Source organism: Saccoglossus kowalevskii, chromosome 9 (genome assembly GCF_978046115.1).
Source record: "Saccoglossus kowalevskii chromosome 9, keSacKowa6.1, whole genome shotgun sequence".
NCBI classification, from domain to species: Eukaryota; Metazoa; Hemichordata; class Enteropneusta; family Harrimaniidae; genus Saccoglossus; species Saccoglossus kowalevskii.
This window is the reverse complement of record NC_140649.1, coordinates 32,549,235-32,621,323: the sequence shown is the minus strand read 5'-3', so window position 1 is coordinate 32,621,323 and position 72,089 is coordinate 32,549,235. Positions and strand designations below refer to the sequence as shown.

The following is a 72,089-nucleotide window of genomic DNA, read 5'->3' as shown; positions in this document are numbered from 1 at the left end:
AGTGAAGAACAGCAGTCGGACAAGTTGCATGATCCGTGGACATGATGAGGAGCCTTTTTTCCATATTTGGACAACTGATATGTTATCGCAGTGAAACCGTATTCGAAGACCATACCACAAGTGGCCCCAAATTAAGGAAGATAGTAGAATTGGTAGAAGTTCCTTCCAGGCAATAGAGTATAAAGGGTCATTTGTAATGAATGTAGGCCAGGTGTTTGCGAGCCAATGACCCTTGTAGAATGCCCCGTAGCCAAGTGTTGCTGAGGCGTCTGTAAACAGTTCGAATTCTGGGGACGGTATCCAGTTTGGGTTGAGGAGGGATGCTGTGCCGTTCCAAGATGGCAAGAAGTCACACCACCATTGAACGTCGTGCCAGAATTCGTCAGTGAGTGTTATGACTTGAGAAAGACTGGTGGCTGTCATGCTGATATCAATCATGCGCCTCAGGAAGATGCGGCCGGCTGGTATGCACTTACATGCGAAACTGAGGCATCCAATGAGGGAGAGCAATTCACGTTTCGAGCATGTATGGCGGGTCAACCAGCTTGGCAGCTTGACAAGTAGATCCGCAAGCTTGTCCTTAGGTAGTCTAATAACCATGTTGACAGTGTCAAGCTCCACCCCTAGAAAGGTGATGACAGAGCAGGGACCCTCAACCTTTTCTGTAGCAATGGGTACCCCCAAGTGGTGACAACTTTGCAGCATAACATCCATATTGTGCTGGCAGGCGTTAGTGTTTGCCGGTCCAACTGTCAGGAAATCGTCTAGGTAGTGTAGAAAATCCGTATTCCTTGCGCGATGACTAACGATCCAGTGAATGGCATCAGCAATGCGGTTGAAGAGGTATGGTGCTGAGCGAAGCCCAAATGGCAGCACACGGTCGAAGAAATAGCATCCTTCCCAAAAAAACCCGAGCAGGTGCCAGTCTTCCTTCCGAACTGGGCATAAGCGAAATGCGTGTTTAACGTCGATTTTTGCGAGTAAGGAGCCATGGCCATGCTTATGAATGAAGGCTACAGCATCATCGATGCGTGAGTAGACCAATGAATGATCTTCTTTTGAGATATTGTCATTGACGCTGTCAAGTGTAGGTTGGGAGAGATCCATGATAATGCGAAAACCCCCACTTTTCTTAGGCCGTAGGCCAAGAGAATTACAGACAAAGTTTTTGAGGGGAGGACGTTTAAATGATCCGATAGTATGACCAAGTTTGAGTTCTTTTTGGATTGATTCTGTGATGATAGAGGGGTTGATGCGAGCGGACTTGGCGTTGCGTGTAGATCTTGGGTAGTGCTTGCCGCGAAATCCAAGGTTAGCCCCATGAGAAATGTCAAATAAAATGGCTGCTACGAATGATTTGTCCAGGTGATCGTGCAGTTCTTGCGCAAAGGAATCGAGCTTAAGAGGTGTGCTTGGGTGCATATTTTCGACCACGTGAGCTGGCATGATCATTGACGTGAAAGGGTCGTGGTGTGTAGCCACGAAAAAGCTGGTTTTTCGTCTCGGTATCGCGGTGGCTAGTGGCAGTGTGGCCTGCAGAGTGGCAAGACGAACAAATGTGGAGACGATTATACCGGCATGGAGTTTCGCAGCGATCTTGATTGAAATTACGGCACACTGTATTGTTATAATTGTCAGCAGATTCGTTCACCCATGTATAAGGATTCCTGCTTCGTTGGCATTCCTGTTTGGTATGACCTTTCTGATGACAGGACATGTTGGAATGAGCAGATGGAGTTTTTGTTGACAGAATTTGTAGTCAAGTTGGTTGTTAGGCAAACTCCAGTTCCGTAGGCCAGGGTAACGTGAGTAATCTAGACGGAATTCTTTGTCATAGGTGACCCATGCTTCTGGCTTGAACTCAAGAGCTCGGCTGGCGATGTGACGCTGGTAATTGAATAAATGTACAGCCTCATGGGGAAAATAATGTGCCCTATAGGCAGCAAATGTTGACCAACATTCCAGCCAGTTTGCTAAATCGCGAATTTCATTCTTTTTTGCATGTTTTGAGAGAACAGCGACTGAGGGATCGTCAGAGTCCAAAGCCACTCGGGTGTTTGAGATCTGGGTGGCATTTGGTTTTCTTGAGTCAGGGTGTAAATCGGACAAATCAACAAACTTACCCCGGTTTGCTAGTTGATTGAGTATTTGCTGGTCGACGTATGGTAAAAACAAGTCTGCAGGTGGGATGATAGGAGGAACTGCAATGCTGGCATTGTTCATCATCGGCATCGCCTGTGTCGCAGTGTTGATACCGGAAGCGGAAGTGAGAATGCCCTCACCGGCGAAACGTTGTATGGGAGCGGCCATGTTGGTTGCGTTGAAATGACCCCCGGTAGCAAAACTTTGTTGACTAGGATTAGCGTGAGCTAGCGATGCTTGGCTTGTAGTAGCTGGAAGTTGTTGAAACATCGAATTGTCTTGATGAGCGGTATTATTGTGTACGATCGCATTATGTTGACTAGCTATTGGCAAGGTAATCGGAAGGCTGTTATTTGTGAGAGAGTCAGTTGGCGTCGAACTTGATGGCGTTGTTTGGCTTGGGTCGCGTGATGACACGAGGCTTGCCGACAGTTGTGGAGCAGCCGGCGGTTGCGAAATATTATTCGGCTGCGTTTGACAGTTTCCTTGCTGTTGTAGGCTACGAACGAGATCTGCGAGTTCGCTTCTGCTAACTGTGATGACATCGCTGGGGAAGTTCGTGGACTGTAGTACAGTGGGATCTCCATTGTGTGCTGACGATTCTTGCGGAGGTGAGTCAGTTACGTCTATAGTCGCAACATTTTGGAAGCGAGCTGGAGTACGACGATTTCGTTGAGACTTGCGACCGCCACGGCTGGTGTTAGATCTTCCGCGTCCTCGAGGCATGTTGGAACTGGATGTTGTGAAGAAAAACTGGTATTTGTGACAAAATGAATGGCTGAAATGCTTTAGCAAGGAATTCTGCTGAGACGATGTGTATCGTACGGTGCGGCAAAATGAACTGATGCTTGAAGAGGATGCGAGCACGGATAAGCGAATGAACAGTCTGGTGTTAATTAATGTAAATCCGACTGAAGGACGAAATGTGAGCAAATATTGCATGAAGTACAATGTGGCATGGGAGGTGTCAAAATATGAAAGGGGGATGTCAGCTTGGTCAATGCATGTCATAATTGAGCATTAACACAGATTATAAATTATATTCATAATCATACTACTAATGTCAATAAAGTTGTAGTATTATGTTGGTCTGTCAGAATGTTACCTTTATTTGTATTTTGTTTGATATTTGAAAATGATTGCAATAAAGATTATCAATATTTTTCCCACGTACCTGGACTCTGCCTTTCCTATATACTGTCTTATGATTCAGGCAATGTGTTCCAGTGTTGCACTTTGGGAGCAGATTTGTTTAAGTGATGTAAATGGTAACACACCTTGTGTTCGGGTTCATGTTTACAGATCTCTGTTGTTAAGACTGAATAGTCTGACGATCACTAAATTATTTGGTAAGTACAGTGCAGTGGAGTAAAAAATTTTTATCTACTGAGTGTGGCTTTTTATCTTATTTAATTAATGTATGCTGCAATAATAGATTTGCCTTTTCGTTTATCATTCAAGCTCCGTCAAGCCAGTTATCTATTCCAATAATGTGCATTGTTTGGTTGATGAAGGCTTTCATATATATCAGGATTTTAGTTCTCTTAACCCAGCTTTCTCTGTCAGTGTTTTTACAACACTACAGAGAATACGACTCTGGTACATTTGCTATATGATTCCTGTTTGTCTTATATAAATTATATGTAATATTTACATGATTATTTAATATGTGTTTATATCATCATTCAATACACCCCATGCCAGGCAAAATATCTCCATATGGCTCTGTATTTGGCTGCTCTTGGGGCTGTGTCATTCCTTTGTCTTTCAGTTCCATTGTACCAAACTAAATGGAGGCTCCTCATCAGTAAAAGTAATATTTTTAATGTAGGCATGTTTTTATTTAGTGAATAAACACAACATAATTGAAGTGAATGACTCTGTTGTGTTACATCAGATATTGTTGATATTTGTAGTGGGCCTTTTTAAGCAGCTTATCTAGTACCGTACTGGACCGTACATTTGTATTAGCGCCCATGCCCCACTTTTGTGCAATTTTTATATTTGGGGTCACATTCGGTAAATCTCCCAAAATGCAACTAATTTAAAACCTGGTCTTGCGTAACGAATCTTGGTAATCATTTTTTTATATGATACAACGTGGATATCAATCGCTGTGAATATGTTGTGAATGCGTAGACCACGGTAACCGTGTTGTAAACTATGCTTCGAAAATGCGGTAAATATTTCATGCCATATTCAGTTTACTTCTCACAAATGACTAGTTACTAGTTTTTTGGGAAAACCATCTCATTTAACCGCTGAAATCAATTCCAACAGATTGTGCTTCGACATCAATTATTCACTTCCGCATTGCGTTACTGGAAAGTCTTCTGGAATTTACGAAAACATGGGTTGGTACAACACAGCGTTCTGATTGGTTAATAACCAACTTGACTCATTAGGTCAAAGGACGCTGCTGCACCCTGCTGTTGCAGGTCAAATCTGCAAATGCATCATGGCAGAAAGTGATTTTCATAGAGAGTTTGCATATGATCCAACACCATCGTCGGTGGAGATAATGATGAGAATTTTGACTTCGACTGTGTTCCAACAGACTCTAACCACACAGAGGACTCAGATGTCAATTAAACAATAACAATGCCACAATCATCTGGACAATGAACTCTATTTTATTTTCGCCATAAATCATGTCGTCTTTTAAGTGCACAGCTATGGTATGCCGTTTGTGGATTTATTTACATAGCGTGTTTTTATGGATTAAAGCTTATTATATGTAAACAATTATTTTCATAGAATTGAACTCTACCTTCATAATTCTATATATGTATAACATATCTCAAGTCATAATTAAATAATATTTGAGTAATGAAAGTAAAAATTATTTATAACTTATAAAATGTACATAAAGATATTATATACAGTACAACTTGCACTAAAGGTCACCTTTTCAGAACGGTCGCCTCCCTTTAACTGCCACTTTGTGGCAGTCCCGAGCAGTTTTTCGTGCAAATACACCCATACAGAAAGGTCACCTCTCTAACGCGGTCAGCAGCCACACTTTTTGGGGCTGACCGGCCAGTTTTTCTGTGTATAACGGTCACCAGCTTTGTATTTTCTGCCAACAAACTTTGACAGAAGCCAGTCGCAATGGCCAGAATTTTAATCCATGTGACGAAAAACAGTAACGCCGGGCAGAAGTGTTGATTGATCACCGGTATGGTGTTGTTGTTGACACTAACCCAATAATACAAAGGATTTTGCAGTTTCAGTCTGGTATTTACCACAAATCACGTGTTGTCTGTGGGATTTTCTAAACCGATACAATTTAAAAGGGATAATCTGCATTTTAACACTTTAACAATCGATAAGTGACGAAGAAGACCCAGACAAAAGTTACTGCTAAGGCAGTTGAAAAGTGAGAAACGGGTAATCGTCCCATGTGGTCGTATGCTAATGAGATGTTGACGCATATAAACAAAGATTTCAATGGCGGCTTCCATCGATATAAGCGAAAGAATTATAGTTATTTTCATCACTCTGTGGTTTTACATCACCAGATATACATCGTCATCATGAATCCCAGGAAAACGCTTTCGCTCAATGATAATAAGTTGACTGCTATCCGACTTTCTGAAGCGAGTGGCGGCATTGGATCGCGAAAGTCAGCTGAGCAGTTTGGTGTCAGAAGAGCACAGATTCAGTCGATTTTAAAAGGAAAAGCCGAATATGTATGAGATTTCGAAGACAACATGCCAGGCGACCAAAAAAGAAAGATAAGAAAAACTGGTAATGAAAAAATCAACAAACTGACATTTGACAAATTGGATTTTAATGATTTAAAGATGCAACTGCTTGGAGAATCCCTGTCAGTGGATCACTGTTGCAAGAAAAAGCACTATCGTTTGCCAAAGATTTGGGTGTGAACGATAAGGTTCGAACGAGTGGCTGGATAGTTTCCGTAATCGCCATGGTATTGGTTTCAAAACAATGACCGGCAAAAGTGGAGATTTCAATAATCAGACAATTGAAGAGTAGAAACTAAAACTGCCAACGATAACTGCAGGTTACAGCAGTAGAGACATTTACAATTTGGACGAAACAGACCTATTTTTCGAGGCTTAATCAACAACACTATGTTTATTAAAGGTGAGGAGTGTAGAGGTGGTAAAAAATCAAAAGAACATTTGTCTGTCATGTTATGTGCCAATCTTTAAGGAGAGAAGGAAAATGCCTTAATCATCGGAAAATCGGTAAAACCAAGTTGTTTCAAGCACATTGACCAGAAAAGACTCCCTGTGTATTTATATGCAAACAAAAAAGCATGGATGAATTCAAAGATATTCAAGGTTTATTTTAAAAAATTCAACAGGAAAATGAAGCGACAAAACAGGGACATCCCTTTATTTATAGACAATGCACCATTCCATCCAACAGTGCCACTGAGCAATCAATATCAAGCTGTGTTTTTTACCACCAAATACCACATCCAAGACACAACCAAAGGACCAGGCTATCCAGGCTATGAAACTCAAGTTCTGAAAGCAGCAACTACACCATATCATCAGAAAAATGGACGAAGAGAATGTGGGCACGCCAGTCTTGGAAAGAAGTAGAGACAACAACAATTCAGAAGTGTTTTAATCGTTGTGGATTTAACCAAACGACTGTAGATGGTGAGTACTATTTTAACCTGCAATACAGAACCACATGACTGGAATGGCACAACAGTGTATATTTTACGGCTTGAAGAGAATGAACAAGCAGAAGATGACAGTGATGATGAAAACACACCATCAGAAACACCAGCAGTGATCAAGAACTTCAGTCAAGCAGCACAGCCTATTAATGACTTGAAGGAATTTATGCTTAGACAGGGGCTATCTGAAATGTTGGGTACTATTTCAGATTTAGAGGACATGTTTCGCAAAAAGCACAGCGAGAAAATAACCCAAGCAAAACAGACGTTAGTTTGTGATTTTTTAAGCCAATGTGAGTACATGTACATGATTTGTTATAATGAATGATACATTACAAAAATTTTAATAGACTAAGTATAACTGAGTTTTGTAAAACACTGTACATATTTATTCATACTAATAAACAGTTCAACATAAAATATGGTGTACATTTTATATGCCATGCCCCAATCCTACATATTGATTCCCTAATAGCCTTTCTCAAATGCCCTGCCCACTGATTCAGGTTAAGACACGCCCACCCCTTTACAGTAAGGCCACCTCTCTATAGTGGTCACTTTGGCTTGGTCCACTGGGTGACCATTATAGACAGGTTGGACTGTATATATGTACAAATCTTATTATTTATAAATAAAACAAACATGTTAACACATGATTTCTATATATAATTGATTTGAAATATCATTATTTATAATGAGAAATCACAGAATTTGTACGTATATTGGCTGATTACGCAGTAATCTGAGTTTAACGTAAAGGACTGGATGCACACCATCTCATCTTGCACTTCTTAATCTTAAGTCGTAACCCCGGTAACACTGGGCCCCACACCTGCAGTTAATTAACTACACCCATCTGTGTTTACATGTCAGCTGACTCCTTTGTTCATGTCTACACCTCGTTATTATTTAATCCACCTTTGCTTATATTCCTTAATGACACTTTTGTTTCATGTTTACATCATGCATGCACATTCATTCCACTTGTTTATTCCATAATCCTCATATCTTCACCCAATCAACTCTTTCCTAATTTGTAATCCTCATATCTACACCCAATCATATTCGTCCTGTACATCGCTATCACGCTCTTCACTAGTAGTACAGACCACTTGCATTGTAACTGCCATCGTGCATGCTGCTAGTTTTCTCATTTCGCGTTCCAACGTTCCAATACTATTTCGCATACCAGTACATCAGCTTACCAGTACATTCACTATGCCTGCAGGAAAAAACTCTACTGGCAAGCGTGGAAGGCCAGCTCGCACAAAAAAGATACTAGCATGGTTCACTCCCGAGGTAGCACCAGCTAAAAGACAACGGACCAATGCCGGCACGCAGTCATGTCCCGTCGATGTCACCACAGACGATCGGTCACCCAGTACAATGAGTACAACACATACTCCACGCACCGTCGGTATTGAAACGGCTATCGACGTAAATTTGTTGTCTCCAACTTCAACAGTTAGTCAGCTTCAGATCAACCAGCCAGTACCTGCACCCAGCCAACTACCGATAAACCAGCCGGCAACGATCAGCCATTTGCCGCTCATCCAACCGACAATGTCCAGTCAGCCACTGCTCAGTCAGCCAACAACAAGCCAACTACTACTCAACCAGCCAGCAACGTCTCAACATGAATCTCAACCACTCCAACATCAAGTTCTACAGTACCAGCATCCACATACACAACAATACGGCCAGCCTTGCCACCCATTTACGCCAATGCAGACACAGCCCAACAGTCAGTTCAACGTCGCACCACCAGTCGGCAACCTCAAAGTACCGGCCTCGTTCCCGCCAGCATACATGTGCATGCCTTACGTTGATCAATCAACCCTCAACGACGTTGCAGATCGTGGTAAGTTTGTCGATTTATCGTTGTTCCACCCAGACAATATTCTGTCAAATTTCATTGTGTCGCAAAACACGCAAGTCTCCATAGATCAAGACAACCCTGGCATCGCAAATTTAACTACACAACCAAAACGCAAGGTGATCGACGATTTTGAAACTTGGGTGGATTGTTTTTCTATGTATGCTAACTATCACTCGTACTACTTCCCGGATCAGACACCGCATTTATTTAACTACTTACGATTCATGGCAAGAAAAGCTAAACGCTACGAACCAACTGCTTGGCTCGCCTACGACAAAGCATTTCGTCAAGATATCACACGTTACAACGGCCAACGTGTTTTCAGTGGAATCCACGGGGAGTTAGACTACGAATGTTTTCAAAGTAACACTCATTTATTACGTCGGAGGTGCCGTAGTTGCGGGAAAACAGGTCATCTACAAAATGACTCTTTCAACAACGGATCTCGCAACAATCCATATGTTCGGACTGCCAATCATCAACAAACAATGCATTCGCCTACTGGATCACACCGCAGCGGAGGACAACACGTGGTACAACAACAACAAGTCTGCAGAGAATACAATAGAGGGCGTTGTTCCACCCCATGCCAAAATGGCCGCCTCCATAAGTGTAGCGTTTGTTTATCAACGGAGCACATCGCACTCATTCATCGGAAGCAGGATAGCCAACAAGATAACCAGCTTTTTCGTGGCTCCAGTAATGCATCAAGTCAACAACGCAACCAACAACAGATCTACATCCCGCAGCCCTTTCGCGGCAATGACAAAACATATTGACACCGTCACGACTCTGCAACCAACAACATCGCTCGACAAAAACGCATTCGCAATCGGACTGCATGATCATCCTGACAAACAATTTACCGCATCCGTTCTCTTGGACATTTCCAGAGGTGCTGACTTGGGATTCACCGGCACCAATCACGCACGTGAAACAAAGAACGCCAAGTCAGCTTACAGTAACCCACAAATCATCACAGAAGCCATTCTGAAGGAAATCAAAGCAGGTCACGCGGTAGGTCCGTTTATACAACCTCCATTCACTAATTTCGTTGTTAATTCACTCGGACTAAGGCCTAAAAAGAATGGAGGCCATAGAATCATCATGGACCTATCGCAACCACGGACTGACAGTGTCAATTCAAACATCTGCAAGGATGAATTTTCACTGCATTATTCAACAGTTGACGATGCCGTGGCAATGATCAATAAACTAGGTCGTGCCACACTACTAGCGAAAATTGATATTCAGCACGCGTTTCGCCTGTGTCCGGTCAGACGGGAAGATTGGCATCTTTTGGGTTACAAATGGGACAACTACTATTTCTTCGACAGAGTTTTGCCATTTGGACTCCGGTCAGCGCCTTTCCTTTTTAATCGCATTGCTGAGGTCATCAACTGGATTGTGTGTAACCAGACAAATAACAATAACATTCTGCACTACTTAGATGACTACCTCATCGCAGGACCAGCTAATTCTAAGGTATGTGCAAGCAGTCTTGACACCATGCTAACAACATGTCAAGCGTTAGGGGTTCCCATTGCACAAAACAAACTGGAAGGCCCAACAACCACACTGACCTTCCTTGGCATTGAGATGGACACCGTGAACAGAGTACTGCGACTACCGCAAGACAAACTCAATGACATTGCCTCATCCATTGGAAAATGGTCCACAGCAACAACTTGTACAAAACGAGAACTATTATCATTAATTGGCACCCTCAGCTTTGCATGTAAATGCATCCCAGCTGGGCGGATATTCCTACGACGAATGATCGACTTGTCAACCACCGCCTCTGCATTGCACCAACGAATTACGCTTTCAATAGCCTTTCATCTTGACCTAGAATGGTGGAAAGACTTCCTACCCACTTGGAATGGCACAGCCAGTTTTCTTGACTCAACTTGGACACCTGCGCCAGAAATGGAACTATATACACCGATGCATCATCGACTATTGGATGTGGCGGGTATTTCAACGGCGAGTGGTTTTCCTTACCATGGTCGGCATTCCTGTCCGACAATGACCACCAGCATTCCATCGCATGGAAAGAACTGTTACCAATCCTCCTATCATGCTTAATTTGGGGGCACTTGTGGCACGGAAGGAGAGTGACAATGAGAGTATTGTTCACACATGGCGCAAAGGTTCCACACGCTGTCCCTACATCATGCAACTCATTCGTGCAATTTTTCATACCGCTGCCTCATCAAATTTCCATGTCATGATCACCCACATACGAGGAACCGATAATAACATTGCAGATGCTCTTTCTCGCTTACAGATGAACCGATTCCACTCTCTTGCACCACATGCAACAAGCCAGCCAATCAACTCTCAGAACCACATCGACTACCTGCGTGGCCATCACCTGCTGACCTGACTGCCCTGGAAAATAGAGCTAAGTATTATGCTTTCCATTCTCTGGCCGGCTCAACTCGCCGCACTTATACAACTGCTCAGACCAAGTACATCAACTTTTGTCATGCTTATGGCATACCCACACTGTCTGTTACGCAACAAGCTGCAACGTTATTTGTCACTTTTCTGGCATCATCAGGGCTTGCTTACAATACCATCAAATTATATCTTACGGCATGTATGGCCATGCACATTGAGGCGGGCTATGAAAATGTTGTATCCAGTTACTCAAACCTTCACCGAACCCTCCAGGGGATTAAAAGACAACATGGTGGGCCAGTTTGAAAACGTTTGCCAATCTCAATGAAAATGTTACGCACACTCAAGAATACGCTTCGTGCATCTACCGTACTACAACCAGCTGATCAGTTAATGCTATGGTCAGCGTTCACCATGGCTTTTTTCGGGTTTCTGCGTGTCAGCGAATTCGTCGCTCCATCACCAAATAGCTATGACCCGTCAACAACAATGTTACATTCCGACATTAACTTGGACAATGCTCGAAACGTTCTTATCATTCACATCAAGGCATCTAAGACTGACCCGTTCAGACGTGGTCAAGACATCACAATTGGCGCATCCGGTTCATCGGTATGTGCGGTGCGAGCATGCGCCATTATAAGAACATTACTGCCCAACAACCAAGGGGCCCAGTATTTCAATTTGCTGACGGATGCTACCTCACACGACAGAAGCTTACCCACATACTTCAGCAACTGCTTGCGCAATCGGGACAGTCTAACATCACACAGTACACCAGCCACAGTTTCCGAAGTGGGGCAGCCACCACAGCAGTCGCTGCAAACATACCTGACTGGCTTATTAAATGTCTTGGAAGGTGGCGCAGTGATGCCTATCAGGTGTATATACAGACACCAACAACAACACTGGAGCGAATTCCTGGACTCCTTGTGCACCAATAACATCACTCAACGTTTGCCTGAACATTTGTGATGAACTTTCATTTGATCAATCATGTGTTAAACTGTTGAACTAATATATGTGGAACTCTCCGATCAATTTGTTGAACTCTTAAAACAATGTGAAAAACTCTTTGAGTTGTGTTGAACTTTTGCTTGTGTCACTGCAGATACGTTCAGTGTTTCCCTCTTGTAGCATTTTTAGTCATTCATTAATTTAGCCTTATCGGCAGTTCGATTTCTTTAAGCATTGCAACTCATGCGACCATTTAAATATATTTTTATAGATCTTAAATCAATGCAGTACGGTGTATGGATGGCTTCGCATTTTGATACTGTATAATTTCTTTTATTCCTGCCTGATTCAGTTTGTCATATATGTTGAATAAAGGTACGTTAGTACTTGACTGTATTTGTTTGACCTCGTATTTAAACTTGAGTTATGCACAACTCGCTTATCACTGCACAGGTCATGTTTGACCACGATTTCGGCTGAATTGGCTGTGCTCGAAGATACATTATGTTAATGTACCTCAGTCGCTTTATCATTACCACATGTTTTTTACTTGCAGGTACACATCCACGTTCGTTCGACGATGACTGCGATATTGCACCACTCGTAATTTGGGGGGTGTCACTGCAGCGGCCTCAGCCTTGCTTGGGTATTTTACTGCGGTGCTCTTGCCACAGTGCGAGTCTACATTGTGACTCGTACTGTGACAACAGCCCCCTCAACGCCCACTGGCAGGGTTGCTGTAGAGACCGTTCACACTCAGGTACCACGTTGTCCATGTCATGGTGCAACTCAAATCTGCGAGTTGCATCATGGGGCCGGCCGCTACGACGCCTGCACGTGAGGGCGAATACCCCCCCACTTATTTACTGGCAATATCGTGTGTTCACTGTGTGTTCATTTCCCATACCTTGTCCCTCATACAGCCCTGATGCGTTAAATAAGCTTAAATCCATATAAAACACTATATAAATAAAGGCACAAACGGCATCCATACGCTGCTCGGGAAAAAAATGCTTTCAAAAGTAGTTTATCATTGATAATAGTTGTAACATTACTCCAGTTTTGACTGTCAGTACAAATAAAGCATATTGCATCAACTATTATATTTTTTCAACAGGAGCAGTGGCAGTGTTCGATGCTTTTTGTTTGAATCCCTGTTGTATTTTTACTTCACAGGATGAACATGTACTGATTAATAGTATATTTTGTTGGGGTTAAAAGACAAGCTATGACATATTTAAGTGGCCTTCCATCAGCTATGAGTTTAAATAGCTGTTTATCTATCCATGTGGTTTTCATCACAGTTCGTATCAAGTCACTGACAGGTCAAAATGTCATGGGAACTGTAAATAGCTTAAATATTTAATGTTCATCCAGTTTAATTTTATCCTCAGATCAATGTTTTTTTTTAAAGAATATATTATACACTGTTGTTTGTTAATTAAATTAATTTCTTTCGCATCAGATGGAAGAGATTGTTTCACGACATTAAAATGAGAACATCTTTCTTTCAACTTTATGTATGATCGGGAATCCTTAGCAGTTCTATCATCACCACACACAGACATTTTTCTAGCCAATGGTTGTTCATTTCCATTACATACCTGGAGTACTGTCCGAAATGCTGTACAGCAAAACCTTTCACTCTAGTGCTACATTTGTTGGTTCGTTTCAATGAAGATTGTTTTTGTTGAGTTATTAAATTTTTAACTTTGCATGCATAGAGTAACAAGAAGGAGTGAATCACCCCTTTTACGTGCCCAACCAACATAGTTTATTAATAGAAGATAAACTACTCTTACTAATACAGTTCAGGGTTAAGTTTAATCCTTTTAGCAAAGGCAATTACAACAGACAAATATAATCACCCGAAATCAACAAAAAGAAAAGTAACACCAACAGAACAATCTCCATCAAAACACAGCAGTGATAAAATACAGCTTTACGATCACCTACTGGAAATCAGTTATATTTTGTAAGAAAAAATGTTTGACCTCAAAACTCCAAAATTCAATTTAGTGCTTCACTCCAGAGCCTTGATAGACATGGAATGTAAAAGAATTATAGGGAAGTGTATTCCTGAACCACATCCCTCGTAGGTAGGCTAAAAATCAATAAATTCATTTTATATTGGTGCAATACAAACATGCCAAAATTTGATAAAGTATTCGTGGGTCCAAGCTTGTAAAACATTATTTTTATTTTGTCCAAGCTATTGGAAGTGATGGGGTTATAATGCCTGGCAGAGCCTCTCAGTATAGAGCAATAATGCTTCTATATTCCTAACAATTTTGGGGATTTAAAAAAAAATAAACTAAGATGTTTCATTTATCTTTATCAATTTTACAAATCAAACTCAAAAAAAGGTTTCTAATGACATCAATGTGCATTAAAGCCAAATCTAAATGGAACAGCTTTGTAGTGCAGAGTGTATTTCTGATAATTGTTCTGACAATAATGAAAAACTGTTCAAAAAAACAAATGTTTCTAATGCAATCAAGTTAGCATAGGGTGAAAAAACGACAAGAATAATAAACCAATATAAGAACTGACAAATCTCGGAATGACAGCAATTTTATATGGCAGATAGACCTAAATATTTCCCTTGACATCACATAAGCAATCTTTAAAAAAAATACACATTTGGCTTCTAAATTCTATTTTTTTTTCAATCTTTCAGTTTTGTGATCTTATTTCTGTAACAATCTTATGAAAATAGAACAAAGACAGTGAATGAGTTCATACACTCTTTGTTTGGTTCTCGGGCACGCTCATTGAAATGAAATTTGCACTCACTTGGTGGACATGCACATAGAAATATGAGTGCACATAGTGGAGCCTGGGGATCATGATCACATTCCATCACAATCAAGTGTAACAGAGTGCAGACGTGTGAGGGTTTTGGTGTGTTGGATCAGAGTTGTACTGTATAGATGATTCCACATAAAAGAGCTACACAGATGAAGGAGAATGTAATTTACAAATGTGTTTAATATCATCTATCATTCAAAATATTCAACTGTTTGTCAATATACATAAAACTCGTCTGATCCGGTATAACAGTGATAATTTATCGTATTTGTTTTTTTACGTTGCAAAAGTCACAGACTACTTCAAAATGAATGCTGGAAGAAAAAAGGTGCTTATGTAGAGTATAACAAAGATGTTAACGGAAGTAGTACAGTGGATGACATATAAAAATAAAAGATATTTTGATAGAAAAAACTAATGTAGCAGGTGAACCATGGACAGACATAGTTCAGTAATACTATCAAAACAGTCGTTTTACGGTAGCAGTATTATTTGAGTTGAAAATTACGTATTTCAAATGTATTTCCTAATTGACGGAATGCTGAAGTCGAAGTAACATACAATGTAATGTCAGTCGGTTAAAATGCAATTTTCGGGAGAGGCAGTGTAACGTAACTAGTATCTGAAAAGATAAAACAACTCAAGTTTATTCAGTATGTGTATCAGTTTCAAGCAATAACATAGACTTGCTTGCAGTCTGTTGCGATTCAGATGGAAAATTCTTAGTACGCGAAAGTCATGCGACCGCGAAATCCCAACAGACTTGCCATCAGTGTATTAAGCGCCCTCACATTACCGGCCAGATTTGGGCTTGAAATTTTCATATACGTCATAGGCATTAAAAAAGAAACAGCAATCAATCACGCATTTTAGCTCCACGAATCCCATAACCAATAATCCCATGATTAAAGCCCATAATAGAATATGTTATAAAAGGGCAGATCAACATTGCTTGTCTGTCTGACGACGTTCACGCTTTTAATTTTTATTATAAAGCCAAAATTATTGTGAAGTATTCGCCACAGTGTCTGGCTCTGGGTTACCAGTTTTGTTATGTCAAACTATGATTGTTGGGGTATTTGAAACCGAAAATGTCATCTAACTGTGAACCCGTCGCTGATTTAGTTGGAATGACAATTATTTGTTTCAAATACCCCAGGAAAGTGTCCTTCGTGTAATTCGGTGTTCGTATGTAAGGGATTTAAATTTTCCACAGAAAAACGACGAAGTCGGCCGAATGTTGCTAGCGGTTGGCTTAATATTACCCCTAACAGATCGTTTGGCTGTGAAAGACTGGTAAATTTTCCTGTTTTGTAGGAACCTGAAAACCTGCTGATTGTGTGGCGCAATTTGAGATACGATCGTTCTTCAGAAACAGTCAGATAGCAACATGCGTGACGAGAGTTAAGATACAGTCGTATCTCAGATAGCAACTTGTGTGACGTCATTTCAGATACGGTTATGTTGCTGATACATACTTGTGTATAACCAATAAGACAAGACAATAGTGTCAAACAAAGCAAAATGTTGCACGATTTTTCGAACTGTCGGGTTTAATCAATTTCCACTGTATTTGTCATTAGTCATCATTACAGGCTACTGAATTGAAATATTTTGAACAAACATTGTGCCAGAGTCTTATGTGACGCTTTTTCAAGACGCGACTCGATTTTGATTAAAGAGGCAGAGGAGGTGAAATACATAGTTATGGTAGAGTAATAGATTGACGCTACTTTGTGTATAGACTTAGATGGTACTGTGCTTATTGTATAAGGCTTCAGTTTTCTGTATTTTGACTGGATTATTTTGTGACGATATATCACCACAACTGATGAGGTTGTGCAAATGAAGAAGTACGCCCAGTAACTTATGCATATAATCACAATACAGGACCTAGAGTTTGATATTCGATAATAAATCGGAGTTGTTTCTTCGTGTATTTGAAAGAATAGCTCCACAAAGCAACATTCTACAAATGAACGACCAGCTATCGATTTCTGTACCCGGAATCTTAATCTTTATTTTAATGAGTCTGGTTTTTGTAATGAGTTCATTGTGTGAACGGTTCGTGATTAAAATATTACGTATTTAATAATACACGATTCTGCTTCGAAATAAACTGTACATACAAATTGATAATACAGAGCGACGTGTAGCATGGATTATGACAGTTTCCGATGCAATAATGTGTATGTCCCTTATTACCAACTAAGCTGTATAATCAACTATACAATGTAACCTAATCTTTTTCCTAAAGATTTAATTACTGTTTAAAGTGATAGGTTCTGTGAATTACTAATATTCTTTATCACATCCAACCCTACCTAACATCAATGACGAATAGTATGTCTTTATGCTTCATTCAAGAAAACAAGAAATAGCAACCATACCCCATATACATCATAATGGATTTTTACTGAGTGTTTAGTAATTTGAAACAAAATAATTCTTTTGCTGTCACAGAATGGAGCAAACAGAAGGATAGAATTGCACAACTTTGCTTGATTGTGTCCCTAAATACACGCATATGTGATTTTAACCACTATGTGGCGCTATAACATTGAACTTGTAGTGATAACCGTGTACATAAAGTCATCTACTGTGTCGTCACAAAGAACAATTACACAGAAAGATTATACATCTAAAACAATAACATCTTCAAAATTGCAACTTCCACGCAAACAATTACGAGAAAAATTGTCTCTAAATAAGATTACTGCTTAAATAAAATTTACAAGGTGTATAAATTTAAAAAAGTGATAAATGATAAACCTATATTGAACAGTATATATTGATCAGTGTATTTATAAATATTGAAATAATTACAATTATCCCACGCAACGTCTATTTAAAACATATTTGATTTATAATATTTGTAGTCTAGCTATCCTCTCAAATGATGACCTTACCGTTTACTATGGTTGTATACAGTAATAATTAAACATTACCATACTCAACAATAATACACGAATTAATCAAGTTTCATCAGTGACGTTTTTATATTATTATATATTATTAATTTAGTGTTACTTGTAACTCGTAAATTATGTGTTGTATTCACTAACCTGAGTTTGTCTACTTTTCAAATTTAGTTAACTTAAATCATGACAAAATAAAAGCAAGAAGTCGTCTTTGAGTAATCGCCGAAAGAAATAAAACATATGACTAGTTAATGAAATTGGAAGTACATCACTAGACTGACACTGAATACACTCTCTACCATGTATAGGATGGGCCAGAGGAGTAAAAAATAATTTCAATGCAATTACATAGTGTCGCAAAGTACTCAAGGGAAATAAATACATACTGAAGGCTAAATATATCGAATTTATCTTGCGAAAAGTGAATATTTTGTGTAATGTACTCAATAAGTACACAAAGTTTAAATTTCCCGAAATTTAAAAATCCTGTTGAAGGTCACAGATTGTGATTCGAATTCTCAATCTTCCGAAGAGTGACACCTGCAAAATCAGCGCATAATATATTTAAAAAGTGTTTCCAGGGTAAGGTAAATAAATTTAGCAAGTTACGCTGCTCGCACAACCATCTGAAATCCAGTGTATACTACAGAGTAATCAGTTGTGAATAGGAGTGTCAATGAATCGGTGTTTAAAGTAATCTCCGATGTTGGATAGTCACTGTTTGTATACTCATTCACAGTATTTATAAAAACGTGATCATAGTATCCCTCAATAGAAAAAACATTAAACATATAATATAGCGTAGTGTGTTCCACCGAAGTAATAACAGATTCGCAGTTCAGGAAGTTGTCATAATTACTTGGATGGTTTGGAGAATTCACCATAATCGTTTGACCCGACGAGATGGATGCGTCGGTTCCGCATTCCACGACACCAACATTTACTGAAAATTGCAAATAAAAATATTAATTATAAGTTTAGATTTTGCATGTAAGACCGCATGAAAATGAATGTTTAAACTTGACATATCCCCACATGCTTACTCATTTGGTTTTGAAAGTACTATTTTGGTGAAAAACACTCGTGCCCATTTAAAGCGGGGAAGTCGTCACCTGCACATGCGTCAGATAGCCATAGCGTGTAATTGTTTACAAACAAGCGTCTACCCATGAGCTTTTGTGTTTTTAGCCTGTGTTGTTATCGTCGCTTGCGCAGGTGACGATCCTCTCGCTTTAACTGTGATGGTCTAATGAAGTAACTTGAATTAATTTGGCACTCTCAATATAATTTAATGTGAAACTAGTTGCTATAATGTTTTGTTTTCTAATTTTTGTAATGTCAGTTAATTATTGTATATTACCTGATTGTGTATACTGTAAAGAGGTTAATTATTCACTGGGTTTTAATTTGGCTTATTTCGCTGACTGGAAAATGCGCTAAATTAAAACCCAGTGAATATGTAAAATTTAGCATAGAACACATTATCTAAATGATAAAACCGTGAATTTAAAACCCAAAGAATATGCCTGAAATGGCAAATCAATGAAATTTAAACCCAGTGAAAATTAGTCATTTTACAGTAATACATTATTAGAACTAAGACGTGCATTGTATCAGTGGTGGAATAAATAGTATATATTTAAAAATATTTATTTTTTTTGCAATATACCTATATGTGATGAAGACATTGTTTCATTGCAAAATTAACCATTGAATAATAATCATTTATGTTCGCCACCGATCCAGTTGCTGATTAACGTGATTCAGTGGTTTGTTTTTAAATTTTCCAAGCATTTGTAACAAAATGCATAAACGGGTTATAATATGTTCATGTTTGACCATGTGTGTGTCTAGGGTTATATTACAAAAATGTGTTATGCAATTAATTGTATTAGGTTATAAGAACGACACAACCCACTATTTATCGAACAATGTCGCCTTCTAGAATGACAAAACTCACATATACATGAAATGGGAATTTACCCACACACTGGATAAGTGGTTGATACATATATTGTGTCCAATGATAAACCATAATGATTCCAATTCAATATATTCGTGATTAGTGAAGTAGACTATTTGGTATTTATAAAATACTTATTGTTTTGAATGGATGGCAGCTGACGACAACTAATATAAAACATATAGACCTGATTCGAAAATATATGTACCTGTTCCCAGAGTTGTCATTAACACAGTTGATGGGTAAGTTGTTATTCTAGTAGTAGTTTGCTCACTTGTAACTATATCCAAAGGCGTGGTTGGTTGTACGGTTGAGGTTAATATTGTTGTTTTTGCTAGTGTTGTATCCGCAGATGATGTGCTCGGTGCTGTTGTTTCAGAATTTGTAGTACTTTGAATAGTTGAGCGATATCGTGATGTACTTAATAAAGTTGATATGACAGTGCTGTAGTCTGCAATTGTTGATGAAACCGACTCTGTTGTGTGTGGAGCTGTGCTCAAAATTGTCGTTTGAGGAACTGACAAACTTGATAGTGTCGTTAAAAGTGTTGTATCATAGACTTCAGTTGTCGAATCTTGAGTAGTAATGTGTAGTGATGATGTATATATTTGGGTGGTTGGTGGAACTGTTGATTCGTACGTGGTTGTAGTCTTTGCGTCAGAAGGTGTTGATTTCCACATTGTTGTCTTGTCAACTGTGGTTTGTGGTGTCGTTACATGAGTGTCTGTGCTTTGAATCGTCGTTTGAAGTTGTGAGGTACTTGATAAAGTTGATGTTGCCATGGTGCTGTGAACATCCATTGTTGATTGAGGTGTTTTTATTGTTGTGTATGTTGTTGGTGTTGACTGGGTGCTGTGAATGTACATTGTTAAGAAGGGGGATTCCGTTGATTCTGCGTGTGTAGTTGATGCAATTGATGTTGCAGGGGTGCTGTGAACGTCTATTGTTGAAAGGGGTGGTTCCGTTGTTGACGGGGTGCTGTGAACGTCTGTTGTTGAATTGGGTGATTCCCTTGTTGCCAATGTAGTTGATGTGCCGTGCATGTTCATTGTTGAGTGGGTTTCTTTCGTTGTTGCTTGTAGAGATTGTGTCGTTTGATGTGAAGGTGAACTCTGGTCTGTCAATATAATTGGTGCATTAGTGGTGTTCAGTGTACTTTGCGATTTATCTGTTATATGCACAGATGCTGTGAGTTTTGATGTTAAAGGTTCTTGATTTTTGGTTGACACCTTTGAACCATTCGAATGATGTGTTGTGTCAGAAGCTGTCAAGTTATCAAGTTTGGGTTCTGTTGTTTTGGGCAATGTAGTTAGTGAAAGTGTTGTTTTAGAAGCAGTTGTCATATATAATGTTGTTTCTGTTTGTGTTTCAGAAGCTGAAGTGCTGTCTGACGTCACTTGAGCAGTTGGTGTCTGTGATGCATGTGTGGTTGGGTAGTTCATTGTAGACGTAGGTTGTTGTGATGTGCTGGTATAAATAGTGGTTTGAAAAGTGGCACTTTGAGCATTAGTGTTAGATATAGTTGTTTGTATGGTTGTTTCATTGACACTGGTTTCATTGTAACTCGTTGTATCTGAAAATAGTGTTAAATAACAAATATAGTTAAATCCTGAATATCGATATCTTTTTGTTTCTTCTCCATCGTAATTCAATAAAATCATGAAACAAGGCGGGGTTCAAAAATTAGAGTAGGATAAAAAAAATGTATTTTACACAAAAACACACGCACTTTGTCCACATCAAATCCGATGCATTGAAATGACTACCGCTCTCACTCGATTGCTATATTATATAGATCGATATAATGGTTTTTGAATTAAGATTGGGGATACGAAATGTAATTGTTTGTTACTGGAAAGTAACATGATATTTCAGCCGGGATAGTTCTTACTGACCCAGGAGTTAATTTATTATCATGAGCATTACATTCACTATGCTATGTGTGAGATAATATTATTAAACATAGACTACACACTTACTTGTTGAACTATTAGTTCCTGTAAGCAGCACGGATGGAACAATAATCGCAACACAAATGATAATTGCTCCAGCTGAAACGCCAACAATAACAGAAGTGGCCATTCCAGCACCAGCAGCAGCCCCGACTGCACCTCCAGAGCCACCTTCCGAAGAGCTGTTTTGGCAGCATAATTGTTGCTTTATAATGATAATAATAGTGCATGTGTTATGACGTCTCAGCTTGTTCATTGTGCATCAAACATTATAGACAAGATAACTGGCAGTGCGTAGTAATGTACATCATGATTCCAATACAATTTCAAATTCAAGTATTCATGTAATAACTACTGGTCATATACAAAGTAGCTCGATAAAAGAATGGCTCAGTTTATCTAAACAAGGTAACCATTATTTATGTGTACATTTACTCACTTGCTCAATAACATCTTACGGACTTGTATCTCAGACACAGACAGAAAGCACGCACAAATAAACACACACATGTAAGTACACCTTTAGAATTAGAACATCAACAAAGGAATTGTCATATGTACCGTAGACGAGCTTGCAATCTAGAAAGTTACATGACATTTCAAATCTATTTTAGCATCATGTAATAATGATAATAAACATTGATATTTCGGTCATGATGATCAATCTGATTGCAAATCAGTGTTTTTCACTGCAAGGTGCATGTGTGTGACGTTTTAAGCCTGCAACGTTTACTGGAATGAACAAAACACACATATTTCAGCACCTTAGACCCGAGTTTATGTTGATTTGTATTGTATTGTATAGAAAAAATGTAACACTATCATTGTAATATGTGTAATATTACAATACATTTTCAATTTATTTTGGTAGAACAATGTTTTCGGCTCTAACCAAAACAGTAATGGCAAAATTCAGGAGACCTAATCATTTTGCCTGGAATTTTCAAAAAAACACAAGACTGTGTTTGTTTTAGGGTCACATGACATGATATAAACAGATGCAATACGTGGATAGCAGGTGTTTGACAAACATAAGAGCTAATCATTCTTCACACCTAATTTAGCTTATTGTAGTAATGCTTGACTTAGTTTACTTTGGTTAAACAAAAACTTGTTCAGCTTCCATGGAAATGTTGTTAATTTTTTTAAAAACATTATCACATCAAAAATAGAACTGAAAAGATAAACAACCACCGGAAATTCATTGTCAATACTAAATAAATATCTTATGGAAATTTAACAAAATGTATATATATATATAATAGAGCTGCATGGAAAATGTTAACTTACCAGTCTGTCCTTAATATCAGTTACTGACTCAATAGCATCTTGAATGTCATTAGCACTACAATACAAATACGTTAAATATAATTATGTTAGAAGTCACATAGTCAAATAACATAAGTCAGAACATACATAAATGCGCAACAATATACACATGTACTTGAGTGACCAATACGGTAAGTAATGTTACTTGTTATGTTTTGTATTCAATAATTCTTCTTATTCTAGGCCGAGATACTGCTGTGGTGTTGTTATTTGCATAGAGAACAGACTGAGCAAACCTATGCCATCCGACATAGGTCAAACACAGTACACAAGCATTAAACTCTACTGGAACGGTTAATCCGAAAATCATGTTTACCGTGCTTGACTGACTGACTATTTATATGATATAACTATCATATATACTATTATTATACATCCGTCACCGTAACGCCACATGTTACAGCGTGCCGTAATTTTACGGGGTATTCTCATCCTACCATAATTAGGAAATGTGAATTCTGTGCAATGCCCACCCTCACGTTTCCCATTTTAGACCTGTGTCCCACTGAAATGGGCAGTTATTGTTTTTTTTGCTGAAAATGATTACTCGTATCCAAGTAAATTTGGAATATTTCTCGTGTTGTAGCCACGCCCACCTATCCTGAAACGGTCGACTGTTTCCGGATTTCCGACTTTCGCCGAAAGTGTGCCACCAAATGCCAAAATGTGAGAGGAAGTCATACCCCTGAGCCGTAATAACACTGGTCATTCAATATACTTTTAAACGATATACATTTTTCGGTCGGCGTTTTTTCCCCTTTGTTTTGTCTATTTTTTTTTTGAGAGAGAGAGAGTTTTTGGATGCTGTGTTACGGGCAGTTGCAGTGAAACGTATAGTCATAGTGTAAGTATTCACACGTTTCTAATCGATCCGAAAGTGCGACATCAGTGGACGAAAGCCACTTAACCTCAGCTTCTTTTTTTGTTGTTGAAAAACTGTCCTCGTCCATGAAAAAAACAACTAGGTTTAAAGAGAAACGCCGACAACATAAACCTGGCGCAACACTTTTGAAAGAAATAGATTCCGGACCGTGATCACCGAGGCGGATTTCAGAAGAGAGAGAGAGACGGCAAGTGTTTCAAATGAGTTGACTTTTTTTGCGATCCTGATTATCGTTTTATAGAGACCATTTAGTCCCTGTTAAGTAAAGAGTAGCAATAATTTTGAGCGTGACACGAAAACGAAGCGTCGGACAAACAGGAAATTACATAGCCCTTACACACTGCTAATTGTTTTCATTTTCGAAGGCTAAAAGTTTCTGAATTGTTTGGTGATTGGTGTTGAATGTCGAATTCACACCTCTGTTCTTTTTTTACCTCCATGCTTGCAGCTTGATCTGCGTAATAATTTATGAAATAAGAATCCAGGCTTGGTCAATGTGTTTCCACTAAATAAAGTTTTATTATGATGTTATAATTATGACAATCACTCCATGGATCACGCTAACTCGAATCCACTCTGAATCTATCTGTATGTGTGTCGATCTCGATTATTTTTGTTATCAAATTAAACGCCGCTTTTAACGCACTTGCCCTCGTCGTGACCCGACGCGTTCACCTATTTCAACAAAATTTAAATTCATTTCCACGCGGCTGTCATTTATTTAGTAACTGTGATTTGTCATTTTTTAATTATTTTATAGTGATCACCATAGTCTAATGTTTAGAATGTCAAAATATGTTCTCTTTTATTTTAATTTTGAAAGTTTTACTCAGACGATCGATGAAATAAAACAGTGTAGTGACGTGCCTAGTAACCTATTTTGTCCAGCGACAGAGTACAAACGTGTGCCGGTGACGATCACGGTGACCAGCTACACCAGAACGGACATATTTCGCATCTAACTCAACCCCATGCAACAACAATTGATACTATGTGTTCATTATGGTCCATTCTTCCTCGACGAACAGGTACATAAGTGAAAATTTAGTCAAAGATGAGAAAACTGCACAAGAAATTTGCCTTATTTACACGTATCGGCAATGCAAGCTGCCATGCGACTTCCCCTTCTGACGTCACAAGGGGAATTTCTGTATGCAAATAAGAAGCTAATGAGGAGCCTAGTTTTAAAATACACAAAAATAAAGTTGCCGTAGATTGAGTTGAAAACACATTTTTTCACTGAAAAAAATAATTCATGCTTAGAAACATAAAAATTAATAATATTTATGTATCAATGGGTAATTTTAGGCGTGAAAATAGCAGCCATTTCACAGGCACTTTAAGCGCGTAAGCGTCCTGTAATAATAAAAACAAACATGGCTGAGTTTGACCTGGCATGATGCCCCGGAAAATTTTGAAAATTTCTGGAATGGTATTTTTGAGAGGACTGCATTGTATGAAAACGAAAGGTTGAGTATATCCGTTACGAAATGCCTCAAGATTTGATTTAGTCTTTGATATAAGGCATATATAATCATGTTCTAACCAATTAGCCTTGAGAGTCTTAATGCCTAACCTAACACCTAATATCCGTAATGGTCTTAATATTGATAACAGCCATAGCAGTCTGAATTCCTATCTATCACCTAACAGCCTTGACAAATTAACAATCTTGACCTAACGCCCATTAGATCAGTGCCTCCAACAGGATTTAATCATGCATGTGGCACATTGACCAGCGCTGGGACAAGTTTCTGTGCTTGCCGTGACAATTCGTATCATCTGGATTACGCATAACTTCTCTGCGATTTACGGTCCGTATATCTTAAGCGTAGCTTGGAACCCCCCCCCCCCCAATACGTTTTGCTGGATCCGCCACTGTGCCGTGATAACTCCCGTCTCCAAACGTTTTACTGGCTTTGATACCACATTCAATTTGTATGCTTTACAACGCTCTTGTGTTTGAAATGTTTTCCCTCTTGGAAATGGGTGAAACCACATCATGTTCAGCGGCAGGTTATACTAGTATATGACAGTAGGGGACTGTGTCGGCGCTTGGTCGGCGTCATCCACTGGCAGTCAAATGAAACTTCCGGGCGCCGTTTACCATAACAGATACGGCCAGGCGTCACTTATTTGACTGGCAGAGTGTCGCGTGCCGGGGGCGCGGCTCACAGCGGTCCACCAATTTCATGGCGTGAAAGTTGTTTTTTTCAACGCGTGCCGGCTCCACCGAAGCCTTTACCAGTATAATGCAGACTTGGGAAGATGACCAGTATAATACGGACTCGGGAATAGATAACTGTAAACTACAGGGTTCGTCTCTATTCTATGACAAAGTGAACAATTTTTCTAGGACTTCCAGCCCCGCTGGTGATACCAGTTAGTCCGCCTTGTGCATTGTGCATTAAAAAACGGACCTCGACCGACGGCGGTGGGGAGGGGGCGTGGTCGGCACCACCGACTACGGGCATGTATAGAACGCTTTTATTTGCCTTTAATTATAACATACAACACTTGATATACAGAACAATATTTCATTGTACTGTTTAGAACTTTGAAAATAACAAATTATCCGTCAGCCCGAATATCCCTAATCCTATTGGTGTCAATAGACACAGCTAATCAGACAAACAAGCACAGTAATGAAATTGAACATCACAGACACAGTTTACAATGGCATATAATGGAAACGCTGTTACATTTTGAAGCATTATTCACTTTCATAAAAATGTACCTATATGCTATCCATTGCCTTTAATAAACAAAATACACGATTATACCAACATTCACATAAGCTATTGGAAATTGTTATGTAGAGATTAAACATTATCAATTTGTACCTTTATAAAAGCTTTTTCGAATTAAAGATACAGTTCTGATGTGTAGTAGACTACTTATTTTGATTACATTGAGAGAACAATAGCATTTGAATACAGCAGTGCAAAATGAGGGCAAAATCTAGTGTTTACTGGTCAGGTATCTACATATGCATTCTTGTCCAAAATTGCGCCTCGGGCCAGATATTTTGCAGCTTGCAAGAGAAAGATTTAATAATCCATGCTGACGATCTAAAACATTGTAGGAGCTGTTGCCACACCATTAAAACTTGGTATCTCAATATTGCAGATTAGTAATGAAAATTTCCATTTATATAAAACTGACCTTTAGCATTGTATGTGTTGAGCGATTCTAGTAAACCATGTATATTATTTGAGAATTTAGTAGACCCATGCACGTGTTTGGCGAATAGAGTTGAGAATAGGGGAAAGTAAGCAGGTAAACACAAACCAACTAGAACAACGTATCTGCTCACAGTGGCGAGGCGCATTCGCCGAATTGCGAGTTTGAATCTTGTGTTTCATTGTGTCTATATGTTTTCTAATTATGAATCGAGAATTTTACCATTCTGTTTTCTATATAAAATCATTGCACATATAACACATGAAGGCCTAAACAAACAAACACATACAGGGCTGACTCAATTCGTATGTGAGGGTCCATTTAATTAGCCAAACACATATATGGCTTCACCCAATTTGCAAAACACGTGCATGGCTTCACTTAATGCGGCAAACACACCCATGTAGGAAAAGTGTATGTGCTGTTCCTCTCGAAATGTTTTTTTCCCGAGTTTTGGGCCAACTTTCCCTTGAGAAAATGTAGCCACAGATTGTGACAATGATTTTTGTGGCAATTTCCTGACCATATTTCCTCTAGAACAGGGTATGTTTTAGTAGAGGCAGCCGATCTTCATAAATTTGTGTTGAAAGCCCTCGGCATAGTCCCTGGTACGTGGAGAACATTAAAGGAAATGCACAACACCCAGGTAGTATGTGTAATCAATCATCAAAGAAATAAAATATTGATGCAATGCAAATACCATTAATGGCACACAAAGGAACCTCACATATGTTAGTCAGTTGTGTTGCTATCACATGCTCTATAGCAGTAGCGTGTACGTTGCTTCTAAAATCTCGATGTTTGAATGGAGTTGTCATTGTTGATGGTACTGTTGTCAGTGTACGTTAATACCTGGATTATGGCGTGATATTAAATATATTTTGAACAATTATTGGTAATATATTTTGAACATTTATCATCTGCTGATGATTACTGCAATAATATAGAAGGATACATACGTTTCCTGAACTTGTTCCCCAGCATCACCAACCAACTTTGTCAACTCCCCGACACCTTCAGTTGTAGTAGCCATATCGCATCATTTGTTGACAACCAATTGCTTTAGATTATGGCGAAAAACCAAAAAATGTCCAATACATCACAACACACATATATATAATCGGTAATATGTCTTATCAAAGCAAATCGAAAAAAACACGTTATTGTTATCCACCATACACTACTGAACTGAATTAGTGGCAATACAAAGTCGCTAAAATCGGCTTATTTGTGTCATACGTATAATGTGACGTATAATAGCAAATGAACGATGACCAATTTACAAATACCAGAGATATTTAATGGTATTCAGTGATATTTTTGCAGGAGAAAAAAAAACATCCTTTTTTGCGTAACACTACACTCACAGGATACAAACTATTTTTTTTGTATTGGAATATGCAAATTACGCCACTAAGCATTACGTCATATGATTAATTATACAAGTTCGGAAAAAAGGGATAAGCATTAACCAAAATAGAGACAGGCAGTAACATGGACACAGCAACGCAAAGAAATTTATGGCTAAATTTATATTTATAATCATCATATATACATCGCGCTGTACCACGTTTTATCACTACTCCAGTTATATGTTTCAGTAAGATCTCATTTCATGACAGTTGAAATTACTAGGGAATATTATACGATTTGATTTGCCGAATTACTGATTTTAGCGCATATTAGATGCGCTCAAATGAATCTGCATATTAAAAATAACAACATGCACATATTATACTTAGAATATCATTAGACAATGTATTAGAGAATGTATGCCGCACAACACCATATATAGCTGCATTCTCACAAAGTGATAAATACCGGCGAGGTACCACTTAAAATTAGCCATATATATATATATATATATATATATATATATATATATATATATATATATATATATATATATATATAATACGTTTCAAAACAAATTAGACGAAAACAGCAAAACTGGAAGTAATATAATACATATCCATAACATCAAGTATCATATTGTGTTGACATAGTTTCATGTAGTTCATGTAATCGGTTCCATCATTACGCTCAATACTAATCTAAGCTAAATACTGTTGGTGCACATAATAATCGCGCAAATCACTGCCCTCGTCATAAGAGTATTTTATGAACAACACGTCATTACCATGTCAGTTGTTTTGAACCTGGAATACAGGAAATAGTAAAAGTATAGTTTTCTTCTCTGTATAGATATTTTCTCCGATTGTTCAATGAATTTAATAAAAACACTCCCTCATGGCATACACATCATTCAATAGTGCGTATATATATAACTTGAATAAATATTATTGTAACTGAAAGTTTAATCTGTATTTGTACTGAACTATTAATAGATTCACAATGGTATCATCATCATCATCATCATCATCATCATCATCATCATCAACATGTGACCCTGACACAGAAACGTGTTCATTTTATTCTTTAGTTTACAAAGATGCGACTCCAATTAACCACGAGTATTATTGGAGTAATATTTTTGTGTCTTTATTCATAAAGAATTTATTGTAACACAATAATATATACTTGCTTGGCCTATCTGGATACTAAATGCTTGCAATATTTTATTTACATTTTCGGGTCAATATTAGAATTACAATAATAATCAGCGTAGCTTATAAAATCCAGATTGTGTTATATAAATATATGTAAAGTTGTATAGCAGCTATCAGAGTGCAATGTTTAATCATCTAACTGCTTAGTTGGATTGGAAATATCCAATGAATATCCCTGTGAAATGCGTGTGTCTATCTCTTCGTTGGATGACTTCTCTGAGCCGTTTTGGCATGGTATCGACGAGTTTCCGACACATGTTTACCTGGTACTGGTAGCTTCCATTATACTCGAATATAAATATTCGATATTTGCGAAAGATCGGAAATGCACCTGTACTTCGATCAACTTCTAAAGGTTCTCAACATGGTTCAAATCGTGAGACTGCGCAGGCCAATCTAACGTGGTGAAGTTGTCGAAAAGATATCCGTAGTTTTGCGGATTATTTAGAAAATTTTTCACTGTCACTGCTGTATGGACGTAGGCTTTATCTCGGTGGAAAAAAAATGTCGGGCACAACGCTTCTTAGTGCCTACGGTATCATTTCGCTTTTGTGGATACCCAAATACCGGAGTCTAGCCTATGTGTTATCAAATTGCAATCGCGCTGGGATGTGTGGATTTTTTTTTTTTGCAACACAGCCTCGACCTTTAATTTACTATTTTTACATAGCTTTGATATTATGCTTAAAATTCTGGCGGTGTGAAACAGAATCGATAAACTGGACGGGACGAGTGTTCGGTCGATTGGTCATACTACCTCTTCGATGACGATTGCCCATACTACCTCGCTGACGAAGTTTCAAAAAGAACAAGAATTCATAACATGTTTTTTACTCGACCAAGTGAATAGACTGTTCGTACACGTACGTTTCTGAAGCTCGTGGGCTAAAAAATGAAAATAAATGATTATAAGCTAAAAATTAAAATGACTATATATGCGTTACATTGAGACATATACACTTGCGAGTTTTACATTAAAGTTGACTATATCCAATAAAATCGCCATATTTCAGTATCTACTTTTGACCCTGGCCAAACTGCCATAGAACGGTCGTGATATGGGTCGATCAATGTCTGTGCTGTGTTATTAAAAGTTGAATTTGAATAGTGAATGTTCTTGATCCGTCAGCAGTAGTCATTGATGCCATTTGTTTTTTGAATAGTTGCTACCAGCTCTTAGGTTTGTTTTGTTGTCTTTTAATATTTTGTTGTTGTAATAGTACACAGTATTGATATGAATTTACTGTTATGAAATACAAATTATTGCATTGAAACTCCGAGGTTATAAGATAAGGGGAGGTGGTATATAGTAATTATTTAAAAAAAATGTGCAGTCGAATTGTTGTTCCTTTCTTTTTTCTCAGTGTTGGGTTATTTTTATATGAATGAAATAAAATAACATTCAATAGGCAATATAATATCTGCTATAGAAGTTTCGAACGTTTCAAAAATAATTAGGCCAATAATTAAACATATTCTGACCATATACTATCTAATATACAGTTTTCGCACGTCTGTAGCACAATCATCCTCGCAATATGCGTGTCCGAATTGTTCAAAAATGGTTTTAAATTATACAGAAATAGCACAGCATAAAAGTTTGAGAAGATTCTGTTCAGAGATTGTTTGCAAACAAGCTCATGAATAAATGGGTACCAAATCCACTAAATAGCAAAAAACAAGACAGAAATACTCATAAATTATTTATTTTGTTGTAATTTCCCATTTGTCCTGATTTTTTGGTCACAATAGTTTGAGATCTGTAATATGGTATGTAATTTGTTTTGATGATAAAATAATAATACAATGTATTAGTCAAAAAATAAACTGTTTTGTTGTCGAAAATGTGTTCATTTTCTATCAAATGAATGCGAGTGTGTATATTACCATTGAATATACATGATTGTGCAAATTATGTGACAGTGACAATAAATTGTAATCAATATTTGATAATTGCATTTCATGTTTTTGTCTGAACGATTCTTGCACACAACTCTGACGAGACTCCAAGTAAACGACTATTATACACGACATTTGACAATGGTATGAGCCTGTTTAATGTATTGACTCTTGGGAGGAAAAATATTATACGACTTAGATTTATGTGATGACAAATTATTACATATACATCTAGGCACTACACATAAAGTAATTAAAAAGCTTTGTATTAGTTCTGAATTGAGCATGTTGATTAGTCAAAACTGGAAGTTGAACAACACAAACACTATCTTCAAATGGTTGCTATGAGATGTTGGGCTTATTTGACCATTACATTACAGACCTTTTACAAAATTCAATTCAGCCATATCTCCAACTATATCCAGTATAAAATTTGTTTACATATATTTATAAGTCGATATTCATTGTATAGAGTAGTGCAGTTGTAACCCGGGCGTACTTTAGGCATTTTTGACCCATAATACATGGCATTGTTGCGTATTGTTTGACTTAAATCGCTTGAATATGCACCATGCAGTTTTGTGATATAGCGCCCTCTTGTGGTAAACTTGTGCTACCTAGCATGGTTTTCGGTAGTTAGTATTTCGTGTGATTTATTATTTAATTGTATGAATTTCGACTTTGTAATTTAATAGTTTTGTATTTTTTTGCGTACTATGTATTATACGTGACGAGTTATGAAATTGTTATTCTGGAACATTCTGGAAGCGTTGCACTGGAGGAGAGAAACAACGAACGGCGCTCTCTCTCTCTCCTCTTGAGGTTCGAGCTGGCAACGTCGTATTGTGCCGTCGGAGAAGACGGTGTGGCCGCTGAGTGAAGATCGGAAGCGGATCGGGGATTCCGGGACAGAAGAGGTGCCTTGGAAGAACACTGTTGTTGCGGTGCACCGATGGACTTCTAGTTCAACCCGTGTGAAGTTCGTCGTAACTGGTAGGTGAACTGTAACCGTAACTGTTCAGAAAGGGGCCCCGAAGCATCTTTTGATTGCAATCGAACGTTGAACAATTATCACGTGAACTTTTATTGCGTCAAAACTTTGTGACTTGCATCTTTTCACATCACTGTAGCTTTTTTGTGGGCAGTGAGAGCACTTTTTCCCGTTCTGTGTAGTTTTTTGTGCGTGGCCGCCGAGATTGCGTCATTCCCCCGTTGCACGCCTTGTACCCCAGACCATTCGTCCCGGTGTTATGGCTATCGCCACACGAGACTCCAGCTTGTCTCCTATACAATTTTCCTTCCGCCCACTTAATTTTAATATTCATATGACCTTTGCACTGACATCGATAGCCAATCGCATTCGACCGCGGACGTCACTCTAAATAAACAACTGAATAAATTAATATACCATATTTGGAAGATAGCGGGTAAATTCAACGTTGTTGGTGTGTTCCTTCGGGTTCCGAAGTCGCACGAAACGAGTTCATGTTCCGTTATCTTTCGCAAGTAAAACAGGTCGATATGTATTAAACATGGCATTTGTTTTCTTGTTTTAACCCCCTTATTACGCAAGCTTCCGTCGAAGTGGTGTTTTTTTCGACGATTTGTGGCATGTTGCAAAACGAACGAAACATTGCGGCATTCTTAGCGGTGGATAAGGGATCGACTATGTCGTCACATTTATGTCTCGTTTGAAAGAGAATAAACAACCGCTCAGAAAAATATGTTGCTAATATTTAAGTGCGGTGCCTTGAAATCGCCTGCCCGACGTCCAAATTTCAAAAGGATGTTCGATTTGCAATGACGACCGTTCATATGTACTAGGCGACGTTACTAATTACTACTAGGGACGGTGTTTGCATTAAGAATTATAGAACAAAAGATCAGCAAAGCGGTGCTTTTGTCGGCGATTTTGTCAAAGGGAATATTGATAAAATGTTGCAAAACAGAATCGCGAGTTGGGTGAAAAATTGCGCCGGCGGCATTCTCAGCGATGGCGACACCCGAGAAACACCGTGTCACGGTGCATTCGTGCATCAGTACACCGAAGAAATACATACATATTGTTGCGGACGACTATTGTAGACTGTGTTCGTGTAGTCTTCGAGTTTGTGGACAGTTAAAGTCGTGTGTGAATTTATTCAAGCCAGGAAAAGCAGGAGGGATAACTTATGGAAATCGTCTTTCCAATTTGATCCAGTGCGACGTTGTGAAAGGAGCGACTCTGTCGTCTCATCTATGTCTAGTTTGTAAGAGAAAGATTGATAGCGCAGAAAAATCCGCCAATAATGTAAAACAGTGGCGTGAAATTGTCAGTCATTCTAATATCTCCCAACCTGTGAACGAAAGGGTTAAGCGTGCTGCCTTGAAATCGCCTGCCCGACCACGTTCAAGTTCAAAACGACGTTCCATAACTTTCTCACATTCAATTTGCAATGATGACCGCAGTTCAAATGTACTTAGCGACAATTTCCTTAGAAATCATTTTGATTTGATTTATGGATGGCGAGCACCGACACTCCGATCGGATGAACTAATCAAAACTAAAATGGCGCGTGTCACGTGACTTTGTTTACTAAAGATAGCGTGGGCGTTTGATTGACACTCAACTCATTAGTATTCCACCAATCACAGCTACATCTACTTTCTGGATGTGCGCAGTCAAATTGTATAGGAGACAAGCTGGAGTCTCGTGTGGCGATAGCGATAACACCGGGACGAATGGTCTGGGGTACACGCCTTGTGAATTTTTCTAATTTTTTCCCCGTACGCTGCCTGGGCCGTTTTGACCGCCGCTTGTGGTTATTATCTCAGGGAATTTTCCACTGCATGCGCATTTCGTGTTAGGCTTTTGAACTGTGTTGTTTCGGCTGTTTTTTTTGGCGAGATTCGTTTAGGTCGCTCTTTTGAGAAATCACGACGAGTTTTCTTTTTTGGCGGCGTATTTGGGGCAGCGACGCACTCTCTTGGTAGATTGTATAAACTGCTTAGTTAGTCGCATTTTTGTGATTAGCACTGTGAGGTGATTTTACCGATTTTATTGTGATATTGTGCACTTTAATCATTGTATTTACCCCGCCTGCTTGTGTGCGTGTTTGGGTACATGCATGTGTGAGTATACTGAGTTGGCGAGTTAGTGTTTACTGTGTGGACGTTGTTAACTTTTTTATTCACACGCCCTGCTTTTTGTATAGCGTGGGGCTGGTGTGGGCAGCATTTACTGCTTTGTTCAGGCATTTTATTCGGCGCAGGTATTCGGCGTGATTGTTAGGCACTGCCAGGTTAATTTAGTTAATTTAGTTATTTACAGGCAAGTTCCTGGTGGGTTAATTTTATGTGATGTTATTTTTCCAGTGACAAGGCGCTACTGGGTTAATTCGGCCAGATCCTGGTGGATTAATATTGTATACCATTTTATAGTAGGTTTTACTTTATTCTGTTATGTGGTGAAGTAAATATTGACACTATAGTATTAAATCAGCGGTATGTCTCTGTTTATAATTGAAATATATGTGTTAGCTGAGTTTCTGGGTTGACTGACTCATTCCCTGACTGTATCTGCATACCAACTTCTCTACTCCAGACCCTCAAGTCTGTCCTTGGTACGCGAGAGAGCCCCTGTGATTGTGAGGAGGAAGACGATTATCGGTATCCTGCGGAGATTATTTAGATTGGTGAAAGGAAGTTTCATCATCTGCCTCGCCCCGTCGGAGTCCCATGAACGCCGGAGGGCGGGGTTGGCATAGTGATCAAATAAATTTGATTGGTTCATGCTTTGAGATCAGCTAGGTATCAATGTTAGAAAGATGAAAATATTATATATTTGTTGAAAATATTACTTACTTCAGCCATGTACCCCGATGTTGTGCAAGTTTTTTCCTCTCCTGGAAATACAGCAATTTTTTGTAGCAATAAACTTTCCCACTCGAGCATTCGTTTTGAGCTCTATGTTGTATGCTGCCATAACACAAAGTTCAGTTAACTGATAATTAAAGTTTGAGTTACTAAATTTGAACGTTGAAGAAAAAAAAGTAACTTGCAATTTAACATGGATTTAAAATTTACTCAGCGCCTTTTGAGTTCCACACCGATGCCAGTTTGTTAGGGCTTGGAGCTGCACTTTACTAGGGTGAGGGTGACAATCAACGAGTCATTGCATATGCCAGTCGAGGGTTGTCCAGAAGCGAACTCAACTATCCGGCACATAAGTTGTTCCTGGTGCTAAAAATAGCTTTGTGATGGCATGTATGGCTGGCTGCGCTCTCAACTTATCAATTCAAGTTAGAGTATCATCCTGGCAAACATAATGGGGATGCTGATGTCATCTCTAGACAGCCTAGACCTGATTGGTCTGTGAGTGAAGGGACTGGACAACTGAGAAAAAAAGAGGATGCAACCAGAAACCAGAGGATGTGAAACTACGTCTGCATCTACAGTTGAGGCCATCTGTAGCAATAGCCAACAGATTTTTAACATCCCAGCTATAGAGGTGGTGGGGACTAGTGGTACAGCAGTACCATTAGATGATAGGTCTATACTGCTGCCAGATAAATCTGCTTTGCCGTCTGTAATCATGGATGAATGGAAGATTCTACAGCATGAGGATTCTGACATTAAGCAGCGTGTTGGTATGTTGAGAAAGGATGTCGTCCTAACACTGGAACGAAGTAGAGAACCACCCATGGCACAGTTAATCCTCAGATAGTAGAATCTCCTGTGTGTGCGAGCCGGAGTAAAACTGAGAGACTGGTGGGGGAACATTCTAACAGCTTCTTCTACCAGCTTACTATAAAGGTACAGCACTTGAAGCTATGTACGATGATATTGGATATCCCGATCAAGAAAGAAATTTAGACCTACTCAGATCCCGTTTCTACTCACCGAAAATGAGTAATGACATGGAAAGCAAAGTTCGAAACTGCTACAGGTGCACACAGACGAAGATACACAGCGAAAAGATCACTGCCATTGGTAACCATTACCTCCGCTTATCCAATGGAGTTAATGTGCATGGATTTTTTGACCCTGGAGCCAGCTAAAGGAGGCTGTAAAGATATCTTAGTGATAACAACCACTGCACCAGATATGCTGTACCTATGACAAAAACAAAGTGCAAAGACGACAGCTGATGCAGCATTTTCTGAACCACTATGGGTTTTCTGTTCACCTTCGCTCTGACCAAGGCAGGAATTTTGAGGCAAAAGTAATTCAGGAATTATGAGAGATGCTTGGAGTGGTTAAACCACATACTACCCCGTATCATCCCCAGGGAAATGGCCAGTGCAAGCGTTTTAACAAGACACTGATTTACATGCTTGGTACCTTCAGTGATGAACAGAGAGAAGAGTGGAAGAAGTATGTAGATCCCATGGTTCATGCTTATAATTGCACTCGTAGTGATAGCACTGTTTTCCTCATATTTCTTAATGTATGGTAGATATCCAAGGCTCCAGTCGATATATACCTAAGGCTGCAACCAGCAGAGAATGACCAATAAACACACAATACAATGAGTATGTAGCTGCTTTACGCAAACGTGGCTTATGAACTGGAAACTAAGGAGGCTAGGAAGATTGCTGCTGCTAACAAAGGCCGTTATGATTTAAGGGCACAATAGGCCACTCTAGAAGCTGGAGATCAGGTGTTCTCGAAACGCAAACCTACGTGGGAAGCACAAGCCTACCAACAGATAGGAGAAGAGAGTCTACAGTCTATGAACTGAAGCCAGAAGGAACAGGCAAATCTTGAATCTTTCACCAAAATCTGTTGCTGCTAAGTAATGTCCTGCCTATGCCATACGCTGAGAGACCTGTGCATGAATCCGGGCAAAAGTTTGTTAGGTGACCTCACATCAGAACTAGACAACAGCCTATTAGTAATACAGAGTCTGATAAGATGACTGACTCAGTGTCTTCTGGTAGTGATAGTGAGTGGGAAAATGGAATTTGATCCAGAATGACAGGTTGTCAGGAATTACACTTAGAACAGCCACTAACGATGATGTAGGTAGCTATGATGTCTTTGAGCTTGACACACCTCAACCAGTAGTCGTCAGTAAGTCTCGTAGCAAAGTCACTATGACAATAGATATGAATATCCAGTGTATCCCAGCAGAAATTGAGTCTGTTGTTGATACCAGAAGTTCATCAGCAGGTCCAGAAGAAACTGTTTCAATTGGTTCAGAAGCCACGATCGAATTTAGTGTACCACGGAGTTCTACCAGAATGAGCCAACCTCAACCTCTGGGTTTGACCAGGCTCAGAGTGTATCGTGCACTACGAAATCAAAGATCCTAAAACCATGTAAATATTGTTGAAATATATTACTGCTGTGAGGCATCTCAAGGAAATGTGTTAAGCAGACAGGTGAGGTCTTGCAATCAGAACAACAGGATCGTAGTCCTGATGTGGATTTGATCAATTCATGATTACTGTTGAGCCAAAATCTATTTCAAAAACTGGTGTGCAGGCACCTGTTTTTCATCCTGGGGTGCAAGGCATGCGAGCATGAAGTTTTGGTGGAATGGAGTGACAGTCTGGTATGTAGATGTTTAAATGCTGTTTTTCAGTGAATTTGATCAGTTGTTGTAGTGTTATGATTGGATGTCTTCGGGTGAAATGTTCAGATTTATGAATTAAACCTATTTTGCCTTTGTTGGTAGTGCCAGATAAAGCATGGCTATTTCACAGAACCTCTTTTGTTCAGGTTGCATTGAATATCATTGTGTTGAATGTCATTGCAAGGACGACTATAAGACCTTTTATATGAGTTAGGTCATCTATTGATCAATCTAATGTCATGTTGATCTACCTTCCCCTTGTAGTTGTGACATTTGTTTTTCTGAAGAAGGTAAATTCGAATTTAATGCCTGAAACTTTCTTTGAGTTAGATTGCGCTTTTTGAATTTAGGAATCAAAAGCATCGTATTCTTTTTCAGCTCATAAGAAGTTAGGCTGGATGAAGAACATGGTAATGGTGATTGGTTTTATCTTGAAGGACGTGATTGGAAATGGTTTGATTATGGTTGGGGTAATGGATTGAAGTGACACGGTCCTACAGGGAATGGTATAGCTGGGGATGGGATATTATGTGTGGTAGAGGGCGACACAGATTTTGGCAGGGAGGATGTAACCCTGGGTTTTTATCATTTCTAAAATAGTGTTGTTGCATTTACTCAGGTTGTAGTTCATATCTTTCCCCGCATTTACGCAATATGCGATCTTGGGATAAAACACGAAAGAACTGTTGATTTTGAACATTAGCATATCATTGCATGCGGTGTTAAAACTGTCGCGCACGAGGAGAAGACCTAGCTTGTCACAGTCATAAAATCTACATAGTTACGATACAACTCCGGTGTTTGCCGATAACCTACAAAGTAAGGACCTGATTTTAATCAACTATTAAACTATCCAGTGAGGGTTTCGCCGATCGCTGATTGCGTAAGATGTGTCATTCCCCGTGTAATTGTTACCATCACCACTGTTCATAGACAAGCGGGTAAGATTGTGAATTGTGTTCGGTTATTATCAATCATGATTGGAATTCTTCGATCTATGACTTTTCGTTTCTCGTTTTCGTTATAACTTTTGTGTGACAATTTAGTGTACCGGTATCTACGTGTTTTGCAATTGTTTTTGCACTCATAAAGGTAACAAATTTAATGTGTGGGTTGGTAGTATTTTTTTGTTTTGTATTTTGGGTAATTTTCATTGATTCCATGTGAACTTGTGAACTGATGTTATCCATTTAATAATTTGAGAGGTCAGTGTGTTTAATAAACCCGACATAATCAATTCACCTTAATATATGGTATTGAAATTGAACCTCATGCATTGGAATGTGTCTGCGCTTTTTAAAAAAATATACATTTGATCACGAGTTATTCACGTTCGCCTATCGAAAATGCGTGTTTAAAAAAAATATAAGAATACAGTCAGCTGTTCATGCAGCGTCAAACACATTCAAACGCACAAAGTAAACATCAATTGTTTAAACCATTCAGTACGTAAATCAGAGATTTCATTTCCAAGTTGCAAGGCTTAGAGTGTCAAAATTAACAAATGCGTCTTTTTGGGAAAACGGTTCAATCGTTCAAAATCTAAATACAAACTGTCCGCAAGGAATGTTATTGCTAGCCAGAAAAGAAATGAGTTAAAATGGGAGGAAACGAACGTGAGTCACTACCTTAAATTTAATTACAAAACAACTATACAATATCAATATATATAATAACACATTGAACATGGTATGGATGTAAACATATAGAAGAAAAGTGGGTAATAATATATTACCAATCTATTACCAGCCAATTGTACTTGCATTCCCAACAATACTTAGTAAAGTATATTCTAGCATAACAAATTCACAATCCAAATCGTCGCAAAAGATAATACTATATGGTGAAACAAATTTTGAACATTTGTTCAAAAAATCTTTGTACACAACCTAACACAACAGAACTTGTGTTCTTCTCCCTCGCGTCTAATCATGGTAGTTCCACTTTTATAAAGCATCTTTGTGCATATAAAAATGATACCATGTTATATTTGTTAGTTAAGGTCTGACCCTGTTTGAGTAGAACAGTAAACGTGTTTTACTCAACGCCCGTGATTCTGCATCATCGTATGTATGGCACATTGCCAATCAGACTTGGATCTCATCGCCATTTTGAGTTCTGAAGATGAAAAGAAGGATGAGCTCGCTACGTTAGTCCCAGAGACCCCAATGCATTAATAATGTATTGATTGATACACCATAGGCTACAGGTATAATATGTACACACATGTATCAAAATGTATAGTGCAGAGGAAAATAACAAACTAAAATTAATAAAGTAGTTACATGTTCAGCTTCAAATTCAGGGGTAGAGAGTCAAGAAAATTCATCACTATTCACTAGGGCTAGTGAAGCTGAAAAAATACAAATTAATTTGTATATGGTAAATTTATTACAAAAAATTCAGTGAAGATATTATAAAATAAAATAAATTAAATAGAAACATTATGTGTATTTTTGTATATGGGAACTTGGCTGGCCCACTCAAAAATATAAAGATGTGAGGTCTGCAGTTCTTTTTTGAATGTTTTTATTTGTGAAAAAAACTGGTATTTTAAAGACTGCAAACAATCAGTTCTTTTTATTTAGATAATGGCAATTTGTTGGTCTGAGCGCCCTCTAGTATTTGTGGGGAATCATGTTTATTTGGAATGCTGATTGGATGGAAGTTCGAGCCTAGTAAGGTGTGATAGAATTGGCCTGTTATGTTCAGATTCAAATAAGTATGAACCACTAATTTGACAGGGAAGTGATACTTATAATGCAGCAAGCTGTTTTAATTGCTGTTGTGGTCGAGTTTTTATATTTTCCTGTCAAATGCATTTATTGGTCCACTGAAAAATCAAAATAATGTTCCCTGTAACTTAGACTCTTGTTGATCAAGGCACTATGTAGCTGGTGTGGTATATTTATCACAGACAGTAGGGCATTTGTCACATTTAGTGCTCCAAAAAAATATTCCCTGTCTATGTGTATTTATATAAATAGATGCAGTTTCTTTGGCTTGAATAACATTCACTGGCTTCGTACATACAGGTATACTGGTTTACCTGTTTCTAGTTTAAATTTAGACAATCTTATTACCCAAGACAGTTGGACATTTGCCACATGTACTAACACTCGTTTCCAAGTGCCACAGCTTGAAACAAGTAGTCAAATCTGATATTGGCTGGAGCTTTTGTTTATATAGAAATGGACACGGTGAACGGCAAACTAGATGGTCAGAAAGTAATAAAAATAATCACAGGTTTACTCCACCCAACCCACTATGAAGTGAAAGGCTGTTTATAAGGCCATTTATGATGGTTTCATGTTTATTATGGAAAATAATTTTAATTATAAACTGCTATGCTCCTGCACCCAATCGTGGGGATCAATCATATTAAACAACAGGTGTCACTAAGGTGTTTCTAAATAAACTGCAGTACATATGTAATAATACTACTTTATTGTATTCAGAAGTTGTTAAAGAAGTGTTTAAATTGTCTTTCGTAAATATATGTAAACTTTACAGCGTGATAATTATTAGTTTTAGATGACCAGAAAAAGAAATTGTTATAGAATTATACTTGCTTTTACTATCAGCATTTTGTGAAATTGGAGTTGACGTCAAATACATTGAGGACCTATACATTCTACTGATGGAGGATATAAATGTAACAACATTTAAGGATATACTGCTGGGACAATACATGCTAAAACTGCTGATGTTTAAATATGTAAATCAGGCCATTAGTTTGCATGATGTTGATCACAAAGGATTGTGACTAGTAAATAAAATCAATCCAGTAACGTCACTAATCATGAATCGATATGCGAATTAGTAAATATAATTATATAGTTATAATTCTGACGTCAAATTGATAAATCAAATAATTACGACTCTGTGGACACTCACTTTTTACTGAATCATCAATTATTCAAAAGATCTGAACAGAATGTTGTTTTCGTTTGTTTTCTTTTATCTTACCTTTTTTCAAGAAACAGTGGTGTCTTTTTTTATTTGTTAATAGTATTTGAATCGTCAAAATAGTTGGTTTAAATTTGACTTCCTGAAAATCTATTCTACCCCTCTTATTACACTGAATAAATCAGCAAAAACGAATACGATTATGTTGCAAATTAGTTTATTTGATACCTTGAACCCCTTTTAACTTTTAACTAATAGGTACTTAACTGAAAGACAGCATTAAATCCAAAATGCGCAAATATGGTTGACTGATATAGCCATGATGTTTAACAGTATGCACATAATCTGTGTACACATAGTGATATGTGGTATGATGTGGTGATGTGTGAAATTATACCCTGTAACGGAACTGTCACGTTAAGAACAACCGTGCTAGTCTATTTCCGAAGGTACTTATATTGACATCTCTGTAAACTGGCACGCTTTATTAGTTTTTTCGTTTGATCATAATTTACCTCAACCTTTCACATGCACCTGCATTTTAGTAGCCTGAATACGTCGCTCTGATTGACCGAGAGTGTAATTTATTCATGCAACCCGTGGTTAAATAGAAGTTATATCGCATGTTTTGTATCTTTAGAAGTAGGCTTCAACGGACATGGCGCAAAATGAAAAAGATGTGACCCTCATGTATTTTTGATTCAGGGGAGAGTAGCATGGAACAGAATTTGTGTCCATATTACACAAACGATGCCGAAATATGGTTGGTGTCTACAGTGGCTCGTGAACCCGAAAGTTGATTTCACCCTTGAGTAACAATCGGGCATAAGCGTTAGTATATTTTTGAAATTATGCCAATTGTCACAGTGTAAGTAAGGCCTGCTCATTGATATTGAGAGAGACATCAACATATCTCACACTGGACAGGTTTTTTTTCACTGATAGAATGGGGTAGACAATACATATATTTCTCACAGAATGAGGATTGAAGCCTGTATCACTTGTCTCACAATATCACAGCAGTAACACACAGAGTACTCAGTTGAAATGGTGGTCCACAACTGTCCCAATCTAGCCTATTTATAGGGCACAAATGGCAAAGATTCAGGTACACCACCTGGGTTCCCACAGAAGCCAATCATAATGAGGCCTTGCTAGCAACTCACGATGTCACCAGGTCATCAGTAGATCGTAAACATCCTTTTTTATGTAAATCACAAGCATACCTGGTAGATTTCAATTGTCCTTGCAATGCAATTGCAATGCACACTATTATTTCCCATGATTCCATGACACTTCTATTTGTAAAGTGCTGACACCGATTGAGACAATATACCAACGTTCATGCTAACATGATATTTCAAGAATAAACCCCGCAACGCCGAAATGCGGGTGCAAAACTGCGCCTCCGCTCAATGCATCCATAATCGATGTATGCCACTTCCAGACCAAATTTCATTTACAGCAATTATCAAAAGACAAATTGCAAACTGAGTCGGTTTTGAATAAACAGTTTGCTTACGAATTTAGCTGGAATTGTGGCCACGCTCATTCTGGGAGAATCCATATTACAGTAGGGGACATACATTGACTTTATGTAGTGGAATATGAATTAACGATTTTGTAAAACTTTGTTCAAATTATTTGAATATCCAAAGATGAATGCATCGTTGTCCTCCACCACAGGCCGTAAAAGGTCAAGCCTATAACAAATGGACTCGTCCTGTACAAGTGTACTGCAATACATTAGATGATTTCAATCGTAATGTACCAAATCCAGATTCCATACAGAGGTCGGCAGTTCGACAGGGTTACATCGAAGAATAAATAAATTAAAACCTCTTGCTGAAATTGTTATGATCAAAAGGAACCGGCTGTTTTCTGTGAAGGGACGGTCGTCACTCTTTCAGGAGCAAATCGGCGAGTGCCATACAGTTACAGACATGTGACAGCCTACATAAAAGCATTTATTACCATACTGCAATATACCAGTCTAGAGTGGACGCTACCACAAGTTGGTGCCAGCGAGATTCGTTTTAGAAGCTTAACACATTTGTAAATGAAATAAATTGTAAATGAAATAGCAAGTGTTGCAACACGTGATAGCTAAGATATGAACATGCCACAAAACTTATTGTCATCGTTCATTTGCGCAAGGTTTCAAATCAAATTTGTTTATTTTGTTACGTAACGTGGCAAATGGAAGGTTATAACTCTACGGCCTGCGTTAAAAAAAAAATTGTATATTTGGTTGAAAACAATATCCCCGTTTCTGTTACAGCGTCATTGATCTAAGTACCGTAAGTCAGAATACATTAAGAATAAGGGAAATAATAACTAATCATGTAATAATAAGACACAATTGTATCAATCGTTGAGTAAATTCTAGTCAACGTTTATTGTTTGTTCAGTTAAAGCTAACATATTAGTACAGAAACAACCTTAGAATACCATTTTATGGTATCGTGTGCCCTTATGCAAAGTCCCGTTGAATTCATAATGTGATAATGTATATAATATATATTACAAATATTGAATACAAACATTCTCAGTATAACAAAATGCATGTGCACAAGTTGTATAATCATCGCAGATTATGACAAGAAAAACAAATATTTTTCCTCCAACAAATAATATTTTTAATATGTTCGAGTTTGAGTACAGTAAATCTGAACCATACTAATTATATATTGTATGATATAATATTCTGACTAAACATAATATAACATTGAAACAATGTTATTTTTGAGTAACACATGAACATAATATTGTGTCTTTTTGATTATATTCTAATAATGATATCACTTGTTCAATATTTATCTTTTCTTCAATTTCAATGCAGCTTGCATAAACATTATGTCAACCTGTTCTGTGAGAAATAAATTCACATTGTAATATTTATGCTGTGACAAATATATATCCATGATGTTAGTAGTACATAGGTCAAGAGTTCTATGGTAAATTTCGTCTTGCTCAATCCTCACAAATATATTTGATTTTATTAGATACAAGATTACCAGCAACACTTAACACACTTGTTAGCACAAAAGCTAACAATGCTACAATTCATTTAGTTATTTTCTCACACAAAAAATGACAGTAGGAGAAAAATATTAGGACAACAAAGGGAATCGAAGCCCATATAGAAGTAGAAACTACCTAATAAGTATTGTTTGCATGTATTTTTTGTTTCTTTATATATCTATGCATATGCATGAATGCACACTTCTTGGTTCTTGGCTGAGTTCATATTTACCTCAAGATTCCTTCACTTTATTGATGTTTATTTTCTGGTAATTCATATTCAGACTCATGTCTGGGGAAACAAATTTGAATAACGTTTACTTATGATATAGTACTTAATAAACCCCGAGTTTTAAAAGCGATATAGTCTCTATGGCATTGATCTAAACGACAATGTAAACTATAATAATAATAATTATGGTATTAAGAACTATAATTATAGTAAATACTCACTCTGACATACTGTCTACAGTTGTCTGGTAGTAGCTGTCTCGAGTTTTTCCCAATGTTTGATAACGATCGTCTTTCTGAGCTGGAATCTCTTCATAAACTACAAATTTGTCCAGACCATAATATTATGGTATTGAAATTAATAAATTATGATATAGCAACCAATGTCATACTAATTTGGCATTTCGAATTATTGCATTATATGCGACGTTGGTTCAAACTGAGTTTACATGTTTCCAGATGTATGAGATTTGTGTATCTCATTTGTCACCTACTCTAGTTGTGCATTTTATGTAAGATAGTTTTTCTAATTTTACAATGCAAACATATGTCATACAAACATATGTCTCGTACTATTTGAGATTGCTTCGCTATAAGAACTACGAGAAAACTATTTCGTCGCATTATATCACCAAAAACATGCCAAATTCAAGAGGCACAGTATTGTGTTGAGAATATTACTAGAACAAAAGTCATATTCTTTCGGTTCAATGCATGAATTAAATAATACTGAACACACAGCAATACAAACTGCGATAGTCGCAGTCTATTAAAATAGACATATCAATTGTCTTTTATTTACATTACTGCTGAATACAGATAATTGATACCTTTCATTTCTTCTGAGTCACTCGGTTTGTCGGGAATTTCATAGCTACACACAACTCTAGTAGAACAATTGTTGAAATAAAACAGTGATAATGAATTCCATGTTTACACTTACACAAAATATATGTTATATTTTTTGGGTGAAGATATGTTATAAAATTAAATATGTGTGTACATTATAATTAAATATGTGTACATTAGTGTAAATAAATTATATTGTTCATAATTTAAAATCAAATTTATACTAATATCTGTGTTATGCAATGTATACATCGCGTATAATAATATATTTTTCACATTACAAAATCAGGTCAAGCACAGTAACATTATATACTTGCCGTTGTTGATGATTATTTCTATTGTGAAATCTCCTACGACGTACAATTATTATTGACAAAACAATGAACGTTACAATTATAACAGTAACCACTCCGATTAATATTGGGACAATATTGGTTTTGTCATCATCACCGCCAACTAGGATAAATATGTGACACAGTAGATACTATATTAGTATTAGTATTTACTTCAATACTTTCTGATTGACCTGACTCGATTGAACTTATGCCAACTGTGAAATTTTAGCCTACTACCAGCCATACTGTGTGTATATATAGTTGTAGCATTGTATATATTCACATTGATTTTGTTGCTATATATTCTAATACATGTGTAATCAGCAATATTGTTTTTTTACAAACATCACAAGTAATAATAAGCTTATCAAGACAAAAAACGTCTCAAGAGAATAGTAAAGTACACTATATGTCATGTACCTGTGAAAAATGCTAACCGCTCTTCTCGTAACACAATACGCTGTTCCTGAAATCAGATAACAAATTTGAAAAATGGAAATAACATACCCAACTGTCGATCCTTTAACAAAAGTCATATAGAGCACTTTACAAAACGATTCAAAAGAACAAAGCAAAAAAATCACCAAGTCCATTACATTTTGTAGTCAAATCAAGAGTAACGCATATGGACTGTATGGTAAAGATGATAAAACTTGTTATTTTAATCTATTGCGTGACATCTATTTGCATATTTGCTTATTTTTCTTTATAGACAAGTATGTTTGAAAGTAAATATAAATACTTCGGGTAGCTCAAGTACAGTTTAGTCTTAAAAGCGCATTACTTATTTTCATTTCGTATTATCCAACCATAAAATTTGTTAATATTTTTTCAATTGATGATTTCTTACAGAAGTCATAAAGCAGATTTCATCAAACATTCGTGAACTGGTTTCTATAAATGCATAAATATATTGTTGATTGTTGATACAGATAAAGCAAAGCAGATGCTCTGCTAATTACGCAACCTGTTTCACACGTAAGTCTTCTGCACGATGTTAGTTTGGACGTTCTTGTGACAAGATAAACAAGAAACATTCGTGACCATGCAACATTAGATTTTTTGAAGTCAGCGAGCAATATTTATATCTGGTGAGGAAGAGCAACTGAGTCGAATGGATAAAGTAAAATATTACCAGCCATTTAACATAAAGAAGATGTGATAAATTCGCTCACCCCTGTGGTATACACTGTTAAACCATCATGTATGACATATTGTTGTCCAGCTATTAATGGTTTATTATTATAACCATTATATTCCATACCATCACCCACCATAAGTTGATCAGGGATTGCATTTAATGGAAATGATGCTGTGATGTACTGATTATCTAGTATGTCACGTCTTCTTTTAGGTATGTCTTCTTCTACTACTATGATATAGTTTCTATGTCAAACAAAGTTTCAATTAGTGAGCATTATTGCCAGATGGCCTGATAATATTCAAGAGTTCACCATTATAAGTTTTCCTGAATAACGCATTTGCTTTGATATACCTATACAATCGAGTGATGTACAATCATTCAAATCCCGACTCAGTATTGCATTTTAGTTCTGTTGTCTTGCCTGTAAAAAACTGTTCTATAATATCCAGTATAGCCACATAATATCATACTTACAGTAGATTTGTATCACTCTTTATATCACTATTTTCTGCAATCGTTGCTAAATCAATTGTGGCAGTATTGTCAGTTAGGATTAGATTGCTTCTATCTCCAAGAAATGATAGAATTCCAACGAGTTTGTCTTCTATAGAAACAATTGAATGACCATTCAAACTGAAGTAACATGCAATATAATTTGATAATACATAGCAATGCAATAATAATAATAATAATAATAATAATAATAATAATAATAATAGTTATAATAATAATAATAATAATGTGTCAAGACGAGCGAAGCTAAACTCAAGATGAAGATGTATCAGTAATAAGATCAGTAATGTAAGCAAAGACAAGGTTGATATTGGCCTCAAATGTTAGTTACATATATTATGGATTGACAACAAACGAAGTTAATTTAGCATACTCAATGGTTTAAGTGTGATATAAAGTTGAGTAACATATGTACTGATTAATAATGAGAACTGTCAGTAAATCATACAATTATATTCTACAGTATATATGAGGATTCCAACATCCATGCAAGAGCAAGTTGGTCAGTCACATATTGCATTGTTAGACTGCAAAGATTACCTTTCAATTCAGTTCCACTTATTATATTTGACGGTTTACCAAATCCAATGGTTGTACTAGCTGTGATTGATATGTCAACCTGTGACCCTGATGGTAATGCTAGTGTATGGGAGTGTATGTAACCATTCAATGTAATATCCTTGGTCTCTGGTGTTACGGACAAGTACACTGATTCAATGACTTTGTATGTCAACTGTAAAAAAATAATATTAGTTAACCAGATAAATATAGATCATAAACAACACTCACAATTATATTATTCGTTGACATCACTTAAGTCATGATATATATTGTATTGCTTACAAATGTCAAATAAAATGACATACCCTATATTGTGTTATATTTCCTTTGTAGATGACAGGTTCAGTCCAAGACAATGTTATTGTATTAGCTGTCACTGTCAGTATTTCAATACTTGCAGGTGGATCGGGAACTGTCAAAAAAGGGTAACGTTCCTTGTAAACTTTGTATTTCATTTGAGACACAGCAATATACTAAATATTATACTTTCAGCTTGCACATTGTGCTGAATAATTACACACATGATACGGGTAATATTGATATTGATGTCAATATCATCCACACAAAAGAAGCAAACACAACTCTGGTTTAGTAACTAAACAGAATTATCAGTGACACAAGTGAACTTCCGGCTGGTGTATATATGAATAAGACATACCTGTCTCCTGTGTGTGAACGCTCATCTCAGAACTTGGGATGCCATACCCCACACTTGTGGAAGCAGTTATCTAGTAGTGAAACAATTTAAAATTTCTCTCATTGAAAATTAGCCAACATAAATTAAAAGCAACCTCACCAGTCAGTCACAAAATAATAATAGTTGTACATATCGAGAGAATAGAACTAACATATATGTATACAATGTGTCTAATCGAATGTCATTTTCTTTGTAAAATAAAATTTTATTATGTGTGAGTGAATTCGGAATATATGTACAATTAACACAATCCGTACTTGTATAGAGTATACAACATCATATTCCAAGTCTGTGATCTGGTACGTCATGACATCTTTTAGATCATTCGTAATTTCCAGTGTATCAATTCTATTCTGATCATCAGTAACCCAGTACACTATCTTGTAGCTCGTTATTCTACCATTTGTAGGTTCAGGTATCAACCATTGTGCAGTGATTGAGAACACAGCTGGAGCTAAAGTGACATTCCTTGGTTGAGATGGAACTGAAACAAATAACGTAACAGCTACAATGAAAAACAAATACAGTTGTAAAATGAATTTTAGTTTATGCAACATGCATGTGCAAGCAGTAATTTCTGTTAGTTTTATTGATACAAGAAAAAATCTCACCACTCTCGGCCATTCTTACAATTGCTATGCCACTAGGATCACTCTCTTCATCGCGGTTCGAAAGTAAAACTATGATGTCATATTCTGTATAAGGTAGCAAAGTGTTATCAACAATTTCAAAATCACGAATTCCAATTGATTGACCCGTAATATAAATGATTTTGGTTTGGTAGTCATCCTCACTGCTTGTCTTCCTAAATTTCACTTTTATTAATTCAATATATCCATTCGTACCATCGTAATTGCATTTAATATCTCTGATTGCAGGAAACTGTGGATTAGAAATATATAATAATTGAAAAGATGACTTTTTTTAGAATAAATAGAAAATACATAAATAGGAGAACATTTCATTTTGTATTGTATATTTAACTTATTGTATATTAAATTATTTCATATCATAATTAACATACCTGTATTTCAATAGTTATAATTGTCAATACAGTTGATGCAATATTGTTTATGGTTGGATGTTTCGGTTCTGTGAAAAAATTAAGTGTACGATGAATAATTTACTTATTATTGTTCATTTTTGCGTTTAACACAAAACAAAAAAACAATAGATATGCAACTTCAATGGTATTTTCACACTATAAAAGATATTGAATTATATTTTATTTAGTGGTAGGTTTTTTCGATTTTGCTTGTTTCATGTTGCTAGTAGTATTGTTACAAAGAAAACGACAATTATTACTACTTGAAACATTAATTTACAATAGACAATTTCTTTGTACAATCAAAATAATTACTAACTTGCACACATCGTAGTTGTCGTAATAGCTGTGTTTTTACTTCCTTCACCCAGTGGACCAGGTCTTTTAACTGTCACTGTAATTTCATATTCAGTAGACCACTGTAAGCCTGTGATGGTTGAACTATAACTCATATGACTTGTATTGGTGACTGATATAACTTGTCGTGATGTCCAGACACTCTCGCCACTCTCTCTGTAATATACATGATACGATTCTATTGGTCCATCTCCAATATCTTCTTCATTGTTCCATGCTTTCCATGCGACTGTAAACTGGTCAGAATGAATAGTGTCCTCGGAAACACTTGGTTTGTTACTTTCGGAAAATCGTGGAAGATCTAATGAGAATAGAATGGTACAGATGAATTACACAAATAAAATGTTGCGCCAATAATGCGATTCGTGATCGTTCATGTGTTCCTTGAGAAATAATTTCATCTATTCAAGTGGAACAGTATGTATTGGTGATAGAAACAAGTCTAGGAAGACATCGCATATACACATCATGAAATTATCCGTAGAGTTTGGAAAATAGAATGCCATCAAGTCTAGAAGCCGAGGTTTGACTGGCTATTAGGTTTAATATCAACAGTAAATATAGAGTTGAGTAATGTTGCTTTTATAACGCGGGTCTCAAATGATTGACTGAAAGCAATGAAACTGAGTAAGTGAAAGTTGAAACAAAGCAGCGTACAGTTATCAAGTGTACGAATGGAATAAATGCATGACCGCCTGAATGAATTCACGGAATAACAAAATGTGTCAAAAAAAGTGCGCACATGCAATACTTCTATCTAGAAACGTATAATGTGTACCAGATAAACGGCATTGGGATTAATGGGAATGTATACCTTTTTAGAAGCAAATTATCGTTTTTGTAAACTAACCTTGTGTTATCAAACCACGAAGGACTTTTCATAGTGAAGTAGTTTTCTAAAATATTAAAAACGACTTGTTATATGAAATGTTTACCCACTCGTTAATTATTTTTAATCTAATAATTAACAAACATGCTTTATTTTATAGTATTACAGTATTGGAATATTTTAAGGTTAATATTTCAAATTTGCATTTCACGAGCCATTTATATGTTTTAGTTCATAGCCGTTTTGTAGATTACATTTTTGATGACATTTTTCAAATAGTTTTAAATTCGTTTGCGCACTATAGTACATTTGTGTTCTGATAGTATTTTTTGTTTAATACAAATTAGAACTTACCATATAAGTCAACCGTTATTGATGATAAAAGTCCAGTGTTTGGTAACCCACAGTAAAATGTATTCATTTTATGGATAACGATACCACTGAAATTTCCAATTGCAATGTATTTGTTTTCTGCTATATAATTGGTAGGAGAAAGATAATTGGTTGTTTCGGATTTCCATAACATCATGTCATCCGATGCTACTACTGGATTTCCACTGAATTCACAGATAAAATAAGTATCCTCGCCAGGATTCACTTTATAGTTATAGAAGTTTCTTATATGTGGACTACCGTCTACAAAGGGAACAATTACATTTTTAAAAGGGTGATTATTTAACATGCATAAAATAAATTTAAGTTGTTGTGACTTGTTGTATGTTGTGTATGTGAAAGTAAGTAATGAATCTTATGGGATGAATAATATTATAATGGCAATATGTGCAATATGGGCACAATAACGTAAACAATGAATGTAATATACATTATTTACACGGAATTCTATCTCGTACGGAAACATTATATGCAATAGTTGGTTTGGTGCTTCGTCATGCATTTTCTTTCATATGAAAATATAAAAAAATCTTTCCGACACATCCAGATCCAACATACATGTGGATGCAATCCAGGCGTTCAATTAATCTCTTTAAAGTTTCTAATCCGGTGCTAAGCCCCAAATTTGTGTTTATTTGCACTACCCTGCCAGAAAATGTGTAGTCAGGTGTGATATTTGCCATTCCAAAATTGAGTGCGTTTGATGATTTTAATGTCAAACAAACTATGTGATTCACATAAAACTAATCTACCAATTCAAACTATTTATATTGGCGACATCTGCAAAGGCGATAATCGGGCCTCCGCCACATTATTATAAACAATAATTTGACCAGGAACATATTGTTATTAGCAGACTAGGATATTAAGCATAATTTTATTTCTTTGATAGACAAGCATTACCTATACTAGTATAATATGACATAGAATTCATAATCGAGAGTACTAATATTTCGAATCATGATTCAAATTTGTAAATATCAGATTTGAATATGTGTAATATTTTGTTATAAAAGCATGCATACTGAAAGACTTTAGGTTATGCAAGTGAAAGTCGCACTTAATATGCAAAATTCAACAAGATCCACGAATAAAATTCCCATGACAATGATTATGTTTTCGTTTTCTCGTTAAGTGTTTTATAAACACGATGAATTGAGATACAACCCTTGTTGACACTCATAATCTGTAGTTTCTAGATTTATTCATCCTGGTGCACAATCTCCATTTGGACAAACACCAGTGTTCTTATCACATGCTGCATTGTTTTCACAATGACAATTATACTTACATAATTCACCATAGATACCAGTGATTTGAAATACAAACCTTGTTGACAATCAGAATCTATAGTATCTAGATTTATCCATCCTGGTGCACAATCTCCATTTGGACAAACACCAGTGTTCTTATCACATGCTGCATTGTTTTTACAATGACAATTATAGTTACACAATTCACCATAGAAACCAGAAATACAAGATGATGGAACTGGAATAGAAAATACAATTCTTCGACACGGGTCGGTAATTCTAATATTATCTGGACGGTTTATATATTCTTTAGTTAGTGGACGCGAATTTATATCAGAGTACATTTGGAACTATACAGAATACTTGGCTTACTCAAGTCTATATAAGTGTGCATAAATTACATGATATTTGAATTGGTGTATTTTGTGGCGGTTAATTTGGCTGGTAGTGCGCCCCTGCTTACATTTACATGGCACTTTACTGTGTTCGTGTGTTCGTAAATGTGTCGTTTCTGTGTTATTGTTGCTGTCATTTATATTGACATTCACACAGATATGTCAATAATCAAAGTAGTAAAGTAAGGCCTAGCAGCAGCACAATATGCAATATTGTGTCTAAACTTTATTGCAATTAATATATGTGCATGTATGACCTGAAACACACTAGGTTTTTATATAGAGTCATTAAACAATTGTTAGGCATAAATGTGGTACTATACCCTTGCACTTATTACCACTCCATCCAGTGTCACAATCACCGGCACTGCTAGTACAATCCCCTTTTCTATTACATCCATTAGTACAATGACATGTCTGTGTACATCCAGCTCCATATTTTCTAGATGGACAATCTTGTCAAAGATAAATTAAAAGAGTTTCAACATCTTCTATACTTTCTATCATGTATATGATGTAACGTAAACATCCACATAGATGAAAAACACACAACATTCATATAGATCGGAAACACTTATCATTACATTTTGACAACAATCAGTAACACTAGATGATTTTATTTAAATCCTGGATAAGATACAATGCATATGGATCGGAAACATTTAGCATAACACTGTGACAATCACCAGTACTTCTACAAGACTTTATATTCAACTTACCTTTATTACAAATCATATAATGCAAAGCATGAACATCCATATGGATCAGAAACACACATCATAAAACTATGACAACCATCAGTACTGCTTGGTGTATTTATTCAACTTACCTGTATTGCAATCTAATCCTGTATATGATGCAAGACATGAACATCCATATGGATCAGAAACACACATCATTTTTCCACGACAAGAATCCGTGCTACTGAGTGAACAAACTCTACCACAATCTTTTCCCCATTGCCCCCTCGAATCACAACCTGCAATGCATAGTAGTGAAACATGCACTTTATTATTATTAAAATAATATTGTTGATCTGTGATTGTAGCTGCATTGCCTAAGGATCATAATTGTGTGTGATAATTTCTCTCCGTTGCAACCAATTTGATTATTAAATTTTAGTTGTAACATTAAGTAGCAAGAAAATACAGTGCATTAAAAATGTAACTGTGACCTCGACATTCTCTGACTAAGCAAGATACTATAACAGCCTGTACATCACCAGAAAGCTTAAATATAGCCACACAGATAATTGTTCATAGGAGTACCTGACAGCCAGTATCGATGTAAATCTTTTATACAATTTCCGACTATTGAAAACTCATTTTTTGATTATTTAATGTTAATTTTAATATTAGCAATATGGGTAAAATTCAGAATGTTGTCAAAAGTTAAACTAGCTACTATAGCAACTTATATATCATCTGAAAGCTTAGACACAGTTGAATACGTTATTGCGTGGGCCTAGATCTATTTGTACTATTATTACTATTTAACATTTTTCTTCACTAGATATTGGTACCGTAAAAAGCTGGACGACTGCGTCTCGGTTTTCTTTTATTTGCTTTAGTTTCCTAGCTGCGATAAAATAATGACTGACATGTTTTCGAAAATAGGTCTGTGACTATTTTGACGTAGCTAAAAAAAAGTTGATAAAAAATTATCCTATTATCATATTACTAATTCAAGCAACAAGTAATTCGTTCGACTTATATCTTTGCCTAACTCAAGAAATGGATAACACTGCTGTTTAACAAATCAATTATGTTAAATTCACCTGCGAATTCCGGGCATTTCATATCGCACGAGAACATATATTTTTACTTAGCTGACATTGCACTGCCCTAATTTTATCTTAATAAAAATGAAATATTTACTAAAGCAATCCTAACCAATTTGCTAAAAGTTATGTAGGGGTAAAAACACTAGAAATTGACAGGTTATTGTTAAAGCGCGGTGGTCGTCGCGCAGCGCGTGTTCGAATTTCATGTAAATAAACAACGTATTATACACGCGTTGTATACGTCGCTATGAGTCCCATATCAAACAGGACGCGGCACGACGACTGTCACCCTTTAAGTGTGTGTAATCGAAATGAACAGTGTGAAATGTGAGCTAACCATAAAAACTATTTACACGCTTTTTTACCTGTATTACATTGACTTCCTGTAAATCCTGGTGGACATATACATTCTCCAGTGTCTGAATTACATATACCTCCATTATAACATTTAGGACAGTTAAGTAAACATGTATCACCGTATTTACCATTAGGACAACCTGTAATAATCAATTAAAAACAAATACAATAAGTAACATAGTGGTGTTTCTTGCACATATCACTCGAAGTCATATCATTAACACAACATGTCATTGATTACTTACGTCTAACAATAAGTCTCATGAAACTATTTTTTCCATCTTGTCGTTGTTGTTGTGTAGTATAACATTCATAAATTCCAGCATCTGATGGTTTAGCTGATGTAATAGTAATACTACTGTGTCCATCCCATAATACTCTATCATCACCATTATGTTTCCATTTCAATTGTGATTCTGATATTGCCGTTGACTGTATGGTCATGGTCAGTGTTAAATCATCGCCCCAACTTACTGTCTTGGTTTGACTCTCTGGGTATATTTCAGCTGCAATAAAACACAAGTTGTAGGATCTAGTTAGTTCAAAAATTGTTGTATGTGTGGCAATGCATGTACAATGCTCCTTAGTTTTTAAAAGTACTATCTATAGAATATGGCATAAAAGTGTGGCGTTTGGGAAATCAATTGCTGTGGCGGTTTACTAATCTGTATATGGTACGAATAAATGGAAACATCGGGGTTCTATGAACATAATTATATATATATATAACATCCTTTTTCAAAAATATTCATTTTCATAACTGTGTTATGTAGTAATGCAGGTCAACCCAATGTTCTTTGCTTTGAATATTGCAAAAACACAAATTGCAGCTAATATTGGCACACAAGCTTGGTAACTGATATTAAACAAACTCAAAAATCACTAAAAAATAAAAACAATTAAACATTTAGAACACAAATCCGTCTAATAATGATGAGAAGAATAGACACATTTAGAGAAAATGTCTCTATAATAATCATATAAGCAATATTATGATAAATGAACTAAACTATAAATACAGAAACAAAACATAGATAAAGAAAACTATTTTGAAATAATTTGAAATCTCAAGTACCAAATTAAGAGTGAGTGCATATATTGTGTTTACTTCAATAGTTTACCATCAGACACATTATATCTGAATATTTTATTTTGAATCTATATTAATGATTTTCAAATTCGTCATATTATTTAGATTTGCTGATGATTGCAAACAACAAAAACAGTGTTAATCTAGATGAAGCCTCCCTTCATTTAAAGAGGATTCTTTGAGTGCTACTGACATGTTTCTTTCAATGTTATTTTCTAATGTATATTATTTAATTTTCTTATACCTCTTCAAACGGAGTAAAGAACAAATTACATCTTCTTTAGTGGTAAACAGAAAAAACTCAATGTGATGGGTTCTATAACCATCCAAGAAGATGAAGTGAATGCAGGTCATTTTTTCTGTAGTCATTCTTGACAATCATCTTGGCTAGAGGAGTCGCATTGTAAAAAAAAAATAAACCAGATAACACTCAAAGGAGTTGCCACACACACACACATCTGTTTCTGCTGTGCTGGTTTGATCTACTCTCCTAGTGATGGTATTTCTAAAATTTGTATTGATAAATCTGATTATTTCAGTAATATACACCTGGTCTACTTGCACCTGTAGTTAACTGGGCTGCATTGTATATTCACATCTGCGGTTATGGTTTGATCTACTCACCTTGTGATGCTACTTGTACTGTTTGTATTGACACATCTGAAGTATTACAGTAATATACACCTGGTCTACCTGTATCTGTAGGTAAGTTGAGCTGTATTGTATAGCCATATGTGCTGTTATGATGTGATCCACTCACCTTGTGATGCTACTTGTACTGTCTGTATTTACACATCTGAAGTATTAGAGTAATATACACCTGGTCTACCTTTACCTGTAGGTAAGTTGAGCTGTATTGTATAGCCATATCTGCTGTTATGGTTTGATCTACTCACCTTGTGATGCTACTTGTACTGTTTGTATTGACACATCTGAAGTATTACAGTAATATACACCTGGTCTACCTTTACCTGTAGGTAAGTTGAGCTGTATTGTATAGCCATATCTGCTGTTATGGTTTGATCTACTCACCTTGTGATGCTACTTGTACTGTTTGTATTGACACATCTGAAGTATTACAGTAATATACACCTGGTCTACCTGTACCTGTAGGTAAGTTGAGCTGTATTATATAGCCATATCTGCTGTTATGGTTTGATCTACTCACCTTGTGATGCTACTTGTACTGTTTGTATTGACACATCTGAAGTATTAGAGTAATATACACCTGGTCTACCTGTACCTGTAGGTAAGTTGAGCTGTATTATATAGCCATATCTGCTGTTATGGTTTGATCTACTCACCTTGTGATGCTACTTGTACTGTTTGTATTGACACATCTGAAGTATTACAGCAATATACACCTGGTCTAACTGTACCTGTAGGTAAGTTGTGCTGTATTGTATAGCCATATCTGCTGTTATGGTTTGATCTACTCACCTTGTGATGCTACTTGTACTGTTTGTATTGACACATCTGTAGTATTACAGTAATATACACCTGGTCTACCTGTATCTGTATGTAAGTTGAGCTGTATTGTATAGCCATATCTGCTGTTATGGTTTGATCTACTCACCTTGTGATGCTACTTGTACTGTTTGTATTGACACATCTGAAGTATTAGAGTAATATACACCTGGTCTACCTGTACCTGTAGGTAAGTTGTGCTGTATTGTATAGCCATATCTGCTGTTATGGTTTGATCTACTCACCTTGTGATGCTACTTGTACTGTTTGTATTGACACATCTGAAGTATTACAGTAATATACACCTGGTCTACCTACACCTTCAGGTAAGTGCAGTCGCCTTGCGAAACCATTGACGTTTTCCACTGTATATCCATTTGGTAGTGCCTCCCCTGTACCTGTATCGATTACTCTACCATATGTAAAGGATGTTGTTTCATCACTGCCTGCTGAATACCCTCCAATGTAGTAATTACTATCAGCCAGACTCAATAATGCCTCCTTATTGTAAAATGTAATATCTAAGTACGCAACTGAAAAGATAATTCAAAGCAGGATTACCATTATATTCAATATCACAAATTGATCAATGTTTATATCTGACATTTGAGGGTTGTTTTCTGCGAAAAATATTTGCTATGTAAATTGTTTTAATTAAATGCTAAATTTGTGGAGCCACTGCTAATATTTAGTTGAACAACGAAAATGCCTATTCCCCCAATCGTTATCTAAACAGTCGATGTGTATCCTACGACAATATCTGCAGATTATTGATGTAACTGTACTGTTGGAAAACTTTTTGTTTTCAAATTGGAGTACATAATTTTGAACAGCGCCACTACTGACAAAATCGACAACTGTGGTTCTAGCATACATTCACAATGGCAAAATGTCATGTTCTGGGCGAACGTGTTTTAGCGACGGTAAATAGACTATGTAAACATCATTTAACTTTTCTTTCATTCTTGCGGAATGGGGTCATTACACCCACCTCGATGATGAACAAAGGCCCTCTTGATTTATCGTATACTATTGTACAACAACCTTATCCACTAAACCTTGTGTTTTTTTCAGTGTTGTTTTTGGTTTTGTATGTGGCTATACAATGTGTGTTTGGGCAGTGAAACTTGCATAGTAATCATAATAAGTGTGCCAACTATTGTAGTCAAAGCATACTTTGCCCTTGTGTACTTTGGAACTAGGAAGTCTTATGTAACGTATCATTATTAGACGGTGTTTACTTGTCATTATTTATTATATGATATTAAATATATACATTAACTTACCTGTGTTTGAAGTACATACAACAATTACAAATAAAAGTAACATTCCCATGCCTAAAGTACGTGTACAGTGCAGCTCCTATTAATGAAGAAATCATGTGATAAAATAGGCTGACATGTATCGCAGGGCATGATGGGTATTTTAATGTCACCTATTTAGGTACCCAAGTATGTAGTCATACGTCATAGGTCGAGTAAGTCTATATGTCATAGGTAGAGTTTACTTACACTGAACGCCTTTATTTGACAATAAACATATACATATAAGTAAGTATCACGTAAGTGCGTTATGAAGATTGATGCGTACTAGTATATATATGATAATGTTGAAATATTTGTACAATTACGATAATTACCAGTCATTATTGTTGCGTCATTAAATTTAAAAAGTGAGGCGCTTCTAGTATATCAACATAATGCAGTGTGTATTGTAAGTTTACGCGAGGATGTTACCTGTGTCACGCGATGAGCTCACAAGTTCAAATGTTAGCGGGATTCGGGTTGGTTTCATTGACTTATTGTCTAGGTTTATTACACTAATGATTTGTCGGTGCATGTTTGCACACTATTAATTCATAAAGCATTACATTAACACATGATGACAATATGCTAACGGCAAAGAGATGTCATTTTAAAAACATTTCCAAAATCTACTTTTATTCGGTGCAGATTTAAACATCTAAAATTTAATTTTTAAAAAAGCAAAAAAAAAAAAAAAAAAAAATACTTTTAAGTTTATTGGGATTAAAAAACCACTAAAATTTAAATTTTGTCTTTTAAATCCCATTTTTCACAGTTATTGAAATCGATGCTGAGAATTCATTATTATGCCACTTTTGCACTGGCACCATATGCGTCTTGATTTGCACGGCGGGAAGCGCCAGACACGAGTTTGACTAGAAGAAGAAAAGAAAACAATTTGAGACTATGTAGCTATCTATTCCCATTATACATGAAATATTGTAAATTGCGTCCTTTAGACTAAGACATTAAAACTTCATGTCCGTGAATGACGTCAATTCTCGCTGTGGTTCGTATTGATGCAAAACGGTAATCACCCGTGTCTGCCGGGGGCAACATTAAAACAAACATATCATGGAATTATACTAGTATGTTTTGTTTCGTTATTTCATCATGCACACGGGACTTTAGGACTATCGGCAACTGGTTCATTGCTCAGTTCGTGTTGACTACAGTCATTCTATCGCCGGTGTTGTAGCCTCGGCACCTAATACAGATGCCGTTTCTCTGTTTTCGACGGACGAAATGTCGACGAACCTACAAAGTCCTCATATTTGCGAACACTGCAATATTTCATACTTTAGATATTTTTTTCAAAACAACAACGGGTCGATTTTAGCAAGTATGTGGCATATGGGCAGCTGACAGTGTATGACACCAAGTGTATTAATAATCTGTAAAACATTATCACTTGCGACAAATCAGCACTTTTGTATTTTTAATCAATCATAAGAGATGTTTTGAGTGCAGCCAAATATGTCGTTGATGAATTCATTGAAGACAATGCATGTTCAAGTTGTGCAATGTGCTGCTTAGCTTGTCACCCAAAGCAATCGATTGTTTTGACTCAAAAATGTTATCTCTTCAATGTTTAGAGATCCATGTTAAATAAAGTCATGTTTGCAAGCGTTATTAATCAACACAGTAATAACCATAATAATACGTGAAAAGTCGTGACCTTCAACATGGTCGATGATTTGCATTTTTTGCCCGAAAAATACCGTTATTTTTGCGAATTTCATCGACTATGTTATTAAATCATGTTGTTTATTATGGTCCCGTTGTCTTTTAACCGCTGCGGTGGGAAAAAAGGTCATTCTTGTTATACGAGTCCTTACAAGTCTTTACTAAAACTAAAATCAGTTGCCGGTCTAACCATGGAGCTAAAAAAAGATTTTTTAATTCCATGGTCTATAACTTAGTTTTGAGACTAATAGCTCATAGCGTAAGTGGGGCCCGTCAAAGTCAAAATCGTCAAACAAAACCGTTACAAACCAAAACCAAAAAATCCAGGTGCTGAGCAGATTAGCCAGGGGAGACACACCGAAAGAAGTACGTCCATTACCACATGGCGAGCACTGGCGGATCCAGAAATTCGGTAAGGGCCGGGCGCGCTCCTATTGACGTTGGCTGGGTTTGTCATTTTTTTGTGGGCTGAAGAGGGGGCGCCTCTCCCTAGATCCGCGCGTGGCGAGATCGACAATAACTGTGTAAACATCCATTGGGATTGTGTTCTTTGAGTAACAACCGATCAATGCAAAATATCATTTGCGTGCACCCTGGCACACGTTAACACCAACTTTCCCACCAGACGGCATTTTATGTGATCTTTATTTTCGTTATCACGAACTGGCACGTATTTCCGATTTTTCAATCATATAATGATCAAAATCGAAGGAATTGAGTTTTCAATACAAAATAATGATACAATAATGTGAATATAATAACGTAATTATACAATAAAGATGAAATAAATAAAATATATTTACAAAATAATGTTAAAATAAGTACACAATAATGATAAAATAGTTTAAACATAATAATACTTTACAAATTACTATAAAATATGTAATGTTGGCATTAATCTAAGCCCACATGAAAATAGCAATTTATCGGATGAGCTTAGAAATAAATTGGCGGAGGTCTATTGCAACAAGGTTGCGATAGTAAGTATCACATGATGGTTAGGCAATTTATTTCACACCTAATCGCCGATGAGAGTGCACATTAGAGCATAGTCATTGGTAAGGGGTACAGATTTAAGGATTAATATAGTAGCAGGTAACGAGTGGCTCAGCTGTGATGTACACTATACCGACAAAGTTCAGGAACAGCTAGTCCCTACGTCTGTCTTCGGATATATACTCATTTGTTCGGATATCAGATTGCGGTTGCACTTGATTACTGGTTGGCAACGTCGATCGCTGCTACTGGTGCAACTACCGCAATCTAACCTGTCGTTGAAACATCTTAACTGCTTAAAATAAACCCTGAAATGTAGACATACCATAATATTAATAATCTCAGATGCCCCGCTGGCTAATGAGAACGTTAGTTGCAGTTGTCGATTTCGCAGTCAGATCCGCTGTAACTTATGGCTATCCGTTTTAACAAAGCATGGCCTGTTATAAAAACATCTGAAACGAGAGCGCCCACATTAACCGACGCTCTCAAATATACTAGTACTAAATTTAGAACAATGGGACAAAAAAAATAGTTTTTAAACGATCGTTGATTAAAAAAAATCAACTTTGGTTATTCCTCTAATTTTGACCAAAAACTAATTACAATTACTGCTACCTCAGAAATAAGTCACAAAGAAAATTAGCTAGTGTTTGTTCAGCGTAAAAAGCTTCGACATTAATTACTTGTGTGAAACCTATATATGCATGTACTGTATGTGTTCCGGTAATAAAACAACACAAGGGCATTATAGTAACAGCAGATTGCGTGCTTATATTCTCCATTTGCATGCTGGTTGACAAAAATACGACCAAGTATCAGGGGTAAATTCTTCTCCACAGGGTTCTCCACACTTGTCAGGGGGGAATCTCGTCTCGTCTCTCTATCTCGTCCCCTTGAGGTACGGGATCGGGAAAGTCACTTATACTTTACAGTCAAATAAGGCACACACAACGAAATACGTTTCAGCTCTCGTCTTAGTCGATCTTTCGAGCACACTATAAGACACAGCGCCCTGGGGAAAAGTCCCCAAGACTCTCGCAAGGCTGACCCAAGACTATCCCAAGACTGGACTGCGTCAAGGCTCGCCCCTGGACTCTCTCGGGCTGCGTCTGTCGTGGAGTATTCGTCAAGACCAACTCAAACTCTCTTTATTCATTTTCAAAACTCTAACCAATTACAAAGCAGTAAAAAGACTCTAAGGCGTAAACTTCAATCATAAAGCCAATCAAACTAAGTACTGAATACGTCATATCTTTTGATTAATCGTTCACTACATTAATAACTATGAATGTCAGAATAGCGACGGTATCTTGTAATTAGTTCCAAACCACTGAGCCAAGTTCCGTCCAAAACTTCAAATAGACCTAAACGATGACAGACGTAACACAGCAATTCAGCTAATAATCAGTTAATTAAGTCGGTCAACAGATACGCAAAAACAAATTCATGACACAAGTATCGCCACGATGTGACAGCCTATAATTTTTAGTCGTTGCAGCTTTACAGTACAGAGTTTAATAAAGCGTCATATTGAAGCTGCTACTGGTCAAAGTCTTTGGGAACACAACAAAACAATAATCGCATAATTTCACATGTATGTTTCGTTACATGAAATACAAAATGCATATATGTTGTTCGTTTGTGTGTGTGTGGAAACCCAGTAGTTTCCCCGTTAAGTTCAAGCCACACTCGCCAATGATAGGAGTAAATCTTTTTCTGATGTTAGGATGATTTTAGGATAGATCTGAACTCTGATATAACGGGCCTGGTATATGTATCAACTACAACGAAAGCGGGGATCGATTATTCTTTGCTCACTGCTGCAGCCGTGGATGGATTCGTTTCACATGTAAAGTATAATTTCTTCGATTTCGTTTGGTATGTAGAATGTTTTTTCCTGATTGTATCAGAGCTACGTCCACCTCAGGAGTGAATCGTCAATACCAAATTTATTAAACGAGCCTAAGACTAAAAACTATCGCACCGATCGTCATTTGAAAGCGTATTCAAGATATCGTTACGCGTTCTGACTCATGATCGTCATTTATGAACACCGACTACCCTTATTGCAATTTAGAAATATGAATACTTTTGAGTTATCAATATCGAGTATATACTTTGGTAACATATTAAAGAATTATTGTGTCAAATCATCAACATCCCAACGTTCTTTTTGTTATAGCAAATGATGTTAAAAGTTTAATCTACTTGCATGAACCAACCAGATTGTCGGGATTTTAATTACAAAATATTGAGATATAATAAATTATTAAACTGCTTTGTTACACTAAACTGGCAAGATATATGAGAGGTAAAACACATACGTAGTGATAACAAATACACTGGTATGATTTGTCTGGGGGAGTGGCAGTAATAGCGCCCTCACTCGATAGCTTCCGACAAACTGAATGCAATGTGACAGAACGATGTCTGCGTTTCTCAGAACATATTTTAATTCAGCGAATTTACCCCTGAAGCTTTTATCAAATGACTGTACTTGACAAAGAATACATCCTTTCTGAGTTCTGGCACTGCCACAATATTGACGGCAGAGGGACCCAGTGGTTGCAGTGTTGATAATGTAACCTTAACGCATTGTCGTCATTAAGATGAGGTATATAGAAGACAATGTCAGATAAACTATTTTCCCATAAAGTGTACCAGTTGTCGGGAATACATTAATAATATGTACTAAAATTACATACGGCAGTTTTTTCAGCTTGATAGGTGTTTTGTTGACTTCCAGTACGGCACAGACCAGACTCATGCAAACACATTTATTTATTTATTTATTTATTTATTTATTTATTTATTTATTTATTTATTTATTTATTTATTTATTTATTTATTTATTTATTTATTTATTTATTTATTTATTTATTTATTTATTTATTTATTTATTTATTTACACCACGCTAAATATTTTGACCCGGTGTTCTTTGTCCTTCGTGTATCAAAAATAACACCAGTATATAGAGTGCAACTCCTAATTGAGAGATTATATCTGGTTTCTGTTGTCTTAAGAGCGTTGGTCACTTTATTGACAATAACATTATGTTAATACCGTCTGGCGGTTATATTACCAAATGTGGATGTTGATATTATAGGCGTATACATTCAATACTGCTCGCAATTTACTCAATACACAGAAAGATATGATGAAAATTCGCAATATTTAATATATTCCGAGTAAATAATTCGGCAAAGCAAATCATACTCAACGATATAGACAGATATCACCCAGGAAACCCTTCTTCTTCGCTTGTACCGCCATGTGTAGTCATCTTTACTTTACTGTAAATGAATTGACATAGCACGACTGCGCCCTCACACACCCTTACATTAAGTATGTATACCTGCGTATATAGAGATTCAAGCTCGGGTTCTGGACATATTTAACTAGACTGATTAGTAAAATATTTATTGTTATACAAAATATACTTTCTCAGCGAAAACGTTCTTTTCCTTTTCATAACATAGCTATTTACTTAATATTCAAAAGCTGACCACGTGTTCCAGATAAAACATGAGTTGTAACCAAAACAAATGAGAAAAATAATCGATAGCTTTTTTTTAGATTGCATTCAAATTCAATGAATTTAATAAATGCACTGTCACACAAACATGATAAGTTTGTGGCATAGAACCATCCAAGTTACCTTTCTGAAAACAATAAAATGTCACTAATATGCGCCGAGTTTCATTAAAATATAACTTGCCTTTATGTGAAAAACACAATTGAAAAAATAAAGATGCGATGTCTTTATCTCTTTCCCATTTCACAACGGTTTAAGACTTACTGTTGTGCTCAATCGTGGATCGGAGTAGAATGGTGGTCACGATGCGATATAATTCGAATACATTATTTTTCATGTATGGAAGTGGAACATAAATGTCGACAATAAATGCGCCATTGGTTAATGGTTTTACTTATGCTTATGTATACGTAGTCTATTAATTGGAGAGGGTTTTCAATTATTAAAGAGGACTTAATTTATTTTAAGTCCCGGCATACGGTCACCAATTCAGTAACCAACCAGTCAATAATATGGGCCGTTTTTTTAAAAAGATGAGGCGTCCTACGTAAATGATGATTATATGTGTCGCTATGATATTAAGTGATCGAATTGGAACAGTAGGCAAAACAGTCGCGCAAATCATCGAGTTAGCATAGAGTATCTACCGTCGCACACATGATAGTTATATACATCGAAATAATAACTTAGAAAGAGTAATTCGGTACAGCGCCACCACACTCAGTGGAAGACTCATCATGAGAGAATTTTGTTTTCGTAATACTGCTGCCTCAGATAAACGTTGGTAATTATTATTATACAGCTATTTCGTTTCAGTCGCCGCCTTAGCCTGACAAGTTGGCGTAGGTGGCGCCCTGGACTGTTGGTGGGGATCGCAGCAGTCCAGGGCGCCACCTACGCCAACTTGTCAGGCTATCGCCGCCTAAGATGTCTTCAAACATTATTGAAATGTTTATTTTACGAGTATTACAGATTTTTACAGATTGATAACGCTATCCATACTCTGGCCACTGTAACTTGGAGTAACACCCGTATGGTTATTTATAGAACTTTAGTTGGCGTGGTGCGCATGTGTGCGCCTTAGATGTTAACTAAAGTCTATGGTTCAATAGACGCTAAATAAAGCATAACAATATACGTTTGTTCACCCCCACATCAATAATAGTCCCTCCCTCCTGGCGTGAAACTGATGGCTCCTTGATTAATGCATGTACACACAACAGGGTGTGTCGGTGTATAGCAAACTGTGTCAACCTGCAGCAAAGCGTACGCATAGCTGTGTTCGTACCGTGTGCTAATCCATCGAGGCTCTGCTCAGTCGAGTTCACTTTGACTGTTCGTAAGACTTTATTATTAAGACTGACATGATGGCAGATGAACCGCAGATGAACGTGGAACGGTCGGGGGATGACATCGAGGTGAAAATCAAGGCACCGAGTGGAGAACACCTAGATATGGACGACAGAGATCCCACGAAAATGAATGAATTCGTGAGGGTATGTATCTTCTAATGGAACTGACTGTGACACTGCAATCACATTGCATTTGACTACGTGTCGCTTACCGGGCGTGTATATATATCCACTATGCATATTTATATAAAGGAGAATTTAGAACGGCATTTAGATATATGATAATTAGATGGTGTTCTTTTGTAATGTGACATGTATGCGTTCAACCATAAATCTTATAGTGATGTATATAGTATACACGCGTCCATACATTTCACTGTTAGTTATAGCTTCTGTTATTTATTTGAATTTATCTTTCGACCGGCCTTGGACGTGCACTCACCCCTTGACCTTGACAGGTTAAGACAGGTTATGTTTATTTTTCAGCGTTCCTAGATAACATTCGCGGTATTTAGGGCAGCGATGATGCGCTTACAGTTTACAACCACAGTTTACGTTTTTACGGCATGTTGTTTTGACTGTTATTTCGTATGGTATACTATAATGCTGTTCGCTGACTAACCCCTTGAAAATGATCGACCTCCGTCGAGGTAAAAAGCTTGATTGAATTAAGGAAGCCGCCGAACGGGAACATGTCTGAACGCCACAGTCCCTGGTAGAGGGACTGTGCTGAATGCCTAACGGCGCTAAGTCACTCGTAATTCACAATACACTATACATACTAAACAACACGTTCACATGAATTCCGCCAGTCTTTCATTCATTCCGGCCATTGATGAGAACACAATGAACTGGAACATTATTCAAACTGACTTTGCGTGGGAAGAAGCATTGTCACTCATGAAGGTGGCCATGACGTGTAAACGCCACTGTCACGTGGTTATGCAATAAAACAAGGTACCCGCAGAACGTAATAATAATAATAATAACTTTATTGTCAACCTATCTCCATTGAGATCTGGACTAACGTATTTCAAAGTCCCTGATACATATGTGTAGGAGACAGAGTGTTTACACATTTCAGTTCCACACACAATGAGACGTGGTATTATAAGAGAAAACTGTCAATGAACCTAAACAAGGAGAGTTCAACCATAGGCATTGGAATTGTGTTTGTGGTTCACCAAAACTTAGCTAACGCTAATGTGTATTGGATGTTTTTATAGGGTGTGAAAATCCATTGTTGTTAATTAAAAACAAAAACAAAAGCACATGTCATTGTTTTGAAAGCTATGTTTTAATTAATCAGCCAAAGATATAATAGACAGATAATTTGCATAATAATCACAACCCATAGCAAATATAATCAGACTCTTGCATTCAGTACAAGCTCAGATAGTAGTCTGAGGTACAAGTTACACTTCAGTCATACACGCATTTTATTTACGGTCATATTTAGGTGTTGAATTCGTGAACATTTCTCTCAGAGAGTTGATCTAACACAGATCGGGACTTGACTTTAGGCTAGACGGTTCCACAATAAATGGTTGTATACAGTCAACGTTCAAATTGCGTAAAAGGCTATATCTTCTTAATACTTTTAAATCATACAAGAGATGATAATATAAACTGTTTACCTTATCCTCCCTATCCTGCACCCCTTTGTATCAATATACGTATATATATAAATACCTTATCGGGTACCCACTGAAATATACACCATCAACAGCGATGATAACAATCGTCGCATCAATTGCACCATAGTTGCCATGACAACATTATGTCAATTCAGGGCATATGCGACAATTTGCAAATACGATATATGCATCTAATTTTCTAGTATTCATTCGTGAATACTCTGCAGTTGCATACATAGTATCCACCCCAGCACATACTAGTATATAACTGTAAGTAACTCTAATGCGACCCTTAAACCAAGTTCGGTGCGCTAATGAAACTAATTATTCGAATGGAGCATAAACCAACAGGCCTACCAGGAGATGGTACTCATTAAGTGGTTAAATCTATGTCGATATAGCACACATTTAGTGCGTGTTTAATGAAACCGTACAAACCACTCATCGAACTGTATAAGGGTTCGACCATTTGAAATCAAGGGGGGTGCCCGGAAGATTGTCGCTGTGATATAAGAAATTAAGAACTGAATAACAACAATTAAATGCATCGTGCAATAACAGTAACTCGTAATAATGATGACTTAAATTTTATTTAAAAAAAACCCGCTAACATTACTCATATCAACCAGCTCTTCGAACACGTGATATCAGATGATAATAATTAGAGATCAATGTACTTTTATCGTTGAAACAACGTAGTACTACGTACAGATAATAAATAAAATATTGTTGTTTCCAAGTGCTCTGTTTTAAGTAGTGCTGTTCACTGATACCCACATATAATTGATATATCAGATGACCTTAATTGACCTTTTCTACCAACACAATATGCACTCATCGACAAGACAAATACATTTTATATCAAAATGAAACATGAAAATGTCCACAAATATCGATCCATTGAGATTAACACCCACGCTCTAATATTTCTTGTGTACTTCACCCCCTATATTGTCTGAAGTATTAGCACAAAGCTACTGAAAGCTGATTGTGGTTTATATCAAACTATGAGTACACCTGGTTGATATAGTTTACATCGCTGCTGCGCCAGCCAACTCTAACATATGACCCTTTCAACAATCATAAATAATTATTTTGCCCTTATCGTGACATTCCCATATCTCATGAAAGATAAATTCATATAATTAAAATGATAAATCAGTGCAGTTTATGATAGTCATCGCTTAGCGTCACGTGGCCATCATCATGTTCATTGCCGAGCTCATTGGAACTCATTGCCCGCCGATATTAACACATGTACAAGTGAATATTTCTTTAAAATGAAATTGAAGAAATACATTTTCACCAATGTTCAAACGAATTGTAGCAGCCTTGACTAATTTATGAGTTGTTTTCCTTGTCATTTACATATTCTTTATTTGAAAGGTTTATTTTTTATGATTCATGGTCCTAATGAAAATCACGTTTGTAACTTAGATTATGCTCATTAAGTGCAGTGATATTATTGTAATCATCATTATTATTATTACATCCATCATTAGTGACGTCATTTTTGTCTCGTTTGTTAGCCGCGGATCAAGGGTCACACAGATGTTGTCCGTAACACAATAGATAATGCATCATCTGCCATGCGATGCTATTAATTGCGTGTACTTATCGGTAGTCATGGTGACTGGTGAGATAGACATATGTGCTTGACAGTCACGGTCACGGTCAAATTTTCACCATGATATGACAAACATGATATTTTAGTTACCATGGTTACTGTGCAATGTTAGGGTTATGTCAAAGAAATGTTAGGGTTATGTCAAGAACTACCAAATATAAATAAATAAATCCGCAATAAAAGCACTGAATGTATTTCTAGACTCGAAAAGATGGCGACATGCGCGCGAATTCGTGAACTAGATGGCATCGATGGTACCACGTGGTTTTGTTATTGTCAATAAAGTGTCCGTATGTTCGAATTAATCATGTACATGTGAGATTATACACGAGATTCAAGTTCATTGTCAACTCACAACATTTCCAGAAGTGATCCACATCATGTGAGTATTCCATAATACGTTCATTTCATACACGTGTTTCATCCATGTTCTTGCCTATTTACTTTTCATAATGTATATAACATAATGTATGTAACATGGAATATGATATAATATAGATCACCTTAGTCTGTGATGCACTGTGGGTATTTGTATTAAACGAGGCCAAATGTAGAATCGAAATAAATATTATTTAAACATTGATGTTTTGTGTGTTATACATAGAGCATCAGACGTAACTCACTTACTAGACTGCGAGGGCGCTAACACATCTCATCTCTCATATCAGGTTCATTTCGAAGAAGTTTTCGCCGAGGCAGAAGGAATGTACAGCTTTGACGCAATATGGCGGTGGAGTTTCAAATGTTTCACTGGTACTAAATTCTGGTGTTATAGGATTCTGTCAGCGATATGTGGCATTCCATTTGCCTTTTGTTGGGGTAAGCGGTAACATATACGAGTGTGAATGAATGTTCTGAATTTCACTTACAAATAATAATAAATGATAAAATATTCGGAATTTTCCGTATCGAGAGCTGGGCCAATTGTGTCATGAAATCCGTCATATATATTTCTACTTAAAACTGATACCATACGATTTTTGATGATGTTTGTTTTCACTTGCATTCACAGTTATCACATCTTTAAGTAATTTCTTATATATTTATGGGCCACACCGCCGCATTGGCAGTTACTCTAACAATTGGAGTAACTGCTTTCTACTGCAGTTCGTAATACGTATACCAATCGATTTGATGTCGGTCGTTGCCGAGGACAAAAAGTTGAAAACAAATTTTGTCTACAAAATTATTTTTGATCATTGCTTTCAAAAGAAGAAAATACGATGTGTTCAGATCTTTAGTGACAACATAAATCAGATACAATTTCATGATATTGTTGTCCATTTAATTTCGATGGATGTCACACGCTTTGCACTCATAATAACATATTATCAGCTGTCGTATGTGTTCGAATTACGTCCTTTGCAGATGACAACATCTAACCAATTTTTCAAGCTTCACACTAATCGGCAGAGGGCGCACATCACGCGTCTTTTTATTCAAATCACACAAATACGTATTCACAGATTGCAACGCCTATTGTTGCCCACATTCAGTCTTTTCTCTGTATGTCTGATATCTCTTTCTTCTCTGTCAATTCCAGGTATCAACTACGCATGCCTAACATTTTGGCACGTGTGGTATGTTGTTCCATGCACAAAG

The 72,089-nt window shown here is 36.9% G+C and overlaps 4 protein-coding genes across 4 annotated transcripts in view; 2 read left to right on the top strand and 2 right to left on the bottom strand.

Moving 5' to 3' along the window:
- LOC144346732 (uncharacterized) overlaps nt 1–423 on the bottom strand; it is a 648-nt gene extending 225 nt beyond the window's left edge. The window contains exon 1 of the mRNA XM_078007269.2: nt 1–423. This exon is cut by the window's left edge and continues 225 nt beyond it. Within this exon, the coding sequence (XP_077863395.2) occupies nt 1–423 (423 nt within the window).
- Nucleotides 424–44,385: 43,962 nt separating this feature from the next.
- Nucleotides 44,386–59,681, bottom strand: LOC100366689 (angiopoietin-1 receptor-like). The gene is made up of 23 exons (XM_085503825.1): nt 59,633–59,681; nt 58,592–58,879; nt 56,035–56,295; nt 55,798–55,929; nt 54,479–54,628; nt 53,973–54,104; nt 53,331–53,492; nt 51,963–52,244; nt 50,742–51,080; nt 50,402–50,469; nt 49,989–50,259; nt 49,635–49,861; nt 49,339–49,408; nt 48,986–49,092; nt 48,660–48,852; nt 48,081–48,210; nt 47,638–47,848; nt 46,883–46,928; nt 46,445–46,583; nt 46,109–46,164; nt 45,501–45,597; nt 45,280–45,339; nt 44,386–44,892 (listed from the first exon to the last, which is right to left on the bottom strand). The coding sequence occupies exons 1-22, from the start codon at nt 59,679–59,681 to the stop codon at nt 45,297–45,299; spliced, it is 3,453 nt and encodes a 1,150-aa protein (XP_085359951.1). The 3' UTR covers nt 44,386–44,892; nt 45,280–45,296.
- A 7,365-nt stretch (nt 59,682–67,046) lies between these two features.
- Nucleotides 67,047–72,089, top strand: part of LOC100313571 (caveolin) — a 7,609-nt gene continuing 2,566 nt past the window's right edge. Inside the window, 1 exon segment of the mRNA NM_001168040.1 lies at nt 67,047–67,367. Within this exon segment, the coding sequence (NP_001161512.1) occupies nt 67,236–67,367 (132 nt within the window). The 5' untranslated portion in view covers nt 67,047–67,235.
- Nucleotides 70,730–72,089, top strand: part of LOC146739160 (caveolin-1-like) — a 1,569-nt gene continuing 209 nt past the window's right edge. The window contains exons 1-3 of the mRNA XM_085503535.1: nt 70,730–70,777; nt 71,156–71,306; nt 72,031–72,089. The exon at nt 72,031–72,089 is cut by the window's right edge and continues 209 nt beyond it. Of these exons, the coding sequence (XP_085359661.1) occupies nt 70,730–70,777; nt 71,156–71,306; nt 72,031–72,089 (258 nt within the window). The remainder of the gene's footprint in view (nt 70,778–71,155; nt 71,307–72,030) is intronic.

Coding starts and splice junctions, on each gene's coding strand:
- LOC100366689 (XM_085503825.1), bottom strand. CDS start 59,681: ATGGGAATGTTACTTTTATTTGTAATTGTTGTATGTACTTCAAACACA. Junction 49,093..49,338: donor CGTTCACACACAGGAGACAG/GTATGTCTTATT, acceptor CTTTTTTGACAG/TTCCCGATCCACCTGCAAGT. Junction 45,340..45,500: donor ACTGTAGACAGTATGTCAGA/GTGAGTATTTAC, acceptor TTGTTTCCCCAG/ACATGAGTCTGAATATGAAT.